This window comes from Pelobates fuscus, chromosome 13, assembly GCF_036172605.1.
Source record: "Pelobates fuscus isolate aPelFus1 chromosome 13, aPelFus1.pri, whole genome shotgun sequence".
Lineage (NCBI taxonomy): Eukaryota > Metazoa > Chordata > Amphibia > Anura > Pelobatidae > Pelobates > Pelobates fuscus.
In genome coordinates this window covers 42,970,218-43,031,841 of record NC_086329.1, presented here as the reverse complement: position 1 = coordinate 43,031,841, position 61,624 = coordinate 42,970,218, and the positions used below count along the sequence as shown (strand labels likewise).

Genomic DNA, 61,624 nt, shown 5'->3' with positions numbered 1-61,624 from the left:
AACTCATCCGTACCGTAGCAAAGTGGCCATCCGACCACACATTCACACCCCCACACTCTTCTGATAGAGCTCTATGCTGGACAACACAAGCAACTCTTTAGACAGATGTTGCACGCCTAGACCCGACAACAGCCCCAGCGATACGGCTAAACCCCCTATGATATAGGTTTAGCAGACTAGTAAGGAGACCCTACAACTATACACCCACGCAACACCAAATTCACAGTCATGCAATACAAGTTTAGTGTGCCCTGCTTTATGGTTGTACGCTCAATCTGCAATTCTTACTATTAGCAACGTCATGATTTTCTACAATCAGTATACCTGACATGACAATCACTCAAGACAAGCTTGGCTATGTCAGGCATACCCTCCTAGACCAAATGTTATTTCATGCATGTCTTTAGAAACGTACAGATCCAATGTTAGCCTCGTTGGTTGTGTTTTCATATTCTATAACAATACAGAACTACATCAACAGACGTGTAGTATAAGTTTAATGTACCTGGCTTTATGTTTAGATGCACCATCTGTAACCAGCATAAATCTTAAAGTCACGCTTATATACTAGCGGTTTGCCTGACCCAGCGATTACTCACTATAAGCTATGTCGCGACAGGCATATCCTCCTGGACCAAATGTTATCTCACTCATATATAAAAAAGTGCAGATCCACTGTTAGCCACGTTGGTATTGTGTTCAATGCTTAGCCCTGGAATGCTGTCGTGGCACCATGGGCCTGTTTGTTTTAACTTGCACAACAAAAATAAAGAATTAAAAAAAAAAAAAAAAAATTATGCCAACTAAATTCTAAGCCACAGCAGTGTCCACTGTTAGTCCAGGTTATGCAATATAGAAAACAGCAGCTCTGTAGGGTATTCATGAGTATGGTGCCCTGGTTTATTGGGCCTGCCTATCAGTAGCCAGAGTCCCGTTCCTACAGGTCAGAGCAGGGCCTGACGGCTGTGAAGCAATGTGGTGGGTGCCTCAGCCTACGCCTCTTACAGGAATATCTCGTTTCCCCTTGATCTAAATCTTGCCGATGGATCCTCTGGGCTGGGATCCAGCTCCTGTATTCGTACGGCAAGCTCCCCTCTGTTTAGCATCGCGGCGGTCTGCCATACCTTCGGGGCGTAGACCTGTGCCTCTCTGACCCGGAATTCTGCGTCTAAGTGAGTGGTGTGGCTGTGCGGGGTGTTCGTTGGCCTATCTCCAGCATGTATTGGGGTGAGCGTGTGCGCTTGGATAGTATGTCGCTTCCCTCCGTGGCGTTTTTTGGTGCCGGCCAGGCCGCATGGTCACAGTGGAGGCCTGGAGTGGGTGCCGGTAATGGCGCCGGCGGGTCGTAGGGCGGATCCACGAGGCGATCGTTTTAGCTGCTCGGCTGTGAGACATTCCACGGTGGCGAAGTATGGACCAGAGGTTCATGCATAGCGTATAAAAGGTTTCCAGGGGGTGAGTGTATGGTTGAGGGCTTGTGTCAGTTGCCTCTGGCCCTTGCTGAGCGGCCATCTTAGGTTTGCCTCGGGTTGTCGGTGACTCTGCAGGCGATGCGGCCAGGGAACCCATCAGCAGTTTCGGTCCGCGTGTCCAGTGGGGACCGGGATAACCCCCACCGGTCCAAAGGGGGGGGAGGGGGGAGATTGGAGACCAGCTGTGTCACCTAGGGGGTCCAGTGTCGGATAGAGCGTCTCTTCACGACTAACTCCCTTAGGCAGCATTTAGTGATCCGCTTTTCTGGCCCCGACTGGCGTTAAAGAGGAATCTCTGGATTCAGGAGAGCACCCCCAACGTGGGTGATGCTCTCTGGTAAGTTCTCGGGCTATTATGTCCTCGATTGTGCCCTGATTTCTGCCCGTTTGGCAGGAGCTCGAGTCTCCGTCTGCTCAGTTAAGTGGTCAGGCTCCGCCCCCCGTGAATCGCTTTCTTGAGGTCATGCCACAGCATCTCAATCGGGTTGATTTATCAAAAGACAAAGGGTTGCTTTATAAAAAAAAAAGAGTGTACAATAGACGAGATTTAACCAGTTTATCCAAACGGTTTTAAAGAACAGCAAAATACTCTGTGTAGTACAGTGTACTTCTACAAATGTCAAAAGTCTGATAGGTTAGACACAGATTTTTTTTTTTATTCAGATTTTCTCAGTCTTATCACAGTAAACACTAGGAAATAGGTCAATGACCATACTGTGAAGTCTTATTAATATATACACACACACCTTCTGCATCAAAAGAGACAAAGAAGAATAAATAAATATACATCAATCTTTTCAGAAAATTGTAAAAGGTATTGTTGCAGAACAAGTGCAACTGCGTTTCATTTAATCGTATAACATAGAAAATAAAAGTTTGTATATATATATATATAAATAATGTACACAATTTGCTCCATGATGGTACCACCAGGAAATGTGGAACTCTGGTTAGTCTTCCAACAGCAGATCCAGCTCTTCTAATGGCACTCTGACTCTTAACTCCTTCTCTGCCATCAGATCTATAATCTCCTGCAGCTTTTCTGGAAAATACTCCACCGCATCCATATACAGCACCTGAAAAAGAACAGCACAAACATAAACAAATATATATATATATATATATATATATATATATATATAAACATAAAAAGTATTCAGTGGATGCTGATCTCTTCACCATATTCCGTGCTGCAAGGCAAGAGACATGGCGGCAGTAATGAAAATACCTTCTCAATTTGCCACTGGTGTAAGCCATTTACCCCTTAACGACATATGACAGAATTATTCCGTCATGGTTGTCCTTCCATTAAAGGATCGTTTGTCAGTTGGGTCCAGAATTACTGGCCGCAGACTGACTAATGCTCCGTTTGTAGGGCTCAAAAAGAGCACTGCATACAGGAAATTAAATGGAATTTTAAATCCACGTTGCTACAATGTGGTGTGAGCAGGGTTAAATCCCAGCTCATGGAAAGCAGTTTGAGGTATCATTGGATCTACACCCCATCGTTTGCACAGAGCAAAGTCCAGAGACAATCCCTTATAAATAGCTTCTGCAGGTTGTGGGCTGTGCTCAGTGATTGCACCTCTTTTGGCTTCTTGCCCGGAAAGGTAACTGTGGACTGTGACACCGCTGAACACCAGGCTGGCATCAGGTGGGTTGAGCTGAAGTGTCCACTCTTCTCACCTTTATTGTCTCATGGATATGGAATGGGTAGTTGCCATATTGGGGTTGTGTGATTTCAGCCTGCTAGGAGCCCAAAGTAAAGGGACCAGGAAATAACGGAGTATCCAAGTTGGTAAGGGATCGGGATAACCCCAAGGTCCCTCAGACTTTTCAATAAAAAGCAGAAAATAAGCCACATCCTCATGCTTCGCTTGATTGAGCAGGCTTCAGGCAGGAAAAGTCCAAAATACACCCTCAGCAATTACCGGACACCACTTTCCAAAATAAGGGGATAGTGTCCTCAGAGGTATGGGGATCTCAATCTAAGGATGAATGTGAAGGTGTAGTTTCCAGCGTTTTCTGTTGAGTTTAGTCGAGAAGTCCCTGCAAAACGCCACCTGCTCAGTCGACAGCCAGGCCACTCCTAACCATTTTCTTTAATTTTATATTACATAGTAATTGCCATCCACGTTTAGAAAAAACAAGGAACAAGAAAATATATGGACAGGTCTATACGTAATTCTAGTCCCATCTGTCCCTAGTTGTAATGCTATAATTTTTGGATGTGGTTGGTAAGAATTGAAGTTCATAAACATATAATAAGATAGATGTATTTATTTTATCACTTACCTATAGGTATAAAGCACATTTTGGCAAAATCTTCCACTTTGGGAGACCACCTTGTAATTAGTAAGAGGTATAAGTATAATAAGGTATTGTGGCAAAACTCATTTTATTGATCGATCAAAGAAGGGAACAATACTGCCATCAACCGAAAAAACATGGTTACAATATTTACAAAGTTTCTTTAAATAAATTAATCAGTTCTCACCTTCGCCCATGGACAGTTCTGAATTGCCTTGTAAAACAACCCCCTGCCACGCTCTAGATGGCCCAAAGATACCTTCACGTAAAAAATAAAAAAAAAATAAAAAACTGAATCAGATCCAATTGGAACATATGTAACAATTTTCTTTATAGTAATGCCTTAAAGTGCAAACAATTCAAAATCTTGATGATCAGATAACAATTGGAGGCTTAATTTTCTCTTATTTCTGCAGGCTTTTTATCTGTATGTAAAGTTATGCCTTATTTCCTATATAGACATTCAGTAGTGCATGCTGTGCTTTTATAAAAGAGTTACAGAGGGCTCTCGCATTGCACAGACTTCATGTACTCCAGGATTTTACAAATTCTGAATGTAGTACATTCCAGCTGAACAATGGGTATGCCCATTTACAAATGCATTCAATTAAATAATCTGAACTCCATGTATGCTTAGCAGGGGGAGCAGAAAGCAAGGGTAAGCCTGTATAGCACATTCAGCAATATTTATAATGCAAACAGATTCATGTATAACATGTGCACATATGTATTGACCTTACGGATGATATAAGTGCTTTAGTGAGATTATAAATTCTAGAAGTAGAAGCAGAATCTGTATGGAGTATGCAAGTACGGCCCAAGGTGGCCATAATTTACGAACAGTAAAAGTGTCCTTTGTTGCAAACCATATATATGTCAACACATAAAAACAAGAAACTGTAAAAAGTCTTGATTCTTTTTCTAAATAAAGGTTAAAACCTAGCCAAATTGCTTACCATGAAGTGCAGATACATGCGCCAAAGGAGGGGGCATTTGGAGCCGTAGTCCGAGCGCAGGGCGTGCTCAAACAGGGCTTTGATGCGATTGGATAAACCAGTCTCCGGGATGAATGAGTGTATCGCTCCCAAATCTAGTCTGTAAGAACATACATTTAGATTAGGACAGTTACCCTTCAATGCAGTTCCAGTCCAAGCTTGTCCTTCCTGTTCCTACAATGCTATTATTTTAAAGCTCCAACATGTTTCACAATGATGTATAATAGTGGACAAACAAACAAGTAAGACAGGAGGACATGAAAATAGATTGCGCTGGCAGATAAATACAGCCTGTGAGATTGTTATTTCACATTACTGGGACATTAAAAAAAAAAAAAAAAATAAAGCAAAAAAATATAATTCTTTACCTCTGTACAGAGTCCATCAGTTTCTTCCGGTCTTCTTCTGCTTTAATAGCAAACAGACGAGGCTCAAGAGCGTCTGTTGTCCTCCTGATGCTGTCTAGAAATCTCCTGGCCTTACTGACATTGTGGCATTTGTTCTCAGTTTGAATGTAGGTTTTCCACAGAGAGACATTTGTGGGATACAGCTTTAAGGAGGCTGTGAGAGCGTCTCTGAGTGGGGCTAGGGGGTACACACTGACCTTGGTATGGTACCTTAGCAAATTAGTGTGCATCAATGTGATTGCTTGCCGAGCGCTGTAGAAGTCTTGTGTTTCCTTGTGTGAAGCATTAGGGCATGAGTCTGTAGCTTGCACAAGCACTGCAATAGCAGCATTAAGACTCACAGTGAGATACTGGAAAAGTGCGAAGCAGCCAGATATACAGAGCAGAGCAGAGGCAGCTGGGTCGCTTGCACAGCCTTGCAAAGCATGTTCATACACCTTGCGAGCTTTCAAAACACGAGTAGTTTGCACTGGTTCAGTATAAGGAATATACTGCGTATTTTCTGTAAGGCTTGTGAGGATGTAAATTGCCCGGCTTCCCGCACCTTTTTCTAAGCAGCCTTCCAGTTCTGCGTACAGCAGGCATAAGCTGCAGAGCTCCTGGTCCTTTAACCCCCTATTTCCCGCTAAGCTGAGGGCTGCATCAAACACCTTCCTGGCATCATCTGTGTTGCCCAATAGCCATTCCAGTAATGCATACTCCTTCCAGAGGGACAGGCTGGTCCGGCTGGAGGCTTCCTTGAGTAGGGCTTTAGCTAGACGTTTGCTGCGTTTGCCCTGAGATTTCAGCTTCTTCTTTTTCTGTGCTTGAAGGTAGAAAACCACCTGTCAAAAAAAATCAGTCCTTTACAGTTGGTCATCAACCAGCAGAGAGGGGGATTTACATGCATCCAGCCTTTATTTTTAACAGAAATTAGGGCCACCTATAACATTATGTTTAAGGGTATAATCCAGTAACACATACAGTAAAATTAGATTTTAAAAGCTGCAATTGTAAACACGCTGACTCTTTGACCAATCTGTTTTCTAATAATGTTACTGCATTACTGTAAAACAAACTGTATTACTGGAAAGCGCAAAATTAAAGGGACACTACAGTCACTAAAATAACTTTAGCTCAAGGAAGCAAATTTGGTGTATTGATCATACTCTGCAGTCTGTCAATTGTCTGTTATTTAGGTGTTAATCACTTTGTTTGTACAGCCCCAGTCACACCTACCTGCATGTAACGTGCACAGTATTCTTAAACACATCCTGTAAAGTGAGATCTAATGTTTATAGTTCCTTTATTGCACAGTCTTTTTAAAGGGACACTATAGTCACCAAAAAAACTTTAGCTTAATTAAACAGTTTTGGTGTATAGATCGTGCCCCTGCAGCCGCACTGCTCAATTCTCTGCCATTTAGAAGTTAATTTACTTTGTTTATGAACCCTGGTCACACCACCCTGCATGTGACTTGCACAGCCTTCCTAAACACTTCCTGTAAAGAGTCGTCTTAAGGTTATCCTTTCTTTATTGAAAGTTCTGTTTAATTTAGATTTTCTTATCCCCTGCTATGTTAATAGCTTGCTAGAACTTGCAAGAGCCTCCTGTATGTGAAATAAGTTCAATTTACAGAGCAAGAGAAACAATTGTTTAAGGTAAATTACATCTGACTGAAAGTTATATCAGTTTTTTTTCATGCAGGCTGTGTCAATCATAGCCTGGGGAGGTGTGGCAAGGGCTGCATAAACAGAAACAAAGTGATTTAACTCCGAAATGGCAGTGAATTGAGCAGTAAAATCTAAGAGGCATGTTCTATACACCAAAACTGCTTCATTAAGATAAAGTTATTTAGGTGACTATAGTGTTCCTTTAATTTAGAATTTCTTACCTCCTGCTCTGTTAATAGCTTGCTAGAACTTGCACGAGACCACTCTATGTGACTTAAATTCAGTTTACAGAGCAGCATTGAATTGAAAATGAAAGCATAGTTTTCATGCCCTGGGAGGTGTGACTAGGGCTGTATGGGCAGAAGAAAAGGTGATTTAACTCCTAAATGACAGATAATTGAGACGTAGACTTCAGAGGCATGAGCTATACACCAATATACTTCATTAAGCTAAAGTTGTTTTGGTAACCAAAGCGAACCTTTAAGAATATAGGTGATCTCAATAACCACCCAGTTTACTGATCACTTTACAAGAGAGTCTATAACTAAAGTAGTCTGAAAGGTCTACTAGAAATGGAAAATGTATTTTCCCCACAAGTTTACATTTTCAAAATGTTCCTAAAATAGTTCAAAAGATTGAGAACATATCAAAATCAACTAAAATACAATTTTGTTTCCAAGTCAGTACAGTGTCTCACTCAAAACATATTATGATACCATTATGGTAAATGCGGTGGTAAGATGCACAACTTGGTATCCAGTACGGCTGTAACTACTCAATTTTTCTTGCATGTGAAAATCACACCAGCACTGTACGATACAATTCCTAGTGCATTCTCGGATTACACTTGCCTTGGGTTCATGAAAATAGTATTGTTTATATCTTTGTGTGCTCTCTTGTTCATTGTATTTTTTATTCACTGTACCGTGAACCCATTTGGAGCAAGTTTTTGCCCTTTTCCGATTATTGGCTTCTGTTACAGGATTATAATTTTACTATCAGTAAGAGAACACACCATTCTCCAAAAATGAAATATTGAAAAAAAAGGTAAAAAAAGTATTGTGCAGTGAGCTGCCTCTTCTACAGAACAGACAGAATATGCACTACTATAAATCAGAAGAAAGCCTAATAATACATGGCCTGAGAGGTAGACATTAAGTGTTCCCTTTAACAGAGGTGCAACGGCTCTTGTTGAATTTATACGGCATTAGTAAGTTGCTGTACCTTTGAAATTTCATATTGTAGCCAGTAGACTGAAAGTCTCATCTTCTCATCTCCTTGGAAAAGTGAAAGTGAAGCCTGGAAGACATTTTGAATGAAGCCTTCTCCTTCTTTACCATGGTCAGCCAGCCATCTCCCTCTACTTATGGTGTCCAAGTGACCAACCGGACAAATTCCAGAAAGAGGAAGTTCAAATGAGGTCAGTAACCTTTCATATACTGGGTATTGGTCAAAGATGGAAGGTTCATCCAGAGAGAGGTAAAGGGTAGGTGCTGGAAGGCGAGACCCACAGGGGACCCCAAGGAACTGTAAGAAGGACAGGATGAGCTGGAACTGCAGTTTGGGGCTGGAGATCTTAAACATGGATGGGCCCAGATCGTCAAAGAGGACCTGGCGGATACAGCAGGAAAAAGTTTTGATAGTCAGTTAGCCTACATGTTTTACAGGGTAAAATGGTCTATCGCTAATTATGGTCTTTTCCTCCTGACTTTAAGCACCCCCTATGTCTCACCCCTCTGCCAGTCTTTATATTAGCGTTATATTAGATTAATGGATCAATTTAAAACACTAGTATTTATAAAGAGCTTTGCTGATCCTTGCTAACTGACCCTGTCACCTGCTCGCACTCGGAACTTCAAGACTTCTGTAGGACTGACTGTTCCTATGGAACCCCAAGTTTCAATAACAATGACTGTGTTCCTTATCTGCACATTATTTAAGGTACAAGTGTATTTTTTTTTCTATAAAGTACATATTGCATAGACACAAAGCTGTGCATGGTCTTACCTGTCTCTCGGGGTCCTCACAGTCCTCCTCAGTCTGCTTTTTGACAGGGTCAGGTCGCCACGGCATCCATTGCCTAGCTTCTCTTGAACATTCCACATCCAACCAGATCTTATTTTTGGCACAATGTTTATCTTTTATTTCCAAATCCTCCTCCGCTTCGTCGTCATCCTCTTCTCCTATAAGAGAAACCAGCAATAGTTACAATCTAACCTCAAAGAACTACGGAGAGTACCGGTGAAGTATCATTCTATTTAATTAATATGCATTATTGTGAAGTGGTCATGGTGCAAGGACTTTAAAAGTGAAGCTTTATAGTAACATTGCTGCACATACTGATTTATTGCAGCTAAGGGAAATTTAACTCCACCACCACCAGCTCTCATCATCTATCCCAGAACGAGAAGAGTTAATTATGTGAGCAGACAATTATTCATTCATTCATTCATGGGCTGAAAGAGCTCAAGTAACACTTTCAGTCAACGAATGAACGCAGCATCAGCTTCTGCAGCTCTGCAAAGGCCATTCACTGGTTTGACACCTTACCAGAGAAATTCGCCAAGGGAGTAACCCTTTAACATTACAGAAAACATTAAAGTATTTAACCAAGAAAAGTACATTTAGAGTTTTTAAATCAAGTATATCCTGAGGTCGAGATGTCATTGTTCAACTCAATAAACACTCTATACTCTAACAAGGTTGAAACGATCGTCTGGGGTTACTGTATCTCTTGTGCAGGGAGAGCTGGCCTGCATTTTGGTTCCATTCTGCTCTTTTGGGTGGCATCAGTCTGATATGCAAATGGCCTGTTTCTTTTTTTTAACGACACAAGATGAGCTAAAACTAGTTGGAGATCTGAGCGAGGACCCACTGAAGGGCAGGCTATTTGAGCTGTTGTCCATTCTCAGTACTCTTGTGGTTTGTTTTTTTGCACTCTATACACCACAACCACTTCTAATTGCTGAAGAGATGATGGTGCTAAGAATCAGCACCTGAAGCCTTTATTTAATTCTAGGGATACTCTTTTTTTCCACCCTTCTGTGTAGCAGTGCCTCCATATGAGGCCATCAGCCAACTAGACTAATTAAACCAAGTTGTATGCTTGTTTCTGGGGTCAACACACACAGTATGCTAACCCCAGACACATCAGAGTGGCTGCACAATTTCTCCGCAAGGCTGTCACACAGCCAGCAGTAGCACAGTGCTAATAGTGGCAATACAGATGGATTTATGCAGACGTCCAAGAAGATAAATATCCTTGTTTGAGTATGCTAATGCATATCTGATGTAAGGAAACCACGAAATAAACAGCTTTTAATCAACGTCATCCAGTGCTTTGCTGAGCCTAATAAGAATTTTTGTCCACAATAGCAAGTTACCAGTTATTATGGATGCATAGAAAAAAACAATACTTAAAAACAGCCATAAGTATGATATTTTACAGCTTAGGAAATGTTTAAAGAAAGTTTAGTAAAAGTTTTTAGCAAAAAAAAATGATATGCATTAAAAAATATATGATATGTGTTTTTGAATATAGAGTTTCACTTTAAAGATGGCACCACTTTTTATGTGGATACCGACAGATCAGATGAATAGTCTACTGCAAAAGGGAGATAAATCATAGGTCTTCTCTCGGAAGGCTACACTGTGTAGAATTACCCAGGTTGTGGATTGTGATCCAACCGCCTCGTTCTTGTTGTTTCATCCAAGCACACCAGCCTTTGGCACCTTTTTCGCCAAAACGAGGTTCCCCGCTGTCCCAGAAAGGCTCATAAAATTCAATCTGGGCAAAAAAAAAATTTAAAACATCATCAGAATCTATCACGTGTTCACTGCCTTACTTGCCAGGTTTCTGCACAAGTGGCAAATTGCTTTTTTTTTTCGAAAAAAAGCAAATACAAAGAAATCCAAATATGGCATGCCATGTAAACAAAACAAAAACATACCAAAAACTTATTTATATAATATATATGTTTATAAAAAATATCTGAATAGAAACAGTGAATAACAATAGAAAATAATCAAATAGTCTTTTTAATATTTGCATAATAACATTTTTTTATATATTCTTCAGGATAACCCAGTACCCTTTCCACATGTTCTTCAAAGGAATACTTTGTGCACCATAACCACTACAGCTTGTTACAGTGACTATGATGCCAGGTGTACCCTGGCACCTCTCCTACTCTAAGAAATCAAACCATTTTTGAATGGCTTAAAACATGGGGTCTGCCATCCACTGTTCCCCGCCTCCACTACCAATGCCGGAGAGCTGGCATAGTTAATTGACTGCGAATGATCAGCTGACTCTCTCCGCCAATGAGCCAAGACCTACAATGGAAAGCTTAGCTCAGGGGCTTCTGTCTTTCTGGCGTTTGTAGGAGGCGGGAAGCAGAACCTGGCAGACCCCAGGTAAAATTACGAACTGTTCAAAACCTGTTTGGTTACTTATAATGGGAGTGTGCCATATCACTCCTGGCAACAAAACAACTACCGTGAGCTGCAGTGGTTATGGTGCTTGGAGTGGCCCTTTAAGTCCTTTCCTCTATTAGACTATCAGATTCCACTACTTCTGCTGGAAGGCTGTATCAGGTATCTACTACACTTTCTTTAAAACCATATTTTAACACACATTACGTTTCAGTTGTTCACCTTCAAACCAAGACCTGTTTTTGTAATAGTGAAAAGCTAAACTATCACTGAAAACCTTCCACTGCCTGTTCAGTAAGGTCCATAAAGCACTGCTCAGCATTTGCTCAGTATGCGGTTATTATAGCACAGCTAGGAATTCTGGGTAGAGATCTTCACAGAGGCTGAAAAGAGACATGCGTCCATCGAGTTCAGCCTGTCTCATCTGTTTCTGCCGATGATCCAAAAGAAGGCAAAAATACCACACAAAAAGTAAAAAACGCGGTTTTCAAAAAAAGCACTTTTCAATGTTGCAAGAAACTACGAAAGAAAATTTCTTCTCAACCCCAGAATGGCGGTCAGATCTCTCCTTCGATCAAAAAGTTGTTGCCCCACATAAAAATGATAACCCTGAATATTATGTTTTTGCAAATGTTCATCCATATTATGTGAACAACTATTCTATCTGTATCTATGCACTGCATATGAGAACACAGACTGTCTAGAACAGGTATGCACATAAGAACAAAGTGGATAATAATAGAAACTGCTGGCTTCTAAAAAATTATTCTAGGACCAGGAAGTGTCTGGAATTTCTCAGCAAATCCTGGCCCTCATAATGTTGTGCAGATTTCAGCGGACAACTATTAGCAGGAAATGTAGATCAGCTGTCACAAGTGGCTTCGTTCATGAAATTTTGAACAGAACTAGTCAGAAATCTCACTGGATCGATTAGAATGGTTCTTCATTCAAGCATTCCGTTTAAATCTTTATTCATGGTTTCTCATGAATGATGTGATTTGTAGCCGCATACGCAGGGTGCTAACCATGCCCCTGTAACTAAATGCCAGACAACTAAATAAGAATATTTGCTCTTCAGCTTTTGTAATAAGAGCATTTTACTGGCTTTTTTTTTTTCATTGTAACACACCTGTTCCTTGGTGTTCATATTCTTCACGGTGTCAGGTTTGTAAAAGGTAAAATCAATAAGGGCCTGAAACAAGGACACCGATTTTTCCGTATGGCCTGCCTGCCGCAAGAAATGGCACTGTTGGATAAACACATCTGGGGGGAAAGAAATTAAATAATGCTTACAATTGACAGAAAGTCATTGCATACGAATATTAATTATACAGCCGGCTCTTCTACTTCACTATATTACAACCACCAATACCTTGAAAATGGAATTGATTTACAACACTGGAGTGTCCCTTTAAATGGAAGTTAAAAACCCCGAACATTGGTCTGCTTCTGCTACATACTAATGCTGTACTTTATAAAGGGAAACAGTGGAGTCAGTCATAATTATCATTATTATACACGCGCTACATTAAAGCAATTAGAACAGTTTCCGTTCACAATAACTGTAATTTGTTAAGTAATCAGTGCATGCTATCAACATTAAAATCAATTCTTTATGGAATACAATACAGTCTAGAATTATTTGGGGCTCCACAGGGTTTAAACAGGCATATAGGGTCATAGAACTCACAAACCAGATTTACTACGTTTTACTAAAGCATAAACATGTAATTAGGAAGGCTACAACAGTTTGCATTGTAGAGTGATAGTTCAGTAAGACCTTGTAAACAAATACCCCCCCTCTACATATATCCCCCCCCCATTAACATGCACTGACCCTGCACATGTATACCCCCTCTACTAACATGCACTGATCCTGCACATATATACCCCCTCTATTAACATGCACTGACCCTGCACATATATCCCCCCCCATTAACATGCACTGACCCTGCACATATATACCCCCTCTACTAACATGCACTGATCCTGCACATATATACCCCCCCCATTAACATGCACTGACCCTGCACATATATACCCCCTCTATTAACATGCACTGACCCTGCACATATATCCCCCCCCATTAACATGCACTGATCCTGCACATATATCCGCCCCCCCATTAACTGTCACTGACCCTGCACATATATACCCCCTCTACTAACATGCACTGACCCTGCACATATATACCCCCTCTATTAACATGCACTGACCCTGCACATATATCCCCCCCCATTAACATACACTGACCCTGCACATATATACCCCCTCTACTAACATGCACTGACCCTGCACATATATACCCCCTCTATTAACATGCACTGACCCTGCACATATATCCCCCCCCATTAACATGCACTGACCCTGCACATATATACCCCCTCTACTAACATGCACTGACCCTGCACATATATACCCCCTCTATTAACATGCACTGACCCTGCACATATATACCCCCTCTACTAACATGCACTGACCCTGCACATATATACCCCCTCTACTAACATGCACTGACCCTGCACATATATATCCCCTCTATTAACATGCACTGACCCTGCACATATATATCCCCTCTATTAACATGCACTGACCCTGCACATATATACCCCCCCCATTAACATGCACTGACCCTGAACATATATACCCCCTCTACTAACATGCACTGACCCTGCACATATATACCCCCTCTATTAACATGCACTGACCCTGCACATATATCCCCCCCCCATTAACATGCACTGACCCTGCAAATATATATCCCCTCTACTAACATGCCCTGACCCTGCACATATATCCGCCCCCCATTAACATGCACTGACCCTGCACATATATACCCCCTCTACTAACATGCACTGACCCTGCACATATATCCGCCCCCCCTTAACATGCACTGACCCTGCACATATATACCCCCTCTATTAACATGCACTGACCCTGCACATATATCCGCCCCCCCATTAACATGCACTGAACCTGCACATATATACCCCCTCTATTAACATGCACTGACCCTGCACATATATACCCCCTCTATTAACATGCACTGATCCTGCACATATATACCCCCTCTACTAACATGCACTGACCCTGCACATATATCCCCCCCCATTAACATGCACTGACCCTGCACATATATCCCCCCCCATTAACATGCACTGATCCTGCACATATATCCGCCCCCCCATTAACTGTCACTGACCCTGCACATATATCCGCCCCCCCATTAGCATGCACTGACCCTGCACATATATACCCCCTCTATTAACATGCACTGATCCTGCACATATATACCCCCTCTATTAACATGCACTGATCCTGCACATATATACCCCCTCTATTAACATGCACTGACCCTGCACATATATACCCCCTCTATTAACATGCACTGACCCTGCACATATATACCCCCTCTACTAACATGCACTGACCCTGCACATCTATACCCCCTCTACTAACATGCACTGACCCTGCACATATATCCCCCCCATTAACATGCACTGACCCTGCAAATATATATCCCCTCTACTAACATGCACTGACCCTGCACATATATATCCCCTCTATTAACATGCACTGACCCTGCACATATATTCCCCCTCTATTAAAATGCACTGATCCTGAACATATATACCCCCTCTTCTAACATGCACTGATCCTGCACATATATTCCCCCTCTATCAAAATGCACTGATCCTGAACATATATACCCCCTCTTCTAACATGCACTGACCCTGCACAGATTTTTATTTTAAAAAAAGGCACTGACCCAACACCCTTTTATTAACATGCACTGACTCTGTGCACAAATACCCACCTCTACTGACTCCACAAATAACTCCCTACATCAACATGAACTGACCCAGCACACAAACAAGCTCCTATCGGCATGTACTGACCCTGTGCACAAATACACTCCTGTGTTTACATGTCCAACTCCGATTCACTCCCTTTATTTACACTTACTGACCCTACCCTCCACACAAATCCATCCCCTGCATCCCCCTAACTTCTGACACAAACACATCCGTGCCCTCATACACACTGGCCTTCTACTCACATACATCCCTACAATCACATACTCGGATTTTTGCCCCTTACCTTATATAGTCACACTCTTAACAATTATTAAAACTCCACTGCTTACAAAAATGCACCCAATGTGTATTCCTACACATTCACTCTAAACTACATGCAAACACTCCTCTGCATTCACACACACTCAAACCTCATGCAATTATACATGCTGACCCCTGATACTGAAAGGTTATAAACAAATGTTAATAAAAGCAATATACAATGGTGCAGTGAGTACATTTTAAAGCCGTTTAATGACAGACTATCAATTTTGAGTCCCTATAAGAGGTCACACATAATGTCTTGCCACCTGTCAATATGTAAGTGGGTTTAGAAAATGTAAAAAGAAAGCAGTTGCCTTTGCAAGACACTAGGTGGCACATTTTATTTCCATTCTCTCTCTCTTTTTTTTTTTTTTAGGGTTACTCCAATGTCCATGGCCACTTCTGCTTTGAGAAGTGGTCACGGTGATAAGAATCTGTGTAATGTAATGTATAACGCTGGACATGCAGAGACATTTACAGTTTTGAAATCCTCATACTAAGCCTAAAATCTGAACTATATTATCAGCCCATTGGCACAAACCTGTTTACCCTCACAGAGGCATCTTGGCATAAGTTGAGCCTGACAGTGCTTGAATCTGACGTGCATAACCCATGTAATGCTCCCTCTGCGGCCTTCAGGAGCACTTGAGGTGGAGGAGGCGGACGATCCACTGCCTGGGTCTGGCAAGCATCAGATTAAGAACCCTGTCCCCCCCCCCCCCCCCCCCTCTCTGCAAACTGTGTAATACAGTATCATAGGAAGCTGAGGCCTATGGATTTAAAGTGGCCGCCGTGACTAGGCCTGCAGATCTGGGTCTCTACACGGTGCTGCTAATCCACATTAACCCACTACTCCAGGCCTTTGTGCCCAATTCTGGGCGAAGCTGAGGGCTCAGATATCCACCTCTACTCCCATCAGTCAAAGCAGTGCATCCGGGAGCCATGTGGCCAACCATTGCTCATGTGGCCAGCGCTGGATGACTCAGAGAAAGGCGCAGGAGACCACAACATAAACACTGAGTGAAGGTGAGAAGAGCTCGGAGGCCACAACTGACACGCACACCTACCATGGCGCCCCACACGGATCCTGTGACTACTTGTGAGGAGTGGTTTAAAATTCTTGGAACATTCTGATATGTTTAGATTCCATTTCCCCGTCTTTTCACTCTGCTGGCATCTGTTGTTCTAGGGTAGGACTTTCAGACCAGTCCACATCTGCCTTCATGGACACCACTTAAGTCACCCATCAGGCCCATGGTCCTTTAATATTGTTTGACTCACATTGTATAAACACATTATTGTATATATAAGCCCTGTGACCAGTTCATTAAAACAGTATGTGTTTCAAGAACACTAGGTACTTTGTAGCATCAGTTGGAAATGAGAAAGAGCTGCTACTTGTCTAGTTTGATCCTGCTGAACGTGTGCCTGCTAAGAACATACCCCGGCTTAGGGACAAACACTGCCGTGGGGTTTCCTGGTGCTCAAAACGTTGTGAACACCATTAATGGGACAAGTTCTCAAGCTGAGAACGATTCCTCCTGTTCCAGTTACAGAAGGAGAAATGAAAAAGCCACAGAAGGACAGAGTGTAGGAGGAAGACCGAATTCACCTCCCATTTTAATTATGTATATATCGGCCATTTTGAGAATAATGAAAACAATAATCTAAGCTGTCCTAAGTGCACAAGAGAGTTGACATGGGAGTTTCTATTCCCCTTTTTGTTTCTTTCTTCTTCTCCTCTCACACCATTCTCATTCTACTTCTCTTCTTCCTTTGCCACTCCATCCACCTCTTTCCATACTTTCTCTCGTAGAGGCGCAGACTAGAGAATTATCTTCCCCACACAAAAGGAATTTCAGTACTAGACTACTGTGTGTGGCTACTTTATAACCGGAATAGTGTTATGTTCTAGGTGTTACTGTGCTACTACTAACTCGTTTTTCCTGCTTGTTTCTAAATTATTTGTATTTGATGCAAAATACTAAAATAAAGATTTTCAAAACAAAACAAAAATACACTAAAATCTAAGCCACTTCTTGGACCACAGAGAAGCTGATAAGAAATTGATATATATTTATACAACAGGCATATTGCAAACAGAAAGGTTAATATTGGATAGTCATACTCCTTGCCCCCTCTTCCCATACAGCAATACGTACCGTACATGCTGCGCTCCGTTTCTGCCAAGGCTGGGTGAGAATGCATGCAGCCATCTTGCACTGCAGCTAAGGTGCTGATGCACTTTCCATAGATGCCATTCACCTTGGATACCGAGAAGGAGCTGAACTGGCTTTGGGAGAACAGAAGGTATTTCTGCCAGAGCTGTGGGTCATTAGGGTGCAGGAAAACAAGCTTTTTCCATTCCTTCTGCAGAGCTGCCGCTTCCCAAAACTCCTCGCACAGTTTGAGCCTGGAAAGCTTTAGCTCCGTACTGCCTGGGTTGCTCTCGATTGCTCGTTCTAGGATGGATAACTTCTTCTCCAGAATTAGCTTTACTGACATGCGGTGACTACCCAACTCTCCCTCGCTAGTGGAATACATGCTCGGGTGTCTAATTAGTTCATCCTTCAGGGGACAGGAAGAGAAATTTAAATTCAAGAAAGCCATGCACATATACACAGGATAGATAGATATATATATATATACTCACTCATTCCAGCACAGATATCACTATTGTTAAAATTAAAATGTACCTCATATGCCCTATACACTTGGGTAATGTTTCCCTTTAAAAACCCTCTGACCATGTAATTTATTTCTCAAATTTGTTTTCAAATTTTTTTTTTTTTTTTTAAGTATTTTCATTTTCTTTGCCAGCAGGGATAAGGGATAGCATGGGATAGCAATGCAAAGAAACATAAATAAAGTGCAAGTCAGTGGAAATTGCGGGATGCAAAAAATGATACCAGTAGTTGCTGCACACCTACCACAGACCGACATGCGCAAAATCTGGTGATAGGGTTAAACCTGTTGCAGATGCTTCCAATGAAGTTGTAGAACAAGGTGACCTTCAGCTGAGTTATGTAGGGGATAATGTCTGTCCTACATTGCAGTTGGGAAACATAGGGGCTTCCTTATTTAAAGACACAAAGTGACTATTGCTGAAAATTCACAGTAAGAGTGAACTCTGGAAATAGGATCCATCGGTTCTATGGTCTCAACACGAATGTTCTCTGGTGCATCACTGAATAAGGAGGAGTCACAAATGAACCAATAGTAAATCCAAAAAAGCAAAACCAGAGGACAACACGGTAAATTATGCAATTAAAAGGCTATTTTTATTGAGCAAGAGAATGTGGAAAACCACAGATCAATACAACGTTTCGGTCGTATACATGACTAAGGCTACGGCCGAAACGTTGTATTGATTTGTGGTTTTCCACAATCTCCGGCTCAATAAAAATAGCCTTTTAATTGCATTATCTACCGTACCACCTTTAGATTTTGCTTTCTTGAATTTACTATCTAGGTCAGGAGTAGGCAATATTTGGCAATCCAGATGTTCTGGATTATATCTCCCCTGATGCTTTGTCAGCAATAAGGCTGTAAGCGCCTTATGGGAGATGTAGTCCACAACATCTGGAATGCTGAAGGTTGCATGATTGTGGTAGAGCCTCCTAAAGCCTGACAGTCGTTCTCCAATGGCAAATGAACTAAACCATCATTATTGCCTTCGCAACACATCTAGCACAGTTATGAAACAACAACAACCTAAAAATGAAAACACAATGTGTACCTGTACCATCGGTATTCTAAAATCAAGTGTATGTAATAGAGGATCTAACAAATCTTACAAAACATTGCAATATCTCTTGAAAACCTTCAGCATGTCCAATAGGCTCTACCATATACTGCAGTGATTATGGTGCTTGGAGTATTCTATTAACATATTTTAATGTAGGCAACACCTGATATTTTAACACCTATAAATAGTGTCGGTTTACATGGAACTTATGGTGTAGAAGGTGAGAGGGCTCCTTAATAACAGATATGTATTGCCACCAAATGTCAGACAAATGACATTTCCCATATTTAATTTTTATTAAGTTAATGGTGGTAGGGGTAGATGACTAAGGAGTGGCTACACTACAAAAACAGTTGCAGATCCCTTGAATAGTCTTCCAGAAAGCTTGGTATGTGCAGAAAACTATCACAGCGAAGGAACTGAAGAATGCGGGGGATGTCTACAAGTGTAACACCGTAAAGGAGTTCACAAATGCTCTGTGTATAAGGCTATTCTTAAGGGCAAATCAGTAAATAGACTTCATTATAGTAAAAAATAGGAGTAGGCAACCTTTGGCACTCCAGATGTTCTGGACTACATCCCCTTTGATGCTTTGCCAGCAATAAGGCTGTAAGAGCCTTATGGGAGATGTAGTCCACAACATCTGGAACGCTGAAGGGTGCATGATTGTAGTAGAGCCTCCTAAAGCCTGACAGCCGTTCTCTAGCTGCCAATGAAATAAACTATCATGATTATCTTCTCAACACATCTAGCACGGTTATCAAACAACAACCTAAAAATGAAAACACTGTGCCCACTCCACCTGAAAAGAGACAAACTCCATCCATGTCTGGATATCCCCAGGGGCTTCTCGTATCTTTTTATTATAATCCTCGATTTTCGTGAGAACACCCGTGTCTCTAGGCGCCAGCTGAGGTTCATCAGTTTTCAGACCACCTTTGCCTTCCAACCACAAAGCTGTAGAGGCATCATATACACCAAGTGGATTTACCCAGCTGGTAGGAATACTGGAGCTAGTTGAAACAGCCTGGCCTGTGGGTTCCATAGGGATAAAAGCTGCCATTTCTGGGGACGCATTATTCCTAACGCACCCAACATGTTCCCCTTCGCACTGGAAGTTGCGCACTGCATTTTTGGTATAGTAGCGTTCAGTTTTTTTGTGCACTTTTGCCTTTTTAGAAGATGAATTATCCCAGATAATCTGTTGCTTCCTGGGATTAATCCCTAGGCAGGAATTTCCTCTACGCCGGTAACTGGAAACAGAACAAACCAGTTGGTTAGAAATTACATTTCACGGGCACTCTAGGCACTATAGCAACTTAAGTTGGAGCCTCCGGCATTGTCATTCTGTTCAGTGCTGAAATCCTTTCTAATGGTTTAACGATCAACAAAAGGGTTAAATACACCCATTGCTGGTATGAAGTGGTATGGCTAAGGCAAGAGTACCTTAGACACATCTAAACTGGGAACCAGGAAAACTTAAATGCTTTGTGTCTGTATTATTCCTCCGCCAACGTTGACAGTGCTGCTTTAAAACAGCTGGTAGTGCACGTTCTGACATAAGCAACAGAATAAAATGAACACTAATACAAATAAAATTATTGAGATTTCAAGATAATAGGTCAAATTAGACCTGAGCACACAATCTGCTTATTGAAATTGTAAATTAAAACTTTGTGATATACAGCCAAGCTGCTGATCGTTTGCATAATTCATTAAATCAAATCAAGTGTTTCCTTTCTCTAAGAGAACCATTTAATAAATGCTAGGTCTTTTATGATATTAAAAAGAAGATACATAAAAATACAGACAACATTTAAGATGATACTTTATATTGCGTTTAATGAAATTCTGTCGGAGCTGCCTGGTGGTTTCATTCTGGTAAATTACTGCACAGGCTGAATTTAGCAGGGGACATTTGGGGAGAATCAATCTATATTTTACAGGAAACAGGGGCAAAACATAACTTTAAACAGAACTAAGTTTCATTTCGCAGTCTGTACCAGAACGGTAAGCAAATGCACGGATTTTATAAATTTAGAAACAGTCACCTGTCAGTCAATTTTTGGCATACAGTTCAATAGCAATAACACAGCAAATATGACGAACATTGGCTGACGTAGATTGTAGTTGTGAAGATTATATTTGTGCACTTAAGACTGCAAGTGTCTCACACATTGTCAGGGGATCACAGGAATGAATTAACTCCAGATGTTACTCCATTTATAGTAGATGTTCCTTGCACTGGGAGACACAGAACTGCTTCACAAGGAGGGCCAACTGTACAGGACTTGAGGTAGGATTGAATTGATGGTAGGTGTTACAGCAAGTGTAACATCCACACATCTTACATTGTGGTAGTGCTCTCAATACGAGGAGGGGTAAGTATTGAATCAATGGGTTCTCACACAATACAGTCCATTTTTTTAAATCTTTCTCATATATTCATTGCTCAAGAAACCGTGCACTGGAAACTTTAAAGATTTACTCATCAACCTCAACAGGAAAAGTAATGATAGTCTACAATTGTTTTTGCTGCAGTCACGTCACGTGCAAACTGAGCCATGAAGGGTAGGGTAGCTTTAGAAAAGTAGTGGAATTTGTTGTCACTATATTAAAATTACACTCCAAGTAACAAAACTACTGCATCTTAATGAAGTGCTTTGGACGCTAAAATATTGGCAAATGTAAATATTGTTTTTTGTGAGAGTGTTCCCCTAAAAATAAAATTCATGTTATTTTTTTGGAGTTACTTTGATTGTCTTTCAAGGTTTAGTGCGGACTCCTCACCTTGCTATGTCTCCTCGGTAAAGCGATTTATATTCCCAATTCGCAGGGTCAGCTTTCTTATCAATTCTGAATGTCTCCTCTGTCACAGACTGAGCTTCATCCAGCCATACCCAGCGGCCAGTGTCTGATATCGGAGTGTCCTGCCTGCAAGGAAGATACATTTACCAGAGATAATTAGTAGAGAACATCACGGCACATGATAATTAGCAGAGAACATAATGGTGCATTAATCTGGCAATAAGTATTTAAAACTGAGTAGTCTGCAAGCGCACTTAACATAGAAGGGGTTAAATAAGAGCTGAGCCACAGCAGGACTGGCAATTGGCCAGCCTGTATCTGCCAGATCAATAATTAATCCATCACCTACACATAAGTTACAATGGCCACTTTCCAATATCCCATCCGTAAAACATTAACATGTGCATATATCTTTAGTCCTGCAGTGGAAGGTGCATTTTTTTTTTTTTTTTAAATGCCCTGCTTCAATTAAAGGGACAAAACTACTATATCTCAATGCAGTGATTTTGGTACATAGATTGAGCCTCTTTTCTTTGGAAATGTAAAACAATGCCATTTCAGAGAAGAAGCAATATTTATATTTTGCACAAAACATGCTGCTAGTGGGTGTCAGACAGATAGCCACTAGATATACTGTTTCCTTAAGACCTTCAAATATGGTGTCATGAGTCGTCATCACACACAGCATGACTGTGCTGATTACATCCATTGCTTCTCAAGAAGCACTGGAGTCAATACTTTACTAAGAGAAGCATTAGACTGGCACATAACAGAGTTTGCCACGCATGCGCCTATTTTGGTTAGAGATCATAATACCTGATGATGCCACGTAAGAAGGAGCAACTACAGAGAGGAGACAGTCTCAGTGCTGGATTAAAAGTGAGTTTTTAGTACCCTTTTTAAAACAGAGGTGGACCCTGGATCTAAAAACAATAGTGAATATACACACAGACAAACAAAGGCTAAACAACATATATAGGAAACATTATGTTAAAGGGACATTATACTCCCCAGAACCACTACAGCTTAAAGCAGTGGTTCTGGTGTCTATAACCTGTACCTGCAGAGAAAATGCAGTTTTTACATTGCTGCCTAGGTACACCTATAGTGTCAGTCACTCAGGTGCTTCCTGGGTCAGTGCTGCAGAGTGTGTCCCCAAACCCTGCATGGAGGCACTGAACGTTCCTCGTGGAGTAGTATGACTATGAGGAAATGCTGATTACCACAATGCCACGTTTGCGCAATAGCCTCCCAATGTTTTCCTGGATTGGCTGAGATAATCAAACTGATAAGCTCAGTCATAGAGGCGGGGCCAGCAGCGGTGAGACCGGCATGACATGGAAAAACAAGTGTGTAAAAACGCCTTTCCAATGCGATCAGAGGGAGCCGGTCACCTAAATAGTTAAACACTATGTCAGGAATACATGTTTGTATGACTGACACTATAGTGTTCCTTTAATTACACAACCACCATATCATCTGCATGAAAGAAGTACTTATAATTCTCTGCATATACTCCCCACTCTCTGAATAAAATTCATTGCTCTCCCTTCTAATAGTTTACCGCTCATCTGTAAACTTCCTTGTCCCATCTGTGGATTCTTTGTCACTGCTACTGATATCATCATCGGGCTTCTTTTTCTTCTTAGATTTTTTTTTCTTTTTCTTCTTTTTCTTCTTTCCTCCTGCCTTTGATTCAGTCTGACTATCTGCAGACAGCTCCGATGGAGACCGACTCCTGCGGGGAGAAATGATACATTCTGTAAAGAACAGCAGAAAAGAATCAACAGAAACCACTTGAAAATGTACTGCAGAGATTGTGCCTTTCAGGCGTTATTTGTTCTTAGCAAGTGTCCATTTGTTATAACCCTAGTTTACTAGGAGGTACAGGTTGATTAAGTGACATTAATTCACTGAACAGAGAAATCAAGGGGAAAACAAAAAACAAATACATTGCCAACTCAGCTAGTAAGGCAGGGCTTGACAAATTTGCTTTGAATCTTGGAGTCAGCTAAAAAAGGATTTTTTTTTTTAATCTTACAAAGCTTTATTTTAATGACAAAAATAAAATTCTTAAAAGGGACACTACAGACAACAAGACCACTGCAGATTAATCCTAGTCCCTTTTCAAAGTAAACACTGCCTTTTCAGGGAAAAAGCAGTGTTTACATTGCTGCCTAGTGATACCTCTAGTGGCAGTCACTCAGAAGACCACGAAAGTGCTTCCTAGCTCAGTGATGCACAGTGTGCAGCATCTACATTCAGCGCCTGCACGTTTTGCATGGAGGCACTGAACGTTCCCAATAGAGATGCATTGATTCAATGCATCTCTGAGATGCTGATTGGCATAGCAGTTTGCAGGGAATGCGCAATAGCTTCCCAATGGGAGTAGAGCGGGAAGATCACAGCTCAGTCGCCACGTGCCTACAGTACGTGCAGCCAGCCACCCGCTCCCGAGGGAATGGATTGACAAATCCCAAACACCAGGCCAGCTATCCTGGTCGCCAAGGCGACCTGGAATTTGTTTAGCCGTCTAGTGAGGCCCAATATTTGCATCTCAAAAAAAGTAAAAGGGTGTACAATTTGCATAATAATAATAATAATAATAATATATAAGACAATATTCACAATAATGTATGTAATTTTCAAAATGGAAACCTCCCAGATACAACAAACAGTCTTGCTTTTTTTCTGTGCCTCCCCTATTCCACGTGAGTCTCTGACATGTTTGCTTGTTGATAAAGTTTTTGGACTGTGACTTTGGACACAGATGACTTCCGTTTTGACACATCTGAATGGATACTTGCTGGCACACAAGGAAACTTTACTATCACCAGCAATTATGTGCATTTATATACAATTGCTGTTTAAAGGATCCCACAGAACTTTCCTATATATTCCGTAAGCCCACTACAATACAATAATAAATACATTTCTATTTTATACAGACTGGCCCTACTTGTTTAGTGTTTGAACAGGAGCTGGACTTTGGGTTCTGTAGAAATATCTAACAGATTGGACTGTTCTGTAGAGTTCACTAGAATTAAATATAACTGTCTTACTTTGTAGGAGTGATACCTGGAGGTTCTAAAAATAAAAAGGTCCTTGCAGCCTGGAAAGATATTGTTAGTGACCAGACCATTTTTCAATTTTCTTACTGTTAGGGCCTGGGCTCTTTTTACATTTCTGCAGTGTTTGTGTTTAGCTGTAATTTTCTTCTTACTCATTTACTGTACCCACACATATTATAAACGGTTTTTCTCGCCATTAAATGGTCTTTCTAAAGATATAATTATTTTCAAATCATATAATTTACTATAAAAAATGTTTTTATAAAATATGATGAAAAAATGGGAAAAAAAACAGCTCAGACAGTCCCCCTGCTGTCAGCTCCTAGAGTCCTATTGCGGTGATGTGATCATGGTGATCACATGGCGCTGGAGGGCCATGGTGGCCGGAGCTGCTATAGGGGGACTTCTGGGGTCTCTGGCAGTCCTCCCTGACCGTGATCGCCGTGGCTCGTCGGTCCAGGGCTCCTATTTGTCATGGACGTCCTTAATGACCGTTTTTTGTCGGACGTACCTAGTTCGCCCTTGGTCGTTAAGGAGAAATTATACATAGATATATATATATATAATTTAATTCTAAGTGTATTTTGATATAAATATATATATGCTAATATCAAAATACAGTGAGAATAAAATTACATTTATATATAATTTTTAAAAAATTTTACAAATTATTTTTACAGTTTATTTTTAATTAGAGAGAGAGAGATACACACACACATTATATATAGATATAATATATGTCAGTTCAGGCAGTCCCCCTGCTGTCAGCACAATGGACACCTACGGGGGCCATGTGACCACTCTTTTAGAGCAGTCACAGGGCCCCTGGGGGTCCTAAATTTAAGAGAGGGGACTCTCTGGGCTCAGTCCAAAGAGTCCCCTGAGAGAAGAAAACCGATCGCCAGCGGGGGAACAGCTGTGATCGGTAAGTACATGGGGAGGGGAGGAGGGAGGGGTAAATTTATTTATTTTTAAACAATTACTGAGTGCCTCGACCCCTCAGGGCACTCAGTAAAGGTAAGAGCATCTGAAGCCTGTGGATGGCTTCAGATGCTCTTCCCTACGCTGCCGGGCAGCACGTGCGGCAAACCCGGAAGTGATCGCACTGGGGGGGCAATCACTCGGGTACCCGGTAGTGTAGGGGGGTATTACACAATGCCTCGATATCAAGGCATCGTGTAATACCATAAGAGCGTCTGGAAGCGATCACGATCGCTTCCAGCGCTCAAATTTACTGCGGACGTATCAGGTACGTCCGCGGTCATAAAGGACCATTTTTTGTCGGACGTACCTGATACGTCCGCGGTCCTTAAGGGGTTAAAACCCCTAACAGCCAGCAAAAAATTCAATGAGAGCTTTACTGCTCATATGTTTTTATATACATTATCCCTATATGGATGATTACTCTAAAGGGACAATAAGAGCCCAGTGGATCCCAGGTAATAAGTCAGAACATATGACTATTTAATAATATATCTATGCAATTAAATCTAAGATAGACACACACACACTATGGACAAAAGTATTAGGATAATTGACCATTACACCAACAGGAACTTTTATGACATTGCATTCTAAATACATAGACATTAATATGAAGTTGGTGGCCCCATGGCAGCTATAACAGATTCCACTCTTCTGGGAAGGCAGTCCACAAGATCTTGGAGTGTTTCTGTGGAAATTTTGCACATTCATCTAGTAGAGCACTGGTGAGGACAGGAACAAATGTTGGAAGAGAAGCCCTGACTCACAATCTCCATTCCAGTTCATCCCAAAGTTGTTTTATGGAGTTGAACTCAGGGCTCTGTGTGGGTCAGTCAAGTTCTTCCACACCAAACTCACAGTTTTTGTGCCGATATTAATGCCAGTGGAAGTTTGGAACTCTTCAGCTATGGAATCAGCAGACCACTGGTGACTTTTACACACAATGCGCCTTACCACTCAGTGACTTTACGCAGTATTCCACTTCGTGGCTGAGGTGCTGCTGTTCCTAAACGCTTCACTTTCCAATAATACCACCTTTTAGTTCACTGTAGAATATCTAGCAGGAATGTAATTTCAAACTGGCTTATTGCAAAGGTGGCATCCTATCCCAGTACAATGCTTGAATTCACTATGATGTTCAGAACTACCCATTTTTCCCCCACAAATGTTTGTAAATGCAGACTGCATGGCTAGGTGCTTGATTTGATACACCTGTGGCAATCGGTCTGATTGAAACACATGAGTTCAATAGTTAAGAGCTGTGTCACAATACGTTTGTCCATAGTGTGTGTGTGTACATATATATATATATATATATATATATATATATATATATATATAAAAATAAATAAAAATAGATATAGAGTTATGCATGTTGAGCATTTTATTTTTTATTTTTTTTTAAGTGTAACAAGCTGTATATTTTTAAAACCATTTTTCTGAAATTCCAGGACCAAAAAACATGGGAATCCCAATGAAATACGACAAACAGAAATGCTGTGTAGGCCGAGCATTACAGGAGTTTAATCTCCTAAAATCCTCACTTGAATAAACAATAAAATTGAACTGAACAACTCCTCATCATTCTTTGCTATATTTCAGGCAGGGTGCAATAAAAGCATGCACGGTTCATCCTTTGTGTAATAATGGTGCGCTACCTGGATATGGGGGTCACAGGTTGAGAGGGGAGTGCAGCCTGCAGTGCGCGTTGGTGCAGTGACAAGGCATCCTCGGTGCAGAAGCTTTTGTTGCTGAGCCAATCCAACTCTGCAGATGTAGGAGGGGAAGAAGAAGAGATCAATAATATGACATCACAAAGCTCTTAAAAACCGCAGATCTATTTGGCCTAGGACAATGTCCCAAATGTCATAACTCTCTCCCCCCCCCCCCCTTTTTGTGCTATTTAACCCTTCAAAGTCATACCCCACTTCCTTCAGTGGTTTTTGCTGTTATCTCACTGTCTGTCTGGTACCTGTAATAAAATGCTATTTGCACCAAATAAGCCATAAAACTCACTCAACTGCCAATACATAGTTTTACTTATTGAAAGACAGAGATCGACGAAGAGCACTTTCAACAGAAGCCAATTTTTACAGTTTTGGGATCTGTGATTATCTAAGGAACTAAAAGCGTGGGTCAAAAAGGCAAGCAAAGATTAAAACAAAAACAAACAAAACTTGCCACAAATTAAAATGGTATCATTTGCAAAACCACTGTCATCTAAAAAAAAAAAAAAAAAAAATTAAAAAAAAACACCACACATAGTAAACATCTGTGACTAAACACTCCATACATTCTGTAGTGGTTATGGTTTCAGGAGTGCCCAGGTGCCCGTCCAAAGTAAATAGTCAGTTTGACACATTACCTGGATTCCACTAGGCATCTGCAACAACCTCTGCTGATGGAAGCTCTTTCCACTGAGCTAAGCTTTCCCCGAGTAGGACAGCACTCACTGGCACATTTCATGCCCTACATTTTGGCACAGAACTACTATGCTGTCAGAGTGTGTGTGTGTGAGAGCCTGCCAGAGTGTGTGTGTGTGTGAGAGCCTGCCAGTGTGTGTGTGCGTGTCATACAACTGAATCAGGAATTCAAGGCTGCATACTGCTCCCAGGGTGACTTTTTGTATTTTAATGCACTTTACAGCAGATATCGAATTTAATTTAAGAGGAAACTTCCCCTTTACAGGCGTTTTGGAGATTCCAATAAAAATGTAAAAATAAAAATCCACAAAATCAGCTATCGTAACTCATTGGGGGAAGATGTAACTGTCAACCAGGCCCTGACGAATGGGTAAAAAAATAAAATAAAAAAATAATCTTGTGTATAGAGTGCAGGATTTACATTTCTGAATACTGTGTAAAACAGTGAATAAAAGTACTCGGGACCATGCACAAGGAAACCCAAAACAGAAGCTTTCCCCAGAGTCCATTACGCCACCAAAACAAATTATGTGCACAATTATCATAATTAAATATGAAATTGCCATATGTAGGAACATTCCAGTATAAGGAATTTGCCTTTGTTTTAACTCTATCGTTGCCCTTAAAATACCAACAAATGACTAAAAGAGATAGATGACTTTATTAGCAGTTGCTAGAGTTAAGACGAGATCAGCTGCCCATGACTGCATTGCAAATCAAAGGCAAGAAAAACCCTGACACTCTGGTTTGCTGAGAGCCCACTGCAGAAGATGAATGAAGAATGCTGTTATGGGAAACATAGGCCAAACAAGAAATGTCATCTTCAATGTTGGATTTATTTCAGATTGTTCTTTACAATCAAAGAATGAGAATATGCTAGTATGATTAGCAATGGGTCACATGGAATATTCGAGACATTTTCAATATTCTACCAAACAGAATGCCCTTCTTTCTGTATACCCGTTAAAGAGACACTAGAGTCACCAGAACAACCACAGCTTATTGTATTTGTTCTAGTGAGTAATAATCATTGCCTGTGGGATTTTTGCAGTAAACACTGTCTTTTCAGAGAAAAATTAGTGTTTACATTACAGCCTTGTAGGGAATCGACTGATATAGATTGTTTAGAGCCGATACCGATAATCTGTGAACTTTCAGGCCGATAGCCGATAACCGATAACTTACCTATACTCTGTACATTTACCATTTAAAAAAAAAAAATTAACTAGTTCTACACAAATCTGCTGTTAACTGAACATGTTTATTATTGATTTATTTTTTTATTAAGGTAAATGCACATAACATACATGCCAGTCAGAATTTTTTATGTTTTCAAGAATATGTATGTGTGTGAAGTGGATGCAGTGAGAGTATGTGATTAGTGAATGCAGTGTGTATGTTTTTGTATAGTGGATGCAGTGTGTGTGTTTGTGTAGTGTGTGTTTGTGCAATGTGTATATAATGAATGCAAAGTGTGTGTGTGTGTGTGTGTGTGTAGTGTGTATATAGTGAATGCAGTGTGTGTTTGTGTAGTGTGTATATAGTGAATGCAGTGTGTGTTTGTGTAGTGTGTATATAGTGAATGCAGTGTGTATAGTGTGTGTTTGTGTAGTGTGTATATGGTGAATGCAGTGTGTTTGTGTAGTGTGTATATAATGAATGCAGTGTGTTTGTGTAGTGTGTATATAATGAATGCAGAGTGTGTAGTGTGTGTATAGTGAATGCAGAGTGTGTAGTGTGTGTATAGTGAATGCAGTGGGTTTGTGTATTGTGTGTATAATGAATGCAGAGTGTGTGTGTTTGTGTAGGTATGTAATGGGGGTAAAATGGAGGGAGAAAGGATTTTTTTTTTTTTTTAATAAAAAAAAATAAAAAAATCACATTTTGTTTTAGTCCCCGTTCCCTGCTTCTTACCTGGCCAGGGAGGCGGATATGGCATTCCCTGGGAGGCCCAGCACATTTACTCTTACTTACCTTCCCAGGAGCTCCCTTCAGCTTCCCTGTCTAACTCTCACGGCCTGTGTGCTGCTGTGGTAACCCGTAGCAACGCTCTGATGGCCGCGGGACATGCAAGAGTTAGACAAGGGAGCTGAAGGAAGCTGCTAGGAAGGTAAGTAAGAGTGTGCTGGGCCCCCCCCCAGGATCTTGACAGCGGCCCTGGTCTGCATTATCGGCAATATCGGTATCTTTATTGTCCGATACCGATATTGCTGAAAATACAGAATAACGGCCGATAATCGGTCAATCCCTATAGCCTAGTAATAAGTCCACTGGCCCCGCCTCAGATGGCTGCTAGAGGTGCTTCCTGGGGCAGTCCTGCCTCGTGTGTAGCACTGCCATTCAGTGTCTCCAACCTCTGCATGGAGACACTTAAAGGGACACTCCAGGCACCCAGACCACTTCTGCTCATTGGAGTGGTCTGGGTGCCAACTCCCACTACCCTTAACCCTGCAACTGTAATTATTGCAGTTTTTCATAAACTGCAATATTTACATTGCAGGGTTAACTCCACCTCTAGTGGCTGTCTATTAGACAGCCACTAGAGGTCACTTCCTTGTTTCTAGCACAGGTTTCCTGTGCTAGAGCGTCGCTGGACGTCCTCACGCTGTGTGAGGACCTCCAGCGTCGCTCTATTCCCCATAGGAAAGCATTGAAATGATTTTTCAATGCTTTCCTATGGGGAGACGTAATGCGCATGCGCGGCATTTCCGCGCATGCGCATTAGGTCTCCTCGGCCGGTGAGCGAGATTAGTCTCGCCCACCGGCCGACGTAATCACTAGGAGGAGCGTCGCGGAGGCGGAGACAGCGGCGAGGGACATCGCCGCTGTCCCAGGTAAGTGACTGAAGGGGTTTTCACCCCTTCAGTAACCGGGGATTGGTGGGTGGGAGGGAGAGGGACCCTCCAGTGCCAGAAAAACGGATCGTTTTTCTGGCACTGGAGTTTCCCTTTAACTTTCCTCATAGGGATACATTGATTCAATACATCTCTATGAGGAGACGCTGATTGGCCAGGGCGTGTTTGACTTGTGCAGGCTCTGCCCTTGATCTGCCTCCTTGACAGTTTCAGCCAATCCTATGGTAAAGCATTGTGATTAGCTCTGAGAATGACTTCTGATGATGTCAGCCAAGGAGGCAGATCAGAGTCAGAGAAAGCAGCTGCAAACTTGAATACAAGTAAGATTTTACTATATTTAGGGAGGCAAGGGAAGGCTAGATGGTGGTTTTAACACTATAGGGTCAGGAATATAGGTTTGTGTATCTCACAATCTACCAGAGTACAACACCAAGGTCTATGGAGGATCCCACTAGTACACAGGCGCTTACACATATTACATTGAACAACATAGGAACATAGAATGTGGTGGAAGATAAGAACCATTCGGCCCATCTAATCTGCCCAATTTTCTAAATACTTTCATTAGTCCCTGGCCTTATCTTATATCTGACCTTATGCCTATCCCATACATGCTTAAACTCCCTCACTGTGTTAACCTCTACAACTTCAGCTGGAAGGCTACTCCATGCATCCACTACCCTCTCAGTAAAGTAATACTTCCTAATATTTTTAAACCTTAAATTTTTTTTTTTTTTTAAATCAGAAAGTATTACTTTCCTGAGAGGGTAGAGAATGCATGGAATAGCCTTCCAGCTGAAGTGGTAGTGATTAACAAGATGATGCCTGAATCGCACAGCCGGAACTTGCCCCCAAACTTTGGGTAAATAAACTGTTTCAGAATGGTTGGTCGTCTTACTTGGAGTCTACCAGGAACACATCCCACCTTCACTCCTTCAGACAGAGAGCCGGAAACACTCTGTCTCAACTAAGTCCGGCGGTGCAAGGGGGGGGGGGGTGTATGTATATATATTAAACAATACACAAGATCCAGCGCACTCTCCTATCTACTAAACAGCAACTTCAATGTTCACAGATTTTATTAGTTTTGTTAAAAGTTTTTTCTAAAAACACCTAATCTAGGCAAAAAATAATGGGGATTTAGTTACATTATATGATCATACATTGCATAAGCCTGCCACAACGTCAATGTACCCCATCTTTGGCAGGTCCTACTCTCACAGTCTAATGTCTGCTCTTATGAGATTAACCACTTACTTGGGAAAAAATTCCATCTGAGGCTCTCTGCAGTACAAGGCTAAATAGGGACCTGAGATGAGGATATATATATATATATATATATATATATATATATGGATAAAAAGAAAAACTGTTCTTTAAAAAAGTAATATAATTATAAGGTGTTTACATAATTGCTGACATTAGGTTGATTAACACAACACATTATATTTGAGAAGACATAATTCAAGTGTGTGAAACCAGAAATTACATCTTATAAAAAAAAAAAGTTAAACATATTTGTAAGATTACAAAGCTGGTAGTCTGTGTTACAATCTATAGCAGTCACAGTAACATGAATGAGTATAGTAATATTCCATTATACTACCACCACACATATAAAATCATTATAAAGCCCCACAGAGCAGATCTGGCTATAGTTACCTGTTCTGACAGGAGTTGCATTATCATTACTAGAAGTAGACCCTGCAAATGCTGGAAACAGAGACATGTTTGCTTGTTATCAACAAACGCGTCGCATACTACATACGTCACGCATAGCTCCCACCGGACTCCATTAACCAGCATGCAGTTCGCTCTGTTAATCCTTGTGTTGCTCACAGTCGAGTCGCACTGCATGCTGGTAGCTGTAGTCCTCCGGGTTGTCTTACCAATTCAAAGTTTCCCCTGGTCTTTGCAGAGATTCTAAAATCAAACCAATTAATGAGTAAAGTTGTTACAGGAGAAGTTTTAAACTTTAGAAACGTTTGAAAAGGTCATATTATAAAGACCTGTCTTACTTAGAACGGATTCAAGTAACCACTCAATAAGCAGTCGTTGTAGTTACACACTGACAATCTGCAGGTATTTTCTCCTCAGCAAATGTGTAAAGTGTGATGTTACCCAGTGATAACTTCTGGGGGAAAAACAACTTTTTTGAAGAAATGACAGTAAGTGTGAACGAATTAGCACCATTAATTTACATTTCTGCAGTGCATGAAATGTGCCAGTGACACTGTCACCTCACAGTTTGTTTGTTTTCTTTAATTAATCACACTGCTTATATATATTTAATTAATATGTATTTATTACTGACATTTATAAAGTGCCAACATATGCGGCAGCACTGTACAACTGGGAAACAATACAGTGCAATATAAAGAGACCAATACAAAATGGCATAGCCTGTGAGCGGAATGAACATTTCAAATGGACATGTTTTTTTTTTTGTTTTTTTTAACTGTTTATTAGATATACTTCCAGAGATAAAATGTATATTTTTTATCTGCCTGTTTACTTTGGGGCTATATGAAAACAAAAACCTCTCAAAAGCTGCAGGTCTGCTTTCAGCACACTCTGCAAGCTCTCCCCTCTTTTGTTGAGGAAGTTACCAGTCAGAGGCTTCTCAAGTGATTGCAGCTTTGTAATGCTTCTCACTGAGTTCGATGGTGCTGTCCTTCCATTCAGCAAGCCTCCCAATGAGGGCAGGACATGCATGGAGTACTGTTTAGGGTCACAGTGCCCTAAACATAGCACAAGCACTTCTAATGTTACCAAGGGACAGCGGGACCAGTGGCGGATCTGAGGGGTAAGGGGGCAATTCCCCGCCAGAACATATTACAGCGCTCCCTCTCCCTTGCCCCCCCTCGGCTCTTCCCTGCAGGGCCAGCACTATCCAAGCGTGTGTGCCTACATGAACCAGTGGGGAGATCAGTGATCTCCCTCATCGGCCCACAGGTATTTTGCTGGGCAGCAGGGGAGGGAGAGAGGACCCGGGAGCTCAGCCTGCAGTTCCGCCAGATTCTCCTCTCGCGAGCTCGTAACATTGCCGTTGTTACCATGGCAATGCTCTTGCTAGAGTGAACTCAAGCCCCAGAAGTTATAGGCAATATTTAAAGGGACACTGTAGGCACCCAGACCACTTCTGCCCATTGGAGTGGTCTGGGTGCCAACTCCCACTACTCTTAACCCTGCAAGTGTAATTCTTGCAGTTTTTTATAAACTGCAATAATTACCTTGCAGGGTTAACTCCACCTCTAGTGGCTGTCTACTAGACAGCCACTAGAGGGCACTTCCTGGATTATAGCACAGAAAACCTGTGCTAGAGCGTCGCTGGACGTCCTCAACTGTGTGAGGACCTCCAGCGTCGCTCAATTCCCCATAGGAAAGCATTTTCAATGCTTTCCTATGGAGAGCTCTAATGTGCGTGCGCGGCATTGCCGCGCATGCGCATTAGGTTTCCTCAGCCGGTGGGCGGGATCAGTCTCGCCCACCGGCTGACGTAATCACTGGGAAGAGCGGTGGCGAGCAGAAACCACCGCCGAGGGACATCGGCGGGGTCTCAAGTAAGTGTATAGATCATTCCCCTGCAATTTCACTGCTCAATTCACTGTCATTTAGGAGTTAAATCACTTTGTTTCTGTTTATGCAGTCCTAGCCACACCTCCCCTGGCTATGATTGACAGAGCCTGTATGAAAAAAACAAAAAACTGGTTTCACTTTCAAACAGATGTAATTTACCTTAAATAATTGTATCTCAATCTCCAAATTGAACTTTAATCACATACAGGAGGCTCTTGCAGGGTCTAGCAAGCTGTTAACATAGCAGGGGATAAGAAAATCTTAATTAAACAGAACTTGCAATAAAGAAAGCCTAAATAGGGCTCTCTTTACAGGAAGTGTTTATGGAAGGCTGTGCAAGTCACATGCAGGGAGGTGTGACTAGGGTTCATAAACAAAGGGATTTAACTCCTAAATGGCAGAGGATTGAGCAGTGAGGCTGCAGGGGCATGTTCTATACACCAAAACTGCTTCATTAAGCTAACGTTGTTCAGGTGACTATAGTGTCCCTTTAATATTTGTTTAATAAAAATAACAAAAATACATTTGATGTACTCCCATCTGCCCCCTCCAAAACACAATAGCCACTAACACATTGCACCCCTCACATACATAGCACTCCTCACTGCACCCCTCACACAAACACACACTGCCCCCATACATACACACTACACCCCTCACGTACCCACACACACTACACCCGTCTTAACTTCACCCCTCACACACACTACTGCCACTATCCACTACTACAGGCCCTATCCTGGCAGACCCAAGATTGACCCAAACTGTTCTTAAAAGTTTGACTACTTACTCACGGCACTCTTGGCACCATAACCACTACAGAGAGCTGTAGTGGTTATTGTGCTTTGATTGTTTCTATAAATAATTTACCAGTGCCCCTCCCGAGATTAGGTTCTGGATCCGCGCCTGGGCCGGACAGGAAAAAAAAAAATCAGAATTAGGACAGTTCGGAGACATACACTGTGTTAAATCATTTTAATGGTTTACGAGTCCAAAGCAGTCGGCCCCTTCGGCACTGTTCAAGTGTCAGGGTACCTGTGGTCTCTACCTCCAAAAGAGGTAGAGACTTAGCTGTTCCACCATTCAGACGGTCTGATGACTCCCTTCCCTGCGGTATATCCGGTCATGCAAGGCCGGCCGCGAGGGAGTGACTGCCTTTTACACCATCTAGGCAGGAAGTCATCATCAGGACACTCCCCCGGATCGACCTGTCAGTCAATTGCTGCAGGACCAATCAGGACGTCTCGGAGGTGTGGTTACTGCTCTGAACAGGGTATTTAACAGAGCTTCCTTCATTAGCTCATTGCCCTGTCGTGGTTCTAGCTTGTTCTAGTCACTCAGTGCTTGTGTTTTCTATTATCCCTTTTGGTTTTGACCCGGCTTGTTTACCTTACTCTGCTTATCTCTGTTACCCTTGATTCGGCTTGTCTCTCGCTTACCTGTCTTCTGTTACCCTCGACCTCGGCTTGTCTTTGACCATTCTATACTGTACTACTTACGTTAGTCCGGCCATTCTAAGGTCCGGTATACGTATCTGGCTACTGTTTGTACTCTGCGTGTTGGATCCCTGTCCCGATCCTGACATTACGACAGGGCCAATGGATCCTGCAAGTACAAACAGTCAGCTGGCTGCTCCTGATCCTAGGTTTGAAGCCATGGATCACAGAATGGATCAGATGGCGCTTGCGCTACAGGCTCTATTAGCTGGTGCCAATAACCCACCAGAGGAGATACGTAATACCCCTGTTTCTCCTGTCGGTTCAGGTCTAGAGGTAGCCACAGTGGGTGCTTCTTCTCACATTACCCCCCCAGTACGCTATGGTGGGGCTCCTGAGAAGTGTCGTGGTTTTTTAAACCAAATTAGTATCCACTTTGAATTGCAACCTTGCTCTTATCCTACAGATAGGGCAAAAGTAGGATTTATTATCACCCTACTCATTGAGAAAGCTCTGAGATGGGCCAACCCACTATGGGAGAACGATAATCCATTAGTTTATAACTATAACGCATTTGTAGCTGCTTTTAGAAGAACATTTGACCCTCCAGGTAGAAAGGTTAATGCAGCCAGATTACTGTTGCGCCTGAGACAGGAGAACCAAACACTGGTGGATTATGCACTAGAGTTCAGGTCTCTGGCGGCAGAAATCAAGTGGAATGAGCAGGCGTATATGGATGTATTTTTGAATGGCCTATCTGATGTAATCCTTGATGAGGTTGCTACCAGAGAACTCCCTGAGAATTTAGAGGATTTAATTTCATTCATCTCTCGTATAGATGAACGTCTAAGAGAGAGACAGAACACTCGAGAGAGGAACCAGAGACCTTCTTTTAGGTTAGCTCCCGCTGTTCCAAGTCCTGACTCCACGATATCTTTGCTTACTGAACCTATGCAGATAGGGTATACCCGCCTCTCTGAGGAGGAAAGACAGCACAGGAGAAGAGAGGGTTTGTGTATGTATTGTGGAGCCAAGGGTCATTTACTCTCGAACTGTTCTAACCGCCCGGGAAACGCTCGCACCTAAGTCTCTCTAGAGGACAGGCCTTGGGTGTTTCTATTTTGTCCTCTACTCCTGATTATAAAGATCACAGGCTTCTTCTACCAGTTTCCTTAACTTGGGGGAAGGAAGTAGTAAGGGCTGTGGCATTGATAGATTCCGGTGCTGCTGAGAATTTTATCGACCAAGCCTTTGCTAGTAAGAACAATTTCCCATCCCAGCTAAGGGAGACACCTTTGGCCGTTGAGGCCATAGATGGTAGACCACTACTAGACCCTGTTATCTTTCGTGAGACCATACCCATTAATTTAAATGTTGGTATCCTACACGTGGAGAATTTATCTCTTCTGCTCATTTCGTCTCCTTCCGTTCCCATAGTTCTGGGGTACCCATGGTTGAAAAAACATAACCCTATTATCGATTGGGAGTTAGGAGAGATACTCTCGTGGGGCCAGGGCTGCCAGGATCGGTGTTTGTGCAAGGTTTCTCCATTAGCTAATATTAACATACCGGAGAATCCTACTCAGTCCACAGAAAGACAAATACCAGACCTTTACCTAGACTTAAGGGCAGTGTTTGACAAGAAGAATGCCGATTCTTTGCCTCCACACAGGTCATTTGACTGTAAGATTAAGCTTCTACCCGGCACTATGCCTCCGAGGGGCCATGTATATCCTTTGTCTGTTCAGGAAAACTCGGTTCTAGAGGAGTATATTCGGGAGAATTTAGAAAAGGGATTCATCAGGAGGTCTTCTTCTCCGGCCGGGGCTGGGTTCTTTTTCATTAAGAAGAAGGATGGCACGCTGAGACCTTGTATCGATTACCGAGGCTTGAATAAAATAACTGTCAGAAATGCCTATCCTATCCCACTGATTACCGAGTTATTTGATCGTCTTAAGGGCTCCAAAATCTTCACCAAGTTAGATCTCAGAGGGGCTTACAATTTGGTGAGAATCCAGCAAGGTCACGAGTGGATGACGGCATTCAATACCCGGTATGGCCATTACGAATACACTGTGATGCCATTTGGACTATGCAATGCTCCTGCAGTATTTCAAGATTTGATTAATGAGGTACTTAGGGAGTTTCAGCATGATTGTGTTATCGTTTACCTGGACGACATACTAATACACTCTAAGGAGATTGAGACTCACCATAGACAGGTCAGAAAGGTATTACACAAGCTGCTGCAACATGGTCTATATTGCAAATTGGAGAAGTGCAGTTTTGATCAGTCTCAGGTAGACTTTCTTGGATACGTGATTTCTGGGGAAGGTTTTAAAATGGATCCTGTAAAACTTCAATCTATTTTAGACTGGCCCTTGCCCAAAGGACTCAAGGCTATCCAAAGGTTTATTGGTTTTTCCAACTACTATAGGCGCTTCATTAAAGGATACTCCTCTATCATTGCGCCTATTACCAATATGACCAAACAAGGGGCTGATACTAAGTTCTGGTCTAAGGAGGCTCTGGGTGCTTTCAAGACTCTCAAGGAACTTTTTGCCTCGGCTCCCATTCTAGTCCATCCTGATACGACTCTGCCTTTCTTGCTCGAGGTCGATGCCTCTGAGACAGCAGTTGGGGCTGTTCTGTCTCAAAGGTTAGGGGTGGATAAACCGTTACACCCTTGTGGTTTCTTCTCTAAGAAATTTTCTGGGCCTGAGAGCAGATATGACATCGGGGAAAGGGAACTGTTAGCAGTCATTAAAGCCTTAAAGGAGTGGAGACATTTGTTGGAGGGGACCCTACACCCTATTACGATTTTGACGGACCACAAAAACTTGTCCTATATTGGGGAGGCTAAGCGCTTATCCTCTAGACAAGCTCGTTGGTCCTTATTCCTGACTCACTTCAATTATGTACTGACTTACAGACCTGGTTCTAAAAACTCTAAAGCCGATGCATTATCTCGCCAATATGAACCTTCTACTGTACCTGAACCAGTTCTTTCTTCTATAGTTCCGAAATGCAATATCATTGCTAATACGAATCTCAGGATTCATTCTCCATTATTGGCCGAGATCATTAAGTTGCAACATCTAGCACCTAAACAGACTCCTGCGGGCCGTCATTTCGTTCCTCCTGCTCTTCAACTGGAACTTTTACAGTGTTTACATAATAGCAAGATGGCGGGACATCCTGGTATTCGCAAGACTTACGCGTTGATCTCTAAGGACTTCTGGTGGCCTGCTTTACGGAGGGATGTTGAGGAGTTCATCGCTGCATGTGAAGTTTGTACTAAAACCAAACAACCCCATACGCTTCCATGTGGACTCCTGCAATCCTTGGAGGTTCCAGAGAAACCATGGTCCTGTTTGGCCATGGACTTTATTGTCGATCTACCTATCTCTAAAAGACAGACTGTTATCCTCACCGTGGTTGACAGGTTTACTAGGATGGCACACTTCATTCCCCTGCCTAAACTTCCGTCTTCTCCCGAATTGGCAGAGATATTCGCCAAGGAGATTTTTCGCCTACATGGGATACCCTCTCAAATTGTATCGGACAGAGGCTCCCAATTTGTTTCCCGCTTTTGGAGGTCCTTCTGCTCTCAACTTGGTATTAAATTAAACTTTTCTTCTGCCTATCATCCTCAGTCTAACGGAGCTGCTGAACGTACCAACCAGAAAATTGAACAATATTTACGATGCTTTGTTTCTGAACACCAGGATGATTGGGTCGGTTTGATTCCTTGGGCGGAGTTTGCACACAACAATCTCGTTTGCGATTCTACTCATTCAAGCCCCTTCTTCATGAATTATGGTTTTCATCCGTCTATTCTTCCTTCGGATTCTCCTTCCCAGGGGGTGCCGTCGGTTGATGTTCATGTTGCCAATTTGAGGAAGTTGTGGGATCAAACTCGACAAATCCTTGTGCACAACTCTATGTTGGTCAAGAAACACGCTGATAAACGTAGAAGGGCGGCTCCGGTCTTTGTTCCAGGTGATAGGGTATGGCTGAGCACGAGGAACATCCGTTTAAAAGTGCCCTCCATGAAGTTCGCTCCTCGGTATATTGGACCCTACAGGGTGCTGACCCGTATCAATCCGGTTGCGTATCGTTTAGCTCTTCCTAATACCTTACGCATTCCGAACTCGTTTCACGTTTCATTGCTGAAACCACTCATATGTAACAGATTTTCCTCCACAATAGCCCCTCCTCGCTCCGTTCAGGTGGAGGGTCAGGAGGAGTATGAGGTTAACTCTATTATTGATTCTCGAATCTCCCGGGGGAGAGTACAATATCTGGTTGATTGGAAGGGATATGGTCCTGAGGAGAGGAGTTGGGTACCTCAGGAGGATGTTCATGCTCCCCGTCTCCGCAGGGCGTATCACTCTCGCTTCCCATCTCGTCCCGGTTCATTCCGCCCGGTGGGCGTATCTGAGAGGGGGGGTACTGTCAGGGTACCTGTGGTCTCTACCTCCAAAAGAGGTAGAGACTTAGCTGTTCCACCATTCAGACGGTCTGATGACTCCCTTCCCTGCGGTATATCCGGTCATGCAAGGCCGGCCGCGAGGGAGTGACTGCCTTTTACACCATCTAGGCAGGAAGTCATCATCAGGACACTCCCCCGGATCGACCTGTCAGTCAATTGCTGCAGGACCAATCAGGACGTCTCGGAGGTGTGGTTACTGCTCTGAACAGGGTATTTAACAGAGCTTCCTTCATTAGCTCATTGCCCTGTCGTGGTTCTAGCTTGTTCTAGTCACTCAGTGCTTGTGTTTTCTATTATCCCTTTTGGTTTTGACCCGGCTTGTTTACCTTACTCTGCTTATCTCTGTTACCCTTGATTCGGCTTGTCTCTCGCTTACCTGTCTTCTGTTACCCTCGACCTCGGCTTGTCTTTGACCATTCTATACTGTACTACTTACGTTAGTCCGGCCATTCTAAGGTCCGGTATACGTATCTGGCTACTGTTTGTACTCTGCGTGTTGGATCCCTGTCCCGATCCTGACATCAAGCTAGTGAGAAAGCTTTCACCTGAGTGGCTCTAAGTATCAGCTGACTACTTTCTGTCTAAATCCACCACCATTGCTAGTATGAATTACTACAGAGAAGGAAGTGTGTAAGGATATTTCACCATACCTCCATTGGAAGCTGGGCTATGGGTGGCCTTATTTAGTGTTAAACTGCACAAACATGTCTGAATTGAGGAATCCAACTTTTGTTCACTTTTACCGACCTGCGCCCCTGAGTGGGGCAGATGAGAAGGCTGTTAGTCAAGTGAAAACAGCTGTGACACTTTTTTTTATAAATAATTGTTATGTTTTCCTCCTCTATTTCTTTTTGGCTTCCAAATTGGAGATTTCAGTGTATTTTGCCACAAAATTTGATAGTACCTGTACACAGTTGACCATATTAGTAGTAAATATATGCAGATTAAAATATATATATAAATATATATATATACACACACACACACACACAACACCTTTAACAAAAGGTTGCTTTTGCAATTCACAGATTTATTCTCTGTGGAACCCTTTGACATAGTGTATCAACATCGTGGAACCTCCCCCACCCCCTCCCCACAAAAAAAAATTTGCACCGTTGCATCAACCTTTTTGTTGTATGTACTGTGTGTGTATCTGTGTTTGTATGTGTCAGTGTGTATCTGTGTGTATCTGAGACACATGCAGACCTTGACACACATAAACACAGGTCATAATGTTTATATTTGCAGCCACCTTCCTGTTAGGTTACCTTTTCTCTGCAGTAGAGTGACTTGCTTGTGTGTTGGTGGCTGCTGACTGGTGGATGTTGTAGTGTTGCTGGCTTGTGTGCTGGTGGCTGCTGACTGGTGGATGTTGGAGTGCTGCTGGCTTGTGTGCTGGTGGCTGAGGCTGGGTGCTGTTGGAGTGCTGCTGGCTGTTGGTGTGCTGCTGGCCGAGGCTGCTGGCTGAGACTGCTGGCTAAGGTTGCTGGCTGCTAACTGAGGCTGAAGCTGCTGACTGATCTCTGGTGTGCTGCAGCTCACTCCTCGCTGCAGCCCCTCTCTCCCCATACGATACTGCAGGGGCCTGGTCGTGGTTTTAAACAGCCGCAGTGCCTGACCGGGTCCCTGTTTAGTAATACTCATCGGGTGGCCCTAAGTGCTTGGGCCACCCGATGGGCAAATTGCGGCAGAACCCCAATGTTGTTTTCACGGAAACCTAGGGCACCGCGAATCACCAATTGGGAAAAGCTGCTCTAAAGTATAAATTAATGGGAATTCCAAGTGAAGTCAATTTCTGCTCACATGGCCTAAAAAGTGAAATTTACTTTCAATTTACTTTGAATTCCCAACAATTCACACTTCATCTGCCTGTTTTGACTTCATCACTGTTCAACTACTCAGCGAATAAACACCACAAAGGCTGAATTTGAAGTGATCTCCACTGATGTATACCTCATTTAAAATAACACTTTTTAAATTAATATTTGTTTTCAAGAACACTGGTACAAAAGACACTGCAGCAACTTATACTGGGGTGTTTATTCAAGAAAATCAAAATCCTCCAGCATAAATAATTCACGTTGCTGCATTGTAAAGCCTGGTGTTAATTATTAACGTTAAAGCAGTCTGGCTGTGATCCACAGTAGCATTGGGTCACCTCCCCCAGTACTGTACACAGCGCATTACGGAACAATTAAAACCTTTAAACCACTATTACCTAATGGCTAACACTGGCACTGCAGATCATGTTTGTGAACTTGGCATAATGGGAAATGTAAATTATAAACATCGGCAGTGACAAGATCAGGCATCATTGCTACAGTATATGATGAGTAAAACTACCACTATCTATATATTGTAGTGCCCATGAGAACTATTTTTTGTAAGTTAAAAGTTTGTGATGTTTTTTTTTTATAATCGAGCCCTCATCTTGCCGTACACACGGAGTACATACATGCATGTGGCGTGGTGGAATGAATACCCAGGTACACATGCTTTCATACAACACTTTTCTGCAGATGCTGGAGCATGCGCAAGCACGCAGGTATCATCGTTCGGTGTCTCCCTGGGCTGTGAAGTTTGTACAAAAAACATTTGACTCTGACTCCGACTACTTAATTTATGGAACATCCGGCTCCTTATATTACATACTGTATAATAATATACAATAACTGTATTATCTTTTACTGTTCATGCCAGCATATAAGTCAAAATTTTAAGCACTAAAAAAAATCTCCCAAAAACTAGGGGGTGACTAGTACGCCATTATTTACCCTTTATACACAAAATCACCCCAAAAAAAGGAAATACACACTGTTTTGTTTGTTGACGTTGAAGCTCTGACTATTTTATCTTATTAATCGCTTGATAGAATAATAAAATAAGCTATCATATAACAGGATATAGTAAGTATAGCAACATATATTATTTTGTACGAAACATAATTATTATTGACTTCTGCTGCGTAGCCTAGGCGTAAATCTTAAGCGTACAAGTCTGCAGTCCGAGCCTAAGCTCAAAAGTTGCACATTATTTTGGGGGGTCAACTTGTTCAGTGAAGGGGAGTTGGCTTATACACTGGAATATACAGTATATTTAGTTGGGAATCGTTTTTTTTTTTTATAAAGACTCCAGTAACCTAATACTGTTTCTGACTTCACAGCCCTGTTGGACACAAGAGTGCTGCTAATGTGAGAGTGTTTTTTGCTTGCCGCTATTACTCAACTCACCCAAGTAAGCACTTCGATTGAAATAACCTGTGTGACAAAAAGAGCAACTGTCACTATCAGAGAAGTAATAGTTCCTTTTTAAGGTGGTTGAGGTCACAGTTTTGTACTTTCTTATATTATTTGGGTATCTTGGTGGTGTATTTATTCATTAATTAATCGTGCCAGTTGACAAACAAATTAGAAGATTGAGTCCAAAATAAATAATTGAGATCTATAATGGGAGTCTAGGATGCATGCCAATCATATGGTGTGTATGATATCACCTGTTGGAAACAGGGGGAGTTTTACTCTGCTATTTTAGCGGTGTCAGGATACACTAATATGCCCAACACGCAGAACTTAAGTAAAAAAAAAAAAAAACCTAAGGCGTATTACCGTGCCTTAGAACAGCCGGATTTAACGTATAAAAAGAAAAGTGCAAGACAGGCTAAGGTCGAGAATGCAGAGTATACGAAAACAGTATGTAAGCCAAAGGTCAAGGAATATAGAAAACAGAATAGTCAGGAGCCAAGCCAAAGTTCAAGGGATACAGAGATCAGAATAGTCAGTAAGAAAGCCAAGGTCAAAATACACAAGAAACAATACCAGAAACGCGCTCTCTGATAACCAGAATGGAAACCACGACAGGGCACAGAGAAATGAGTAAAAAATGTAAATAGCCTAAGGTGCTCCTTGATTGGCTGCAGGGGAGCATGTGACAGGGAACGTGTGTGTGTGATGTGACACACACGTTCCCAGTAGTTAGGCACTCAGAGGGTTAATTAAGAACCTTAAAAGGTTCTCACTTGCAATGGCCGGCGTCTCTAGTGGTTACAGACGCAGCCGCTGTGTGAGGAGAGAAGTACCTGTCAGTGAGGCCAGCAGGAGTTGCAGGAGGAGATGAGTGATCGGCGGCATTCCCATTACCACGTGGGAATTCCGCCACAACAAGATGTGCCCACCGGGTCCCAGTCCACTCCCGAGCAGGAGCGGACCCAGCGGGCGCCTTGAAACAAGGTAAGTATTCTGCGATATTCCCCTTGCGATGTGGGAATGCCGCCGCAACGAGACGCACCCGCTGGGACCCATACCGCTCTCTGGCAGGAGCGGACCTGGTGGGTGGCGTGACAATCGGAAGTGCCTCTTGTGGCTGAGCGACAGGCACTAGAGGCATTTAAACCATGCAATTAAAACATTGTTGTTCTGCAGAACAGCAATGTTTTTAGCTGCAGGGTTAAAACAGAGGGGACAAGACACCCGAGACACTTTATTGAGATGAAGTGGTCTGAGTGCCTATAGTGTAGCTTTAGCCCCGTTATATTTAGGGGTGAGAGACGTACACAGTCAAAATTATTAAAGGATCTCCCCAACATGAGGTTATAGCGATTACAAATAGCTCTCCAGGGTGTGACAAGTGGGGAGAAGATTATTTACCTGTCAATCAAGTTATTTCAGTATGCCAGTTTGGCATGAATCATACCTATCTAACTCTGTTAGAATCCTTGTTATCTCTGTGCCATGTACATTTGTAGCAGTCTAGATGCTAAACCATCTGTCTAGCTCCATGTGCTGATTCGCAGACAGTCAGTGCTCAGAATCGGCCAAGTACTGCAGCGCCCCTGATCTCCAAGGTATCTGTCACGCAGAAGTGAAATTAAAAACAGCTTTGCTCAACTGAAGTCATTTAAGGTCATTAGTATAGTCTACCTCCTGCATATATCCTGTCATGTACACAGTGTATTTATAGCTTAAACATAAAATTTACATTTCAGACAGCACTCAAAAGGTTTAAAAGTGCAAATATAATTTTAGGTTGATCACTGCAAATATAATTTTAGGTTTATGCGAAACAGATTTATTGCAGATAGCACTAAGGCTGTATTTAGTTAGTGTGTTGCCCCTAGATAAAGGTTTTTCGGGTACCCCTTGTTTGCTGCCCATTGTAGTAATACACTGATCAGCCACAACATTAAAAACACACTAACAGACACTCACACACTAACAGACACACTCACTAACAGACACACACTCACTCACTAACAGACACACACACACACTAACAGACACACTCACTAACTAACTAACAGACACACACTAACAGACACACTCACACTCACTTACAGACACACTCACACACAGTCAGACACACACTCACACATAGTCAGACACACACTCACTAACAGACACACTCACACACTGACACACACTAACAGACACACTCACACACACTAACAGACACACCCACACATACTAACAGACACACACTCACACACACTAACAGACACACACTAACAGACACACTCACACACACTAACAGACACTCACACTCACTAACAGACACACACACTGACAAACACATACACACACATTAACAGACACACACACTGACATACACATACACACACACTAACAGACACACACATATTAACTCATTTTTTTAATTTACCCCCCCAGCCTCTTTACCTTTGGGAATGCTGGGGGGGGGGTTCTCCCTCTCCCTGGGGTCTACTGGGGCTGCCGGGCGGGCTGCTGGGCTGGTTGCTGGGCGGGCGGCTCGCTGGCGAGGGAGCACACTGAGCTGTCTGCTCAGCTCCCTCGCGCGCCGCCCGCAGAGTGAGGCTGGGAGGCGGAGCCGGAATATGACGTCATATTCCGGCTCCCAGCCTCACTCTGCGGCGCGCAAAGGAGCTGAGCAGACAGCTCAGAGGAAGTGCTCCCTCGCCAGCCGCCCGACAGTGCCGCCCGACCGCCCAACATGTCGGTTAGCCGCAAGGCTCCTTAGATCAAATTTTTTGTTCCAGCACATTCCACAGATGCTCAGTTGGTTTATTGTATCTAACTTTTTTCTTATTGGTTGGCTCTCTGTGGAGTTCTAGTAAAGAGAGACTTAAGCAAATATTCGCCTCCTGTCATTAATAAAATTAAGATTATAGGCACACTAATGCTAGCATAATCTACAATTCTAAAATACAGACATTGTTAGATCGTGTGAACAATGTCTAGATTTTGCAGTCAAAATGGTTTGTATGCAGCCATTTATGGATCATATCCGTTTTTTTAAGTAAGTGTTCCATCAGTCTCAGAGCATAGGCTGTATACAATAAGCTGTGGTGGTCTATCTTTGTCTCCTGACAATTGGACAACATCCTATCCTATCAGCATATTATAGAGTTAGGAATGAGTGTTGTAGGGCAGTGTTCCCCAACCCCCGGGCCGCGGACCGGTACCGGTCCGTGGATCAAACGGTACCGGGCCGCCCAGGGGTGTGCGAGCCTGCCGGCTAATGCAGGGCTGGCATTGCCCAAGTGCCAGCCCTGCAATGTGCCTGCGGACCGGAGGGGAGATCAGAGATCTCCCTCCCCGGTCCGCAGGCACGGTGCTGGCAGCCGGCAGGGGAGGGAGAGAGGACCCAGGAGCTCTTACCTGCAGCTCCTCCGGGTCCTCCTCTCGCGAGATTTGGAGTGTTGCCGCGGTAACCACGGCAACGCTCCAAATCTCGCGAGAGTGAACTCTAGCCCTGTAACTGGGCTAGAGTTCATCTCACCACCACCGGACCACCAGGGAATCCCCACCGGACCACCAGGGACTAAGAAATGTCCCCCCTCCTCCCAGTAAAGGTAAGAAGGGAGGGGGGACATCAATATATTATATTTAATTAAATAAATAAAAAAAAGCTTCCCTACCCTCCTTACTCCCCATACACACACTGCCCCCATACACACACTGCCCCATACACACACTACACACACAGCCCTACACACACTGCCCCACAAACACTGCCCCACAAACACTGCCCCATACACACTGCCCCATACACACACTACACACACAGCCCTACACACACTGCCCCACAAACACTGCCCCATACACACACTACACACACAGCCCCACAAACACTGCCCCATACACACACTACACACACAGCCCCACAAACACTGCCCCATACACACACTACACACACTGCCCCATACACACACTGCCCCATACACACACTACACACACTGCCCCACAAACACTGCCCCATACACACACTACACACACTGCCCCCATACACACACTACACACACTGCCCCCAAACACTGCCCCATACACACAATACACACACTGCCCCACAAACACTGCCCCATACACACACTACACACACAGCCCCACAAACACTGCCCCATACACACACTACACACACTGCCCCATACACACACTGCCCCATACACACACTACACACACTGCCCCACAAACACTGCCCCATACACACACTACACACACTGCCCCCATACACACACTACACACACTGCCCCCAAACACTGCCCCATACACACAATACACACACTGCCCCACAAACACTGCCCCATACACACACTACACACACAGCCCCACAAACACTGCCCCATACACACACTACACACACTGCCCCATAATCACTGCCCCATACGCACACTACACACACTGCCCCCATACACACACTACACACACTGCCCCCATACACACACTACACACACTGCCCCCATACACACACTACACACCCAGCCCCACAAACACTGCCCCATACACACACTACACACACTGCCCCACAAACACTGCCCCATACACACACTACACACACTGCCCCGCAAACACTGCCCCCATACACACACTACACACACTGCCCCACAAACACTGCCCCATACACACACTGCCCCACAAACACTCCCCCATACACACACTACCCCCATACACACACTACACACACTGCCCACATACACACACTGCTCCCAAACACTGCCCCATACACACACTGCAAACACTGCCCCCATACACACACTACACACACTGCCCCACAAACACTGCCCCATACACACACTGCCCCCAAACACTGCCCCATACACACACTACACACACTGCCCCGCAAACACTGCCCCCCATACACACACCGCCCCAAACACACACGCACTGCAACTCTCACACACACTGCCACCCTCACATACACACTGCACCGCTCACACACACATACACACAATTTTGAGTCTATGTCTTTATGTGACTGTGTTTGTGATTTTCTGACTATGTATGTGTCTGCGTGTTTTTTTAATATATGTGACTGTTTTTTTTTTTGTCTTATTAAATCAAAACAAGTGGGCCACGGAAAAATTATCAAATGTTTACCGGTCCGCGGCGATAAAAAGGTTGGGGAGCACTGTTGTAGGGGACCCCGAGTAACCTCCGCTAATCTCTTCCTTCAGCCACTCAGGAACCACTTAGAATAATAAGAGACCCATTTCTCCCCAGTAACTGGACGAGACACAGCTCTGGAGGTACAACACATTTTATTGAGCAACACACGGCTTTTATGCATAAAACCCAGTGCAAGGGGTCTTCAACTAACACCAACAGGGGTCGTATCCCAGGATCCTCTACACCAGGGAGCCCAAGCGCGGGAACAGGGGGTCGCTGTCCTTTTGTCTCCCAAATATGGAAAGCCTGCCACTCAGGCGAGGGGATTCCCACCCAGGGAGACAGGGGGGTCTTCATTCCAGGAGCCTCTGTGCCGGGGAGCAAAGGTGTGGTAAAAGAGACTGTACTGTCCCTTTGTCTCCCAGGCACAGAAAAGCCTGCCAAACTAGCCAGTGCCCAAAAATGTCCCCACCAATCTCGGGCTACCTCACAATGGCCCATTCCCCGACCAATTCCCGTTTGCAAGGTTCCTTTGTTGAAACCTGCAAGAGAAGTGTTTCCTTTCAGGGTACAAATCCTCCACCCAGGGGAGCACTCATTAATTACATCCCTTGCCGTATCACACTTATGTTGCCAGTGCGAACTTTGCAGTTTCACACTTATGTTGCAAGTGCGAACGTTCTAATTAATGGGTGGGAATGTTCTAATGGGGCACAGGGTGGGTTCCATTCGTATGAACAATCCTGAAACGGGAAAATAGGGTATAGGACACACAATACACGGGGGAAACAAATAAAACCAGGGGAATCACAGTAATATATGGTGGTTCCGCCACAAGTGTCAAGGAGGTATGTCTCAGGCAGAACCCATGTGTAATGAAAACAATCAAATCAGTCCTCTCTCTCAAGTTTAAAGGGACCACCCAAACAACTTTTGCTTAATGAAGCAGTTTATGTGCATAGATCATGCCCCTGAAATCTCACTGCTCAACTGTCTGTCATTTAGGATTACATCACTGTTTGCTGTGTAGCCAAAGATCGGTCAGAGTGCCCATGATGACCCCTGTACACAACCGAATGCTCTTTCAACAGGGATTTGAGAACTGGGCCACGGAGCAATGGAAGAAGGTTGCCTAGTCAGAATTATGTTTTCTTTTAGATCAGGTGGATGGCTGAGTGTGTAGTTTACCTGGAGAAGAGATGGCAGCAGGATGCACTATGGGAAGAAGGCAGGCTTGTGGACCCACTGTTATACTCTGTGCACTGTTATGCTCTGGCAAACCTTGGGTCCTGGCATTTATGTTGATATTACTTTGATGCGTACCACCTACCTAGAGATTGCTGCAGACTACATACACCGCTTTATGAATATGGTGTTCCCTGATGGCAGTGGCCCTTTTTTAGCAGGATACAGTACGGGTACAGCTGCCATTATTTTGTTTCATTGTATTCAGTATTTTCATTTTTCGACATTTATTTTAACTTGTTACATACAAATATGAGCTAGCTATTCGCACCTGAGCTATGTTGGCTTCGCACCGTGATGTGACCTGTGTGCATTAGATAATGTGTTGGCATATATTAGCTGTTTTTTGTTTAGTTTTTAATTCTTTATTTTTGTTGTGCGTAAGCTTATAACAATCGCTCGAGAGGTACCCCAAAGGCAATCCTCCAGCGCATTAAAACAGTCAAACATAGAGGTACATAATAAAACAAGCACATTTTTTAAGTTATAAACAATCTGGAATTACGTTGCATAGGTATTGTTAGGATATGACAAAGCTTTGTTAGAAGGTTGACCATCGGATTTACCAACTTGTTAATGTTTGTACATGCTTAGACATTTCTATAGTAAGTTAAAAGTTAAACTGGCTTAAACTTGCGTTGTTGTAGGTTCACTATAATAAGCAATATAGTAAGTGCTTCAATTGTTCTCGCTAACATCGCAGAAGGTTATATCACAGTAGGACAAATAGAGAGCGCATTTACTCTACGCTGTTCTTTATAAGCACTATGCTAGGTTACACATAAACACATAGTAGTATTTTAGGCATTCTCGCTAACATTAAGATATGGAAGGGCTGCGCCAAATAAGGGTAGATAGTCCAGTAAAGTATTGCTAGGGTGCCAATAGATGGTCTAGGATACTTGATAGAGTTCCTCTGTGGATGCGTCTAGTGTAGACCGTTCCGTATATGTAAATACAAGAGAGGTAGAGGCGACTAATGGTATAGTATGAAAGTTCAGGGTGTGATAGGTAACAAAATGTAGAGAACTCACATTCAAGAGAGCTATGGCCTGCTCTGGTGTGGATTGCGTACAGCGGTATAATCCCCGCTTATGGGATATGTAGGGAGGGGGTCTCCGTCAACACCGTCTGGTAGTCCAGAGCTCGGAAAAGAAAGACAGAAAGCGACAATAGTGCTCTCAATTTTGATGTGGTTCAGTGTGCAGATAAGAAGAGGTAAAAAACTCACATTTGAGGGAGCTATGGCCAGCTCTGGTGTGGATAGCGTACAGCGGTATAATCCCCGCTTATAGGATTTGTAGCGGCGATACGTCCGTCAGCACCGTCTGGTGATCCAAGGCTCCAATATAGAAAAATAAAAAGCGAGGGGGCGTGGCCTGCAGTCCGACCGGCATGGACGTGTGAGTCCCGAGCTCCTCGCCACCTAGCTAACATAAGCCGCACTTAGCCCGACAGCTTACCTCAATGGGCCGCACAAAGAAGCCGGAGAGCCAGCAGACCCCCAGGGCAGCACCGCCGACGCCGTCTGTGGGACCGATGGACGGGTTCCTCCAAACCCCGCAGGGACCGAGCCGCGAGGCACATGGCTCCAAGATGGCGCCCGTTTCCCCAGCTTCACCCAGCTCGGAATCTGAGCAGCTCACACTGGCTGATATCGGAGCTGAACTCAAGAGACTGGCAGCTAACATGGTGACAAAGGCTGACATGCAGTCCCAGACAGCCACCCTCACAGCTTCCCTCACATCCGCGGTCACAGCACTGCGCACAGACCTGGAGGAGCAAGGAGGCCGCATCCAGACCTTAGAGGCACAGGCCCAGGCAGCGCAGCACCAATCTTCTGCAGCAGACACAGCCCTGACAAGACAGGGTAACATGCTACTAACACTGCGCAGACAAGTGGAAGACTTGGATAACCGGAGCCGCCGCTCAAATATCCGGGTAAGAGGGGTACCGGAGAGTGAGGGGGTGGAGAACGTGGAGGAGCTGCTTACTGCACTCTTCCTCCAAATCCTGGGGACATCAGCGCCACCAGACATACGTTTTGAGCGGGCACACAGGGCCCTAAGACCTAGAATAAGAGATGGGGACCCCAGAGACATTATCTGCTGTTTGCACTCATTTCCCCTTAAAGAACGCATCATGCAGCGGGCCAGGACCAGACCCTCTTGGCGTTATCAGGAGGCAGAAGTCTCCCTGTACCATGACCTCTCCCCTGCCACATTAGAAGCGAGACGCGCTCTCAGACCAGTCACCACAGCGCTGAGGGAACGCAATATCCCATACAAATGGGGCTTCCCGTTTAGCATCCAAGTGAGACACCAAAATGAATGGGTCACCGCACGCTGGCCAGACGAAATACCGCGCTTCCTCCAAAGGCTAGACCTCCCGCCCATAGCGGTACCAGACTGGATACTGGAGCCGCTGGACCGGGAACCCAGGCCCCAAAGACAACCACGATATGCACGGAGGGGCCCTAGAGAGAACCGGATGCAAGAGGCGCCCCCACACCCAGCTAACCCGGAGGAATAGTCGTCCCCCGATGACATCGACCCCGACACTATGACACAGCTCGACAGTCGGTGGTCTGAACCACGAATAGTTGCCCATGGCGTTTTCCCACTTTTTACCGCTTCCAGGTCCAAGACGTCCAGCACACCGGAGTTCTTGGGGTGACCACGCACCTTGTGCCCTTCATGCTCTGGGGTGGGGATTGGGAGGGATGTAATACCTTGTTGACTACGGGGAACAGATCCGATGGCCCCTGATTTGCATAGCCTACCTGTCCACATCCAATCCCGCACTGTATCACCTGCTCACGGCTTACGGCCCAAGGGGGGGGCACCGATTCAGGACTAATATTGGGAGGGGGGAAAGCTTGTGATAGCTACATGGGAAGCCCACTAGGGCTGATTATCCTTGGGCCGGTCCGTCTGATTTACCCTACAGCCATTCCTCCCCTGGGACAGCGCAGGAAACCGGTCCGGTGCTACACAGCCTTGCTGACGGAGATCCCACGAGTAGGAGGACTCCTGCCACCAGGTTTGGGGGGGGAAGGTGAACATTATATGAACAATACGTTTTGTGACTGGGGGGGCACAGATGGGAGGGCGGGACGCTCAAGATAGAATAAATGTACATGGGGGTTGCCATGAGTTTGGGAGAGGATAGGGCCTGGGACCCCTCCACTAAACGCTTGATATAGTAGGACCATAGACATAAGGGGGGTAGCCGGGGGTTAACGTCAGCGACCCTGCCCCAAACCCAACGAGCCCAGAGGGGGTTCTACGCATACTTAAAAAAAAAAAAATGATAATAAATAAATAAATAAAAAAAAAAATATATAATTAATTTAATTAAAAAAAAAAAAAAAGCTAAAGTTAAAAAAGTTACACAGTGATGGGATAAGGGGGAGGCACATGCGTAGTATAGGGGACATGGGGAATGTAGGAGAGGATCCATGCTCCTCTCATTTTGTGTATGTTATGTTGTGCTGTCCATGTGGGGAGGAAATGTTATACGGTATATGATATGCTTTTTGTACAGGTTGCCAAGACACCAGACACGTCAGCTCCTCTTTTGCGATGAATGGTAATGCACTCACCTCCCCCCCTGACTCTGCCCAATACCCTCTGGACGACATGACATCCGCGGCACACCGGGATCTCGCCCTGCCCTTGCTCCTGAACCTAGACCTAAACTCCACCTGAAACAGCTGTTAGCCTTGGTCGCTAACCCCTGACCGAACATGCATATGACGCCCCTGACCACTAGTCTGATTAGACGCACTAAACTACCCAACCCTCCCGACAATCACCACTCAACCCCCAGAGGGTGTAAACGAGCCCCAACTTTATTCCGCGGCCCCCCGCCCCATGTTAACCCGGGAGGGGAGACATACTGGGGGACTCCACGGACTGACATACCACTCTCCGCCCCCACACGTTACCCCCCAGACTTACAACGAATAATGGCGCTAATGATAATCTCTGACGACCCTAGATAGGGCCCACTGACTACACTTCCATGGGCATTACACATCCACACATTCACGTGGTGGTGGCACACCTGTTAGGTAATCTCGGACTCCTGACTCTAAAACGATATCTAGACAACACACCCTGATTGGGTATTTACAAATAAGGACACAACCACTAACCCCCGACAAGTTCGCGTGAACAAACTCAATCCACGGAGAGTTGGTAGTTGGCGGCCGTTGGACATCCCCCGACAGGCCCGACTGCCAACTGCTGCCGTGGTCACGCGAACCAACCCTCCTAGGAGGGAATTTCGACACCTATCTTTTGGTGCCGTAACCGTCTCTCCATAGGGACGAATAACTCATCTCCACTTTCTTACCCCCCGCCCCCCCCCCGCCTGCACGTTCGTGCAGTCAGGAATCTCTTCACACTCCGACTTTATCACATCTCTATTCCCTACTCTATCCTTCCTGTGATTCTTATCCAGCCAACCCGCACCTACCTCCCCCCCCCCCACCATTGCCACAGTGCCCACGGAACTCACACGGGGTACTACTCGGCAGCAGGCTTTGCCTGGAAAGGCGCACAAGCAATAGAAGACCACAACTCGCTACTCGCGCACGACACGCATGGCTTACATTCCTGATCCTCTACGAGTTACGACCATGAACTGCAGAGGCCTAAATATACCAGAGCGCAGATCGCAATTACTTCGAGAACTAGCCTCTAGACATATTTCGGTCGCTTTCCTACAGGAAACGCACTTCAGAGAAGGACATGCTCCACAGCTGAAAAGCAAACACTATCCCAACACGGCCCATAGCTATCACCCGACTGCTCGTAGGGCAGGCGTGGCGGTCCTCATCCACGCTAAACTGCAGTTCAGGGAAACGGAACGAATGGCCGATCCTAACGGCAGGTACTTATTCCTTAAGGGCGATATCCAGGATCGTAGATACACATTTGCGACACTCTATGTACCGAATACCAACCAGTCGCACTTCATACGTAGAACCATCTCCAAACTCTCCTCGTTCACGGAGGGCATATTGATAGCTGGCGGAGACTTCAATGTACCACTCATCCCCCTACTGGACTCATCCACGGGTCACAGCTGCATCTCCCAAGGAGCCCTCCGTAGTATACAGACATCACTTAAGAACCTCAGACTGGTGGACTGCTGGCGTGCAATGCACCCAGCAGACAGGGAATATACCCACTACTCCGTGATACATAAACGCTACGCGAGGATTGACTATATCTTTCTCCAGCAGGAACACCTCGACGCCATCCAAAAAGTAGACATTGATTCAGCAAGCTGGTCGGATCATGGACCTGTGACCCTCCAATTGGACTCCCCCAGAGTGCGCCCGTCCACATGGGCGTGGAGGTTGCAGGACTCTCTGCTTTTAGACCCTGCGGTGAAGGAACAGATCGCTGAGGAACTTACATCCTATTTTACATTAAACGCCACAGACGAACTGCCCGCGACGACTATATGGGAAGCTCACAAAAGTGTACTCAGAGGCACGTTGATGCACCTGGCCTCCAAAAAGAAAAGGGAATCTCGAGCACATGTGACGGAATTACTTACACGCATAAATGCCCTCGAACTACAACACAAACGCTCCCACCTTGAAGAGACATATAAGGAACTCCTGGAAGCCCGAAGATCACTGCATACCCACATAACTAATCGTTATTACGGTTCCTTACAACGCTCGAAGGCCTTCTTCTACCAACACGCCAACAAGGGGGGGAGGCTGCTGGCCAAAATGCTAAAGGGACCCCAGTGCGTGACCCAGGTCCATAAACTACGACTACCAGACGGCACAACCACGCAATTCCCGGATAAAATAGCCTCCGAATTTCGCTCATTCTAACACCCCTGGACCGACACTCCCGGATGCAATAACACACAGATTAGACAAAATAAAGGACTACATCGCGTCGCACGTGGGGACACGGCTGCAGCAAGGGGAGGCAGAGATGTTAGACGCACCGATCACAGAAGCAGAAGTGGCGGGAGCGATTAAGGCTGCCAAGACAGGCCGTGCACCAGGCCCAGATGGCTTCACTTTAGACTACTATAAGAAATTCCGATCCATATTGCTCCCGAACCTCACCAACGCGTTCAACGCCCTGATAAACGGTGCCCAGTTTCATCACGAGTCCCTGGCAGCGACTATAACAGTCCTCCCGAAACCGGGGAAGGACCCCGAACAATGCAGCAGCTACAGACCAATCTCACTGTTGAATGTAGACGTGAAGCTTTTTACCAAAATCCTATCCACCAGGATTGGGGGTATACTCCCAACACTGGTCCACGCAGACCAGACGGGGTTCATCCCAGGAAGAGAGGCAAGGGACAGCACCCTTAGAGTACAGTCCATCCACCACCTGGCGACGAGGTCGAACGACAAACTCCTACTATTGTCCACGGATGCGGAGAAGGCGTTCGACCGGATCGACTGGACGTTCCTTATGACCACACTTCGAGAAATGGGCTTTGGTGAAAACATGCTGAAATGGATCGATGCGCTATACCGCTGCCCCAACGCGAAGGTGAAAGTGAACGGGGCACTCACCGAATCCTTCCAGATTCATAACGGGACGAGACAGGGATGCCCACTCTCTCCCATGCTCTTCGCCCTAGCTCTTGAACCGTTCCTAGAGGCAGTGCGCAACTCAGACGACGTCCCGGGCTTCAAAAACGGCGTTACAGCACACAAGGTAGCTGCATACGCAGATGACCTCCTATTTTTTATCACAGAACCGGAAGCGACGATGCCCCGCCTAGTTGCCATGCTCACGGCCTACGGGGAGGTTTCAGGATTCAAACTGAACATGAACAAATGCGAAGTACTCAACATTAACACACCGCCTACCCAGGTAAGCGCGCTGAAACAACAGTTCCCATTCCGATGGTGCACAAACCGCATGCGATACCTAGGCATAACACTGACCAGAGACTTAGGCGACATGTACCGGACGAATTATGTACCGCTGATGCAACAAATACAAAAGGATCTGAAGGCATGGGCATACCCCCACATATCATGGTTCGGGCGGATTGCAATACTAAAGATGAATATTTTACCGAGGCTACTATACTTATACCAGACAATCCCGCAAGCCCTACCGACAGCGTATTTTACATCACTCCGATCTGCGATGGGGAAGTTCGTTTGGAACGGGAGACAGGCACGGCTCCGACATGAGACCTTATGCTTGCCCCGAACGCGGGGGGGGCTGGCGCTCCCTGACCTCCGCAAATACCATCACGCGACAGTCCTCCAACGTGTACTGGAGTGGCATTCCCAACCGGCACACAAACAATGGGTCGACCTAGACAAGGCCCACATAGGCCCCTCCTTCCTGACATCCATCTGGAACTCAAGGAGGCTGCCAAGAGCGACTCTGGAACCGACCTCCACTGTAGCACAGACACTGAAAACGTGGGATACCATCAGGAGAGCACCGCATGTGTCTCCAACGCCGAGCCCGATGACTCAGATCCAACATAATCCTCTGATAGGAGGGGGTCTGCCGACGACGGCTCTGTCCTTCCTGGGAGAGGGAGAATCATTCCCCATACACAGAGTACTGAACAACGCAGGCATAATCCCCCTGAGGGAACTATTAGAGGGCAACCAGCCCACCAGCCTCCAAACCTTCCGTTACATGCAGCTCAGATCGTACTATCAGACGCTCCCGGGCAAGGAAACGCTACATCGGGACTTAACATGGTTCGAAACACTCTGCGACACCAAATCCACCCTAGATAAGTCGATTTCACTGTTGTACCAACACATGCTAGTGGGACACCTCACCAACAATGACCAGTTCCGCAGACGCTGGGAACGCATGCTTGATACATCCTTCACCACGGCACAATGGGATAAGATCCTCATACTGCACCATAAATGTTCGTCAAGTTCCCAATATCAAGAAACCAACTATAAACTTCTCTCATTTTGGTACAGAACGCCTGATAGCCTACACAGGATATTCCCAACTATACCGGACACATGCTGGAGATGCGAGGATGACAGAGGCTCGCCGCTACACATATGGTGGGACTGCCCACTCATTAAACCATTTTGGGAAGAAGTACAACGGAAAATAAGGGAAATCTTGGGAACGGATGAAATCCTAACCGCGGAGGCGGCCCTCCTACATTCCACAACAGACCCCATAGGGGCATACAGGAGAAGCATTCGTAGACACCTACTAAACGCGGCCAAAGCGCTGATTCCACTATACTGGAAACAGACGAATATTCCTACAATTACGCAATGGACGGAACGAGTAGAAGAGATATATAGAGCAGAATCAATACAGGCCACCCTTCTGGGTCTCGAGGATAAGAATATGGAGAGATGGCGCCCGTGGCTGCTTTATGTGGCAGACCAAAGCTCAGACAGGAACGTTCGTCTGCGGACCCGAGGAACCCCACACCCACATCCGAATGGAGATTGAGCCAAGCTACGATCCACGCGATGCCATGGGCACGGGCAGTGGAAACCCCCACCCACCCACCCCACCCCATCTATCCCTCTTTTCAAACCGCTGTCTCATCTTACTGCCCCCCCCCCCCCCCGCCTCTGTATCTCCCCCTTCTATCTCTCACTTAACATGCCTTTCAGTACTCGGACAAAGCTCAGTGACTTAATCGAAAAACAGAAGTAGCTCGATACAACCCGAGATTACTAACGGTTGCTTCACACACTTGCATTCACTCATCAGATTAGGGACACACACCTCAGCCACGGTTTCACAAAACACGAACATGGAACAACCCCACACAGCAAATGACCACTAAATATGACCTGACTATCACAACCGCCTTATGGGAAAAGCGAACCATAGGCGGATTGACCGAACCCGAAATACCCTACAGGCTGATATAACATTCGAACTATCAGACTACCTAATGCCTACGCCACACCTTGGTCACACATGTGCCTACTCTGACGGGTTAAGCTTACTCTCGCACCATTCCTTTCTAATGCACATCGCGTCCCAATTGTTATCCATACAATATTCACTGGGAACTGCATGTTACCAATACTATGATTACCTGTTAAATTTAAAGTTACTTGTTATTATACACAGTTCAGGACACGTTCCGAAATGTCTGTGCTGAACGAAGTCGTTTTAAACTTAAAAGCAGACGAAACTCAAGCCAATTAGGCCACATGACGACATTTCATGCTTGTCTTGACAAAAGCTTTATATCGGACTTCATGTCAATGTCACTTGTTTATCCTAAGCTCTATGTTACTGTTATATGTGTTTCCATGAGACCTGCGTGTCTATTACGTTATATCTTGACCATCCTGCTGTAATTTGAACTGAAGACACTAATAAAGCTTGTTGAATACAGAAAAATAAAAAGCAGCAATAGTGCTCTCAATTGTGATAGGTTAAGAGAGTAGTAGAGGAAATAAAATAATACTCACAAAGATAGAGCAGAGGTACTGCTCTATGGATAGGCGCTGGTGGTATGATCCCCACCTAGGATTTCTTGGAGTACTGGAACTTTAAAATTGCCAGTGGAAGTAAAAGTAACCAGGAAAGGTTAAAATGCCAGGAATAGGTAAAAAAAAGTTTAAAGTGCATAGAGAGTGCAATAAAAAGAGGATTGGTACAATAAAGTAGCCAAAAAACTTTTATTGATCTAAAATACACAATAAAATACAGAATTAATTCTCGCTAACATTGCAGCAGGTTGTATCTCAGTAGAACAGATAAAAATCCCCTTTACTCTGAGCTGTACTTTATGAACACTGCGCTTGGTTATATATAAATCGCTCGATTAGCGCCGACAGGTGAGAGGCTTGCATTGCCCTACCCAGTAAATGCATATCTAAATAACAACCAAACAAAACAGCAGGAGGAGAGAGTGCGCAATAAAAGGCTGCCAAAAAATATATAGGACTAAGTGATGAGACCAGAAAATAATAGTGAAAAAAGTTAAATAATGTTCCAAGGTACACTTTACTGGCATATATACAGCATGGGATAGTCTGATGTAATGGCTACGGGTTAGGAAGCTCAGATCAACCTATGCCAGCCACCATCACAGCTGAGTCTCGCAATGGGAGATATAGTGGCGGGCCAGCAAGTGTGGCGGTAGCCATATAACGTGTGGGGGTTTCCCCCGGTACCATCAGCCCTTTGAGAGTTCCAGTGCTAGGCTCCTTCGGTGCCTTCTTCTTATTTAATGAGACATGTGCTTTAGGGAGGAAGTGACCTATAGGTGGCCTAGTTAGCACTGTGACGTTGAGTGAATAAAGATGGCTGACGCATAGTCAATGAGACATGTGCTTTAGGAAGGTATTGAGAATTCTTAAGTCACTTCCTTTCACAAATGACCACATGTAGTATCCGCCTCCTAGAGATGACCATTAGGTATTGGTTATGTTACCTCTGTGGGTGGATACTAGATGGAAGGTTATTTAAGGGGTTACCAGAAACTAGAGAGCAGTTTCATGACTGGGTCGGAAGAAGCCAGGTGTCTTTTGAAGCCCACGGAACAACGCAGAGGGGGAGTGGGCCTTGACAGGGCCAGAGAGTGGGCAGTGTAAAGATTTGGGGGTGGGCTTAGGGTAATGCAGCGTGGGGGTGGTCTAAGAATAAGTTAAATAGCGGCCATCTTAGAGAGGAGCCATTTTAACAGAATTTCACTCACCTGTTCTTTGTCAGGTCTGTGGGATTCTTCTTTTTTCTCGTTTCTGCAGGTATGGCGTCATTGGAAGAGATCCTGGAGGGAGTCCGAGCAGCTGTCAGAGACCGGGGCATGGCGTGGCTGCATCAGCAGCTCGGCGCTGCTGCAACATCCCAAGAGTCGAAGCGGAGGCCTACGCGGAGGACAAGGCCGCCTCAGCGTCTAAGCCCGGGTTTGGCGCCCGCAACTCGTCGTCGGAGGAGCCCATCGGTCGATGACAGGGTGATGGCGAATGGTTCCAGCAGCAGTTTGTCGAGGCAGGCGGCGCCGGTCACTGGGACGGCTGGCCATGCGAGGAAGGCAACGGCGAAAGGAGCGCGTGGGAAGATGGCGCCCCGCGGATCTGCGGTTGGCAGGAAGGCGGGTGCGGAGCCGATGTCCAGGACCGCTGTCGATAGGATTGGGTCGGGAAGCGGCCAGGAGGCCAGGGAGGCCGGATTATCGGGATGCGGTGAGTCGAGCACCAGGAGGGGTTCGGGGAGTCAGGGCGAAGGTCTTGCTGCTGGTTCCTATCTAGCG

The 61,624-nt window shown here is 44.2% G+C and overlaps 1 protein-coding gene across 1 annotated transcript; it reads right to left on the bottom strand.

The window, feature by feature from the left end:
* Positions 1-2,381: 2,381 nt before the first annotated feature.
* Positions 2,382-33,052, bottom strand: NRDE2 (NRDE-2, necessary for RNA interference, domain containing). The gene is made up of 14 exons (XM_063439491.1): positions 32,943-33,052; positions 27,661-27,769; positions 23,512-23,685; positions 21,930-22,073; positions 19,942-20,392; positions 17,554-17,959; positions 12,400-12,533; positions 10,500-10,623; positions 8,844-9,019; positions 8,061-8,447; positions 5,146-6,008; positions 4,739-4,877; positions 3,970-4,041; positions 2,382-2,548 (listed from the first exon to the last, which is right to left on the bottom strand). The coding sequence occupies exons 1-14, from the start codon at positions 33,007-33,009 to the stop codon at positions 2,423-2,425; spliced, it is 3,372 nt and encodes a 1,123-aa protein (XP_063295561.1). The 5' UTR covers positions 33,010-33,052; the 3' UTR covers positions 2,382-2,422.
* Positions 33,053-61,624: the final 28,572 nt, after the last annotated feature.

Excerpts from the sequence above, each read along its gene's own strand:
- NRDE2 (XM_063439491.1), bottom strand. The coding sequence starts at position 33,009 with ATGTCTCTGTTTCCAGCATTTGCAGGGTCTACTTCTAGTAATGATAAT. Across the intron at positions 23,686-27,660 it reads CCTGTGACCCCCATATCCAG|GAGTCGGTCTCCATCGGAGC; the intron begins GTAGCGCACCAT and ends TTCTCCCCGCAG. Across the intron at positions 2,549-3,969 it reads AGAACTGTCCATGGGCGAAG|GTGCTGTATATGGATGCGGT; the intron begins GTGAGAACTGAT and ends GTTCTTTTTCAG.